At 33.2% G+C, this 72,089-nt stretch overlaps 4 protein-coding genes across 8 annotated transcripts; 1 reads left to right on the top strand and 3 right to left on the bottom strand.

Moving 5' to 3' along the window:
• The first annotated feature begins 15,422 nt into the window (after positions 1–15,422).
• On the top strand, positions 15,423–17,183 carry LOC126768212 (ribose-5-phosphate isomerase). The gene has a single exon (XM_050486182.1). The coding sequence runs from the start codon at positions 15,620–15,622 to the stop codon at positions 16,415–16,417; it is 798 nt and encodes a 265-aa protein (XP_050342139.1). The 5' UTR covers positions 15,423–15,619; the 3' UTR covers positions 16,418–17,183.
• A 327-nt stretch (positions 17,184–17,510) lies between these two features.
• LOC126768224 (uncharacterized) lies at positions 17,511–19,311 on the bottom strand. Its single transcript, XM_050486196.1, has 3 exons — positions 19,117–19,311; positions 18,646–19,018; positions 17,511–18,499 (listed from the first exon to the last, which is right to left on the bottom strand). Exons 1-3 carry the CDS (start codon positions 19,117–19,119, stop codon positions 18,336–18,338), a joined length of 540 nt encoding a protein of 179 aa, XP_050342153.1. The 5' UTR covers positions 19,120–19,311; the 3' UTR covers positions 17,511–18,335.
• Positions 19,312–22,436: 3,125 nt separating this feature from the next.
• Positions 22,437–40,148, bottom strand: LOC126768176 (sterol regulatory element-binding protein 1). 5 transcript variants are annotated; one of them, XM_050486122.1, is made up of 17 exons: positions 40,082–40,124; positions 39,933–40,014; positions 39,224–39,850; positions 38,853–39,127; positions 38,517–38,747; positions 37,806–37,998; positions 37,031–37,218; positions 36,441–36,631; positions 35,517–35,753; positions 34,907–35,099; positions 33,427–33,562; positions 31,368–31,518; positions 30,798–30,897; positions 29,446–29,523; positions 24,339–24,539; positions 23,678–23,813; positions 22,437–22,765 (listed from the first exon to the last, which is right to left on the bottom strand). In XM_050486122.1, exons 2-17 carry the CDS (start codon positions 39,997–39,999, stop codon positions 22,548–22,550), a joined length of 3,222 nt encoding a protein of 1,073 aa, XP_050342079.1. In that variant the 5' UTR covers positions 40,000–40,014; positions 40,082–40,124; the 3' UTR covers positions 22,437–22,547. The 5 variants fall into 5 exon arrangements, with proteins under 5 accessions (XP_050342079.1, XP_050342077.1, XP_050342076.1 ...); XM_050486120.1 differs by having other exon boundaries at positions 39,933–40,148; XM_050486119.1 differs by lacking the exons at positions 23,678–23,813; positions 24,339–24,539 and adding exons at positions 27,334–27,469; positions 28,007–28,207 and having other exon boundaries at positions 39,933–40,137.
• Positions 40,149–44,856: 4,708 nt separating this feature from the next.
• LOC126768189 (uncharacterized) lies at positions 44,857–47,434 on the bottom strand. Its single transcript, XM_050486143.1, has 2 exons — positions 47,413–47,434; positions 44,857–46,364 (listed from the first exon to the last, which is right to left on the bottom strand). The coding sequence occupies exon 2, from the start codon at positions 46,345–46,347 to the stop codon at positions 44,857–44,859; it is 1,491 nt and encodes a 496-aa protein (XP_050342100.1). The 5' UTR covers positions 46,348–46,364; positions 47,413–47,434.
• Between the last annotated feature and the right edge of the window lie 24,655 nt (positions 47,435–72,089).

Below are 72,089 nucleotides of genomic sequence, written 5' to 3'. Positions count from 1 at the left end.
TACCGGTGCGGAAGCATGGAGTGCACTTATTATGTCGTATACTCGAGTCTCGCTCGTACGACAAATGCTTGACAAAATACTCTGCCAATTGTGTCGGAGCACCGCCCTCAATTGTTCGAGATGAAAAATGGCCTATTCGGATTGTTCGCGAACAAATGCGTGCCGTGCGGGTCATTACGCTTTGTTTTAGAAGTAAGTACGACAAAAAAATTCATAGGGAATGCTGAAATTTTCGCTTCCGCTCTCTTGGGCTACGAGCCGGGCACTGTTTAAAGTGCGCTCAATTGTTCGCTCAGTAAATCTAATTTTTTTATTTACCTTTCAAGAATGCTTTCCTAACAAACAATTTTTTTGCCTCTAGAAAACTTTTGCGTCAATGAACTCTGTGAAATGAGACGTGGCTTATAAAAAACCGGATAAGTCAAAAGATATGAATGGTTGTCGGGGATCATAGCCGACCGACGAGGTTTCACTGTGCAACATCCAATTGAAGTGAAAAGATTGTTTCAGAGCTCGAACGGCTGTCGAACAGAACAGGGTTGAAACGATAATAACAATGTCGTCGCTTCCTCAATCTAACTTCTTCAATATTTCTTGTCGAATCGCCTCCCAATAAAAAGTTATTCTTGCAGTGTGCATTGTCTAGAGCTAGCTTTTGTAATACTCAGTAACTAAAACGAGAAAATTGTAAATATATAAAACATTTCAATATAACGCAATAATTATTAGATGCATATTAACATATTTATTAAAATATTTAATAAAATAATAACCATGTAAAATACAGGTAAATTTTTAAATTTCAAGTTAAAACTCAATTTCAATGCTTCATTTTGATTCAATGGGTTTGTAGTATATTCTATAAAAATAAAGTAACCTTAGGAGTAAATTTTAAAGTCATCACATTAAAGTTAGTGAGAGAGAAATAGCCATTAATTAATTACGCCGAGCCCTTCGCGATTACACCCTGAGGATCCATTACTTAATTAACATGCACTGATTTGAAACAACTTTTCAATAACATAGATTTTAACGATAAAGAAACTTTGTAAATAAAAATTACATTACCATGCTAGCAGAAACTTAATGAGAATCGATGAAATATATTGATGTGTAACGCTTTTAATTGTGATTGTTCTTTGTACTGTACAGTAAGTTTGAGTTATTGTCCTACTACTGGTTAGCCCAGTAGTAGTACACCTTCTTTCTACCTGAGAAGAATTAGAGCTTATTCCACCACCCTGCTCCAACGCGGGTTGGCCACACACATGGGACAGATTTTCATCCAAGGTATGAGGGTTTCCTTGCAATTGTTTTCTACGCCACGGGACACGAGGTAATAATAATCTTTATTTATGAAAAACACGACACAGATGACTTCTCTGTAACAGCCTGTGAATGTCCCACTGCTGGGCTAAAGGCCTCCTCTCCCTTTTTTGGGGAGAAAGTTTGGAGCTTATTCCAACATACCGCTCCAGTGCGGATTGGTGGAATACGCATGTGGCAGAATTTCAGTGAAATTTGACTCATGCAGGTTTCTTCACGATGTTTTCCTTCACCGTAAAGCACGAGATGAATTATAATCACAAATTAAGCACATGAAAATTCTGTGGTGCTTGCCCGGGTTTGAACCCACAATCATCGGTTAAGATTCACGCGTTCTTACCACTGGGCCATCTCGGCTTATACAGATGACTTATGAAATAATAATAAGTGCATGCATGTTTTGCCGCTTAGAATATGCAAGTTAATATCTTAAATATATCAAATTCATTCTACATCAATTTAAATTAATACATATATCATGAATATTCTAAATTTTAATATATTTTTAGATTAGTAGGTCTATATATATTATTAGGTAGTAGATTATTTTTTAGAATTAATAGGTCTTACACTATGATCTAAATGTTTTAATATCTTTAATATCATCAGGTAAATTGTTGATTTTTTTTATGGTATAGGTAGGCGGACGGTAATTTGGCCACCTAATGTTAAATGGGTGACCATTTCACCGCTCCGCTCATAGAAATTGGCAATGTAAGAAATATTAACAATGCTTACATCGCCAATGCGCCACCAAACTTGGAAACGAAAATGTTATGGCCCTTGTGCATGTAGTTAGACTGACTCACTCATCCTTCAAACCGGAACGCAACAAGTATTGCTGCTTAGCAGAATATCTGATGAGTAGGTGGTACCTACCCGGATGAGCTTACATAAACCCCTACGTAGGGGTAAACTAATTTATGAACACAAATTAAGCACATGAAAACTTAGTAGTGCTTGCCCGGGTCTGAACCTGTAATGTTCGGATAAAATTAATTTACTTTAACCGCTGAGTTATATTAACTGGATGTATTAAGACTTTACGTATCTGTTAATACGAAGTTATAAAATTCTATGCATTCATTTATTATTAGTAAAACTTGACTAGTTTTATACAGCAAATATTCTAGGTCAGAATACAGCTGACCTTATAAATACTTTTGCTGAGTATATGATACTTTTTGTACCGGAAAGTTCTAAGTTTATATTCAAAATATTGTATCTATTATACCGTCAACGCAAATTACTCAGTTCGCCGCGCCGCGTAATAACCGCTGCACTCACTAGTTTAGTAAGTTTAATAATTATTAGAAATAAAACAAATACAATATTATGATGCCTAGCTTAAATTATTATAACTTTTCCTATTAACAAATTTAAATCTTATCTGATTAAAACATTAATATATAAGGCTATATGCTTTATAATAATATATAGGATAATTGCGCAATACAAGAATATGTAGATGATAATAAAAGTGTGGAGTGGTGTTTCGTATTAGTTGATTTCAATACAGGACATAAGTTGGCTGTGTTATTTATTTAAGACAAAGAGTTAATACTGAGTTTCTTGTTAGTTCTCGGTAGAATGTACTATCAAATCGATTGTAGTTAGATTTTTAATTAATTCCTGTAAAATGGTAACTAAAAAGTATTTCTACTTGTTTATATCATTGAAATCCTCCTAAACGACTGGAGCGATTTTCATAAAAATGTTTGTGTTTGATTGGGTCTCTAGATGGTATAGATTGCCCCGGCTGCGATTGGATGCCGGAAATTTATTTTTTTACCAAAAAAATTTAAATTTTTATTTCGCCTATACGAAGTCGGAACTAGCTTACATCTAAAAATGCATTTAGTATGCATATAAAAATCTCAACAACTTTAACAAATCTATTTGTAGATGTATATTTATAAATTAATGACATTAATCACAGACTCTTCGCATTGCATAGAGCAGTAAAACGTTCGACGACCTTCTACGCACATTTAGAATTTTATTTCGCTCCGGAAAGCTCACTGGGTTCGTATTATTCAAAGCAGACTTTACTAATGCATTTTATGGTCCTGTGTGATATTTACGAGGCCCAGGTGAACGCGAATAAAAGTACGCAACTTATCGAAACTGAATTTATTTTTTTGTATTTATAATACAAAAAAATATATTTTTATTTAATTATGTTATAAAATTATTATATAATTATGTTACATTTCATATAATAAAATTACAAGTATTTTTAAAATATCAATATCTGTAACTAGCTGTCTTCGAAGGAAAACTAACTCTCTTCGAAGGCAAAGCAAGCCTTTCATACATTTCAGACCAAAATTTTCATTGTTGATTTTATATGGGTAAATCTACTTAAAACTTAAAAATAAAATATTATATTCTTTTTCAAGGATTCTGTTTGATCAAAAACATAAAATAATAAAATCGTTCGATAGAAAAAAAATCACGAAATCTTTTTTTTTATTGTCGTAAAGCTATTGGTTATTGTGACAAAAACTGGATAATTAATTATATTTACAAATAATGCAAGGCTATATATTTGGGCTTTTTTGTAAAACCTGTTTCTCTTTACAGCGATAAAAAGCTTTTGGCGCTTACTGCATATCCTTTCCTCCGCGAAAAACCACATTTCCTGTCGTATGGCAGCGGTACTTAAAAATATATTTGTTCCTTAAATCAGTCGCTGCGGCGTTGTTGCGACGAAAGAACTACGAAAAAAAAACAGCGTTTTGTAATAATTAACACACAACTATAATGCAATAAAAAAAATAATAAAAAGAAAGGTCATTGTATATAGAAAAAGCACATAAAAGAGATCAAGTATCGAGAGGGACGTGTAAGGGAAGCACTGATGAAATCTGAAATTTCACTGATATTAAGCGCGCTCTAATTCAACATTACTGGCAACTGGCATTATTTTTCTTATTTTTCTTAAAAGAACAAAACAAAAAACCATATCAATAAATTACCAATATTCCTATTTACCCCTACAATTAAACATGAAGCTTGTGTTGTGCGGAGTGGGGACGACAGAAGGCGGACTGGACCGTAAATCGTTGCGCTTATTTAAATTATATTATTTTAATTTCTGTGTAACCACTCCTTTGGCAAATTTAAGATAATGTAGGTATAGAGATATGAGTAAATAAAGATATTTTTCTTTCTTTTTTCTTTCTAATATATTTTTTAGGTCGGCGCAGCATAGATTTGGCAAACTTTTACATCCAGCCACCTGGCCGATGCAAGCACTCTTTTGAGCCATAAACGGTTTTGCCACCCGCATAGTGGTTGAAGCGTTTAAGGGTTCAATTATCGGACGTTCTTATCAAGATTTGTCTGGCGACACCGGCGGTTTGTGATGAGATTGATAGTGAACCGTGGGCCAAATTAATATTAAATAAAATTTAATTAAGTTAATAAATAAGAAACGAAACGTCAGGCCTGATGCACTTTCGATATGTTCTGGCGAGATGATAGAAAGCACAATGTAATAATATTATATGCCAAATCCAAGGAAATCCAATTTTGGTTATAAATAAATGCAATTGCTAAATTTAATAACAGAATTTATAATTAGTATAAATCTATAAAATCATTTCGTGTGTTAAATTAATCCTATTTGCATGTCAACTATTCTGTATTGCTACATAATTAGTTTACGAATCGTCGTATTATGCTGATTAATAAATATGTTTGACAAAAATCACTAACATAATTTGACACTAAAAACGAAAGCTACGTGTTCAACCTTTTCATGTAAACAGGAAGCCTATGTATTTTATTACATTAATACATTTAAATAAATTAAATTTATTTTATGTGTGAAATGTAAACACAAATTATAAATACAGAGATCACAGATACGATTGAATTTTTATAATATTATTAATTAATATAAATTTTTATTTAAACTACATGGGTTAATCTACAAATACCTACTCAATTACCTACCTACTACTATATTCAATTTAATTTAATTCTATGTGAGTGTGCTCATAATGAGATGATAAACGTGCAACTTTTACAGTATTATACAACTAATATATTATTTTTGTCATTAATTCAACTTATGTTGTTGGATGTATGGTAGGTACCCGATATCTGCTCTTCTATAACTTAGTAAACATGGGCACTGACTTACAGAATATTTTAAATATTTAATTAAAAATAATTTGATCTTTATCAGTTTTTCTTTAAGTAATTAAAAACATTATAAGAGTTTCTTTAATGTTTTCGGTGTTTTGTTGTTCTATTTTCTTACCGATACAATGCATATAATTTGATTGCTTGATTTGTTAAGAGAAATTACTTTTTTTTTAAATATTTTTAAACAAAATAACAATTAAATTACACAACATAAATTTTTAACTTTAAAAGTAACAATTTTACGCTCGTCCAATTTCCAGCTACTTTTTAGCACATACTAATTGCTTGTTATCTTTCTTTTGGCACCCAAGCCTTAAGAAAGCCGTTCCATAATCCCTGTATTAAGAATTATGCGTGGCGAGGGATTTGTATCGTGTTTTCTCCCATTTTCAGAGGGCACTCGGTCGCAGCCGCTTTCCTCAGGGATTCCATTGCGAAAAACCTCCATAAATATTTCTTACAGTATTTGTATCTTCCTTGGAGGATCGTTAGCAATGTTCCTTTTTTTTCTCGAGACCGTTATACATCTGCTCCAATGAACATAATGCTTATACATAAGATAATCTTTGTATATGAGTATTGAACTAATACCACACCTACTATATCATTCCACCAACGGTGGTTTTTACCTGTATTAACAATTACGAGTGTGCCATAGTCAATATATTAATTTGATTCTATATATTAGTGCAACAAAAACATTTTTATAGAATAGGTAGGTGACCAAACATGTAGGCCATCAGATGGTAAGTGGTCACCAACGCCCGTAGACATTGGTATTGTAAGAAATGTCAACCATCGCTTACATCGCTAATGCGTCAACAACCATAGGAACAAAGATGTTACATCCTTTGTGCCTGTAATTACACTGGCTCACTTAGCCTTCAAACCGAAACACAACAATACCAAGTACTGCTGTGTTGCGGTGAAATATCTGATGAATGGGTGGTACCTACCCAGACGAGCTTGCACAAAGACTTCCACCAGTGATATCAATACATAAATAGAACCTAATTAAACTTTCAAATATTTAATCTTTAACGAATTCGACATATATTTGACCCATTAATGCGTACTTAGAATTTCCATCAAATAAAATATGTACGATTAGAAATGGCAAATAGGTATATCTTGATCGAAGATTTTGACCTGATTAAGATCTTCATGAAAGTACCTAACCTTAACACGTTCCATTAGCTGATTACCTCTCTATCGTCTACGTAACATTTTGAAGCCTGAAAAATATTGCAGGTTCATTCAGAAAAAAATGAAATATTCATGTTTTAAAAGAAAACCTATGTGTTAGAAGGTTACTTCGATGCTAATTGTAAATAGTTTATTTTATTCAATTCTAATTGAATTGAATAAAAACATTGTTATAGAAGCGAAACATTTATCGAATAACGGATATTTAAAAGCAGATTCATGTCAGACAGTCCTTAAGGGATTTTGTGTAACCGCATCCCAGAGGTCAATAGAGAGGCTTGACCATAAAGAGTATTTTGATGTGTCATGATCTATCACGGTACTATCCCAAATTTGTTCTTTTACAAATATATGCTACATATAAACCTTTTAAATGAAATGCAAAACTCACTTAATTTACCGTTTTGTATATACAATGTAATAATAAAAAAAACACTTTGTAAACAATAATAAATAAATATATAATAAAAACAATATCATAAATGAATGAATGAAATAATTATTATTTTTCGGTAAAGAATTTAATTTTATAAATTGTTGCTTATTTTTTTCAAAAGAGACACGAATTAAAAATTATTCTTTTGACAATTACATATTTTCTTAACACCTTGAATAAACATGAAAATGATACGCTAATGTAACTGAAATGGGTATTTAGGTTTGTTACGGTAGGACGGAGTTTGAATGACCCTATGTTTGTTATTCAGCGCGTGACTCAGGCGGCCACCCGCTCCCTCGTAAATCAAACTCGCCACTCGCTATTCGCTTATGCATTATACAATTTTATTTGTGCGAGTCCGTTGAATAGGTAATAAACTATGGCAGGTGAAACGTTTTGCGTCCGAACGCGAATAGAATTTGAATTGTACGCAAATACTTGTTTAACACGGATTTGCTATATCAATGATGTTACTTCGAATCTATATGAATATTTCTGCATGAATTCTTCCTAGCTTCAATATTGACATAGTTATAATATTATATAGTTAAATTTAGGCATATCGTGTAATTGTAGTAAGTTCCTAAGATCTATAATAATAAAAATATGTTGTATCATACTTATTTTCTGAATGATTTTACAGTAGGTATCATTTACTGCTGGAAACAGTTTTCACAACATCGCTAAAAGAATACTTACATCGTATTTTAGAATAGAGCTCAAAGAATGAACATTTTGTTCGGACTTTATATCTACAGCTTTTAGTGGTTAGTTTTCTAGAGGTCTCTTCATCTCGCCGCGCGGCAGAGCAGAAAATTCACTCCAACCCTCGTTCCACACGTGGGTGCCCACACCTCGACCCCATCTGACAAGCAATCCTTTTAGTTATTTAATTGTTTTAAGAACGTTTAATTCTAAACGTTTAAATTATACTAAAAATATTATTTAAAAAAATATGTTCTCTGTTATTTCAGATGAATTTTAATTTAATAAGTAGCGTCATGTTATGCTTATTATCTATCGGTTTGATTTTTACTAACCGCCTTAAACTCGAAGTGAATCATACATCATTTTATTTATTATCTATGATATTATTATTTATAGTATTTGTAACGATTTACATCATCAATATATGTTTGTTCATAACTATTAAAATATGTATTATATATTTATTTATTTTGTTTAATTTAACTCAGTAATTAAGCAGTTTAAGGTCATAGGCGGTTGGAATAATTTCACTTTAGGAATTCTTCTATATTTTACATTGCACGAAGATATATCTAGAGAATCATTTTACTTATAAATCTTGAATTTTAATCGCATTCACTTTTACGTATTGCATTAGTAAACAGCATAACATAACATAGCATGCATTAGTTTATGCTGTATCGTGCATTTACATTTACTTATAAAAATAATTTAAAAAAACAGATAATGAAAATGTTCCTTTCATTTCAATTAAGCTATTGATTTAATTGGACACAATGTGAAACGCTTATGCACGCTCATGTTAATGAAATGGCTAGCAAAATGATCATAATTACGACGAACGTTTTTACTGTATTGTTGCCAGACCTGAGCTACGAAATCACCTGACATTACCATTGCGAAAATATTTCCAACAAATGATATCATTTATTCGGGTGACTACGACTATAACTCTTGTAATTATGATTACCGAAAACTCATAATTATAATGTCCCTTACCGTAATTGAAATAGAACTGGCATTATAGCTGTACTTTAAGGTATACCAGAATGTCGAACATTATATATTTTTTATCCCACTTTTAATTTTCCCAATGAAAATATTATTCATATTAATTATTAGGAAATACAATTAATTAAATTACGATATAAGAATTAAATAAATCGTTACTAATTACTTTATAGCGTACGATGTATATGTGACTAAAATATATATTTTAATTTTATCAGATTTTGTTGCCACGATCGTACATTACTAAGATGAATGTAATAAAAAATATTTAAGTCATTCAAAAGTGGTTCGCATCCCTGCTAGTAGCAGCTGGTGCACAACTTTCAACTCAAAATACTGTCCAAACGTGACTTGACGTTATTGCATCATTTATGCCCCATCTCAGCTAAATGCATATTATTGAATTTTACACCAGTGCAAAGTTTTTTTAGCAAAATCGTTACGTTTTTTCTCGTTTAATTTCTATGTATTAGAACTAGCATATTTTTGACTAATAATGTATTATGTTAATAATACAAATTAATAATTGACGTCACAACACTTACTTAACTATTGCGTCTAGTGTCTACTATTAATGAAAGTGGTAACATTCAATTTCAATTTTAGGTTCTTATTAAAGGAAACATAAACGCGGTGTAAATTTTTTGAAATGCTAAGGTCTCTTCAAAAACTCTCTCGTGTAATGGAAATCGTGCTCCTGGCCCCAGGGGCATCGCGGATTCTCTGCACAAAGGACCCAACAAAAAGGTTCCGCCGTCACATGAACATTGTAAAACTCGCCATCGCACTCACGCTCCGACTCCCGAACGAATATCAACTCTACTTCAGAATACCAAGTTACATTTTCCAACTTACATAACTGTTTTGTAACATTTTTTTTCAATCCGATAATGCCACCTTAGCGCCGGGATCATTGTTTACTACAAATTGTATTAGAGTAGATGTAGTAGATTTAACAATTTTATTCAGTACAATTCGAATAAAATCCGCTTACTTTTATAGAGTAGGCCTTCATTTGAATAACTATATTATTATAAACAGAAATATAATTTAAGTTAAATTTATTTGATTTAAATTAATTTACATTAAATGTATATATAATTTATATTGTAAGTATATGTGTTATCGTTATCATCGGTATTTTTTGTAATAATATTTAATGACATTTTATCGCTATTGAGAACAAAATTGAAATATATAGGCTGATATATTATTTAGAAAAAAGCTAGAGATCTGTTATATTTTCAACACGTTTTTTATCACACTGCGAAATGAAATAAACGTAAAAAATTAAGCAATTTAATAACTCAAGCTAGAAGATGGTTGAGCGGATTTGTACCTTAAATAAATCAAACTTTAAGACTACAACCGACGACAGAATACAATTCCAGTAACTTTTTTAAAAAATAATTAAACATTCGTTACAAATGAAAGGATTACAACGATCTGATTCTGTTGCGCCAAATACGTGTATCATATTTTTTTGTATAACACAAAGTAGAAATTGTAAGTATATTTATTGGTACCTGGAACTTCATCTCGAGTGCATCTCTCAAGGCTCGAGAAGGTTTTGCTGCTAGAATCGATTATCTAGACGGCACACATTCCGCGGATATCATCGTCTCGATCCCGCTATGATGGTGTGTAATAAATATCTATACAGAATAAGGAGCGATGCTATTTTAATACATTCTCAATGCAATGTAATATGAATAAATTATAATATTGAGATGGAAATATTATCTCTTGAATAAATAAATTGACAAATAAAGTAACAGCCTGTGAATGTCTTACTGCTAGGCTAAGGCTCCTGTCCTTTTTTGTGGAGAAGGGTAAGAGTTTATTCCACCACGCTACTCCAATGCTGGTTGGTGGAATACACATGCGGCACAATTTCAAAAATGAAATTAGACATATGTAGGTTTCCACACGAAGTTTTCTTTCAAGCAGGAGATGAATTATAAGCACAAATTAAGCACATGAAAATTCAGTGGTGCTTGCCCGGGTTTGAACCAACGAGTTTAAGATTCACACGTTCTAACCATGGGCCATCTCGGGGTTTTTTTTTCAAATGACACATATTATATGTCAATTTATATAAAGAATGCTTTTATATTTATAATTTTATGTTATAAAATAATTGTTTATAAGTTGTTGTGTTGATTATTTCGTAAATATGAACAGCAATATTTGATAAATGTACTAACAAAATAAAGACTAACAAACTTCCTTTGATATTATAGAAATTCTAGTCATTATTTCGAATATATGAAAGGTCTTTAAATATCAAGTAGCGATTTTATGAGCTTTGGAGATAATTGAGTGTCTATTCAATAGAAATGTATTTATTTTGACTTTGTGTTCTCAAAATAAAAAACTTAATTTTCTATAACAGGTTCTTTAGATTATGTGTGCTTCGTTATAGTTAACTACACTACTACTATACCTATTAACTAAACATTTAATTATCTTTAATTCGTGCAATTTTATTAACTGATGACTCATGTCCTTCGGGGGTCTGATGCAAATGCAATGTCTTCTTAAAAAGAAGATTGATCAGGATAGCTGAAAACTGGTAAGATAGTCAGACAGCTAGACTAGCCAATAAGTAGGATATTTTAGCAATTTGTGCACTGATTTCTCTCCTATTAGATATTTTATGACGTGATGTTATGGTTGGTACAAGAATAGTTCAATTTAGGAATCCTTTCAACAATTATATCTGTGGTCCAATGGGTTCAATGACGTCGGGTATAATTGAAAAAATACTTATATAAATACTACATAAAAACTTAACTTCTCAGCTCAGTTATTAGCTTGAGCAATATAAAGGCAGAGCTCATGAAAACGAATCTCTTTACTCTATATTATACTTAAGAAGATTCGCGTAGATATCACGCAGCGCAATATTATCTTAACAAAATCCTTGTATCAAATCTTAAAATCGCTTCGTATTGTTGTCTTTTGTGTTCGGGTTCGCATTCGTTTTCCATCGCACACCATTATTCACATTAAGTGGACAGATCTCGGGTCAGATCCAGGCACAAGAAAAGCACAAAAAGTGCCCGCTTTATCCGAGCATGATAAATCTACTTCAAATCCGAGAATGGCGTCTTTTATGAAGGAAATTGAAATAAACCGACCGTGCGGATAACGGCTAAGTAAGAAGATCGGGATCCTTTAAGGATATATTGGTGAATCATTTTCATTCATCAAGCCATCATCCTCTACTGATGTTCTATTTATTACTTTCATATGCAAAAAAATCATCGACTATATCGAATCTAGGTAATATAGTAGTCTCTTAGAATAATATCTATTGTTATTGATATACAAAAAAATGAAAGAATAGTCTAAAATGTTAATCTACAGAAATTTTCGTTGACTACATTTTTAGAATATACTCTATGTACAACATACTATAGTCCGTCCCTATTTTAGTGGCAGGGATGAAATCGAGCGTGAAATGGTTACCACACGAGCGGTTGTCTCGCGAACAAACGTAATAGCAGATCGCTAGGCGGCGTTTGGCGGAAAATTGGCTTGCAACCGAATACAGCTTGGGTATAAGTTTGGCAAATTGCATTCGAGCCGTCTGTTACATTTAAATTCAATGACTAATGGATACCATATTTCGACAACTGTTTGATTAGAAGTAGTACACATAACAATACTTATAATAAAACATATTAAATCATCAATATACTGGCGATAAAAGCAGCAAAAAAAATATTATTGTGGCATGGATACCATACCCAAGAAAATGAAGCAAAATTGGGCTAAAAGACTAACATACCATTTTATAAAAGTAAATCACAAAGAGTACGATAAATACAACCAAAAAAGAGTCTTCTTTTTTTAGAAAACTCTTATGAGACTAATAATTATCAATAAACAAAAAATGTGTATCGCCTTTCTATCATAGTATCAAAAAATATTTTACAGATTGTTAAGAAAAACTTCATTGAGTATTCAATAAAAATTATATTTTCTTATTTTACAAAAAGTTCATGATACAGATTTAGCTTTCCTCGTCATTATATAAATCAGAAAAGATTAAGTAAGCTTTATTCTAATCTCTCTACAAAACTATACACAAGAAATAATATCTGTTAGGTAAAAAATATTGTTTATGAAAACATTACAAAACATTTATGAAAACATTACATAACATTTATGAAACTAATTTCAAAAAGATACTTAACTATAAGGTATATGTTTCTTATATGCAAAAGCAAGAGGATGCACAATTCATAATGCCAACAGCTATTACTCGATTCTAAAACTTGAAATCAAATTCTTAAATGTTAATTTATATATACATTATAAATTAAATAAATATAATAAATAGTAGGTATATCTTAAAGATAAACTAGCTGTAAGATATGAACAAGCCAGCTAACTCGCCCACTTCGCTAGGCGTATAGTACCTTATAATCTATCTAATATATTTTACAGGAATTAACTCCTAGAATGGTTTTATCGATAAAAACACTCTCTTTTTATAATAGAGAAAGTGTTGTTTATTACGCCTTGAAGTACCCATGTACAAATTTAAAGGCGGCCTTTCTCAAGACGGACTACGCAACGGCACAATACATAATATTATACTGCATAAGTGAGTGTATTGCTATATGGTAAGAGCATAAATAAGGGCATTGTAAGGAATTGGTAATTATTACATGCAAATTAAATAAAGGAATATGCAATTAAGTAAATTAAAAAGTTCTTTTTAGAATACATTGAATGTTTCTGTTTAATTTGACAAAATTATAAATTAAGGGAATGGAACATAAGAGGCATCGACGACGACTGTAACATATTAGAAATAAAGTTTCTACATACGTCGTTTGGAGAGCATTGATAGGAGAATCACCCTAAAATAACTCGAATGCATTTATATCGTACTCGTTTTTTATTGAGTGTCTCTTGGAAAGCTTTATTACATGGTTCCGATATTGAAACAAATATTGTTGAGGAACCCGACTACGTGTCAGATTATAAACATAAACTTTGCGCTAAGGTGTCGCATTTTTTAATGCGCCTAAAAATTAAAAAGGCCCTAAAAGATGAAAGCTTTAAAATATATATTAAGATGTGGAATAATTGTTTTACTATATATTTATATTATATTAAAATTTTAGTTTTAGTGGAAGAACTAGACGGGCTTCCACTATTGTAGTTAAAAATTCGACCTATAAATTGTCAGCCATTTTTATTAACACGTGCTAACTAAGCAATAACAAAAATTGCGATGCACCGTACACGGCAACGTGCTGCGGTACGGCGACGCGCTGTGTCCCGGCAGAGGCGTGGTGTGCCGTGGCGTTACACGGTGTTTGGTGCTGCACCATAGACATGGGTTCACGCCCTCTTAGGCAACTGACTATTCGTCAGTTTTCATAATATGTCATTTAAAAAATTAACATTTGTTTTTTAACACCTTATAATATGCAGCCACCACCAGCCATAGGCATTGACCCGTAAGAGATATTAACCATTCCTTACATCGTCAATTTGCCACAAACCTTGAGAACTAAGCTGTTATGTCCCTTGTGCCTGAAGTTTCACTGGCTCACTCAACCCTCCAACACATCAACTATACTGAGTATTGCTATTTGGTGTTAGAATATGTGATGAGTGTGTGGTATATTCCCAGACGAGCATGCACAGAACCCGTGAAGGGTTTTGGTATTTGCTATTTTTTTATAATGATTATAATTATTATTATATTTATTTAAGCGCAAATAGTAGATATAAACAGAATACATACAGGTATTACGCAAAATTGCTAATCTTTTACTTGATTTTGCAGGACCTAATCCAGTTTAAGGGTCTATATGACTCCAAAATCGACGAATGCAGCATAACAATGAAATTTTTAATTAATCACTTTGTAAATAATATAAAGTTAAGGTAAAGGTATATTTTAATGCCTGTAATCATACAAAAATAGTTTGTTCATATCAATGAACAAACTATTTTTTAAAAACACAAATACCGCCTTATAATAATGTGTGGTATTGTGTTAAAACAAACTAAAATAACCATTATATCGTATGATTCTCAGTTTTCTATATATATTAAATTGTACTTTTATGTTATTATACCATACTGCTTTTATATTATGTGCTTTGTATTTGATAATTCGCATGACTGCCGGATAGCACTGATGTTAAGCTTGCGCTACACTTTCGTTTGAACATTCGTCTTAAAGTTAACAAAATGATGTCTTTATATCTTTATATATTCTAGTACTATTAACGTGAAACCTTGGTTATTTATTATATATAGGTATTTTACTGTACTGTGGCTCTGATGAGATATTTAGTCAAAACATCCTTGAAGAAATAAAATAATATTTTGTAAATAACTTATGAATAAGACTTAAAATAGAAAGAAAGTGTTTGAATGTCTCCACCCACAACAATCATCTAAAGTTCCTGAAATATTCACCTCATGTGTAAATCAGCCCAGTGTGACCACTGACAGTGAGTACAAAGACTATATGGTGGATACTACGTAGTGGTTATCTTAATATAAATATTAAATAACACGACGCAGTATTCATGTTTTAAGTGAGAACTTGAGTAGAGCCGTGACGAGTAATGACTGACGACCGTGTTTACATTGACATTTGACATTTCATATGGCTGTTTACATTCTACAACAAAATGTGGTATATAACCTACAAATCCACATATTAACAAGTAAGATCTAGACTGCCAATCTAAAAATAAACGGACAAACTTACATCTTGCATTGCATTGGATGTTGAACTCGAATTTAGTCCCAAACCTATTACGCATACGGCATTTTGTTAGCGCTAGTATTTATCATCGTCAATATTTCTGTGTAAAACGAATCATGTCTTTAGAACAAGCAAAACAAGTAGCAGCTTATCGAGCAGTCGACGAATTTGTCCAGAACAATAGCATTTTTGGCGTAGGAAGTGGATCAACAGTAGTGTATGCGGTACAACGTTTAGCAGAGCGTGTGGAAACTGAAAACCTTAAAGTTGTATGCATTCCTACATCATTTCAAGCAAAACAGTTAATAATTAAACATAATCTAGTGTTGGGAGAACTTGATACAAATCCTGAGATAGACGTTACTATAGATGGTGCCGATGAAGTTGATTCAAATTTGACCTTGATTAAAGGTGGTGGAGGTTGTTTATTACAGGAAAAAATTGTAGCATCATGTTCTAAAAAACTGATTGTAATAGCCGATTACACAAAAGACTCCAAAAAATTAGGTGATAGATATAAAAAAGGCATACCCATTGAAGTTGTTCCTATGGCTTATGTTCCTATTAAAAACAAAATTATTTCATTATTTGGAGGAGATATTAAATTAAGAAGTGCTGTTGCAAAGGCAGGGCCTGTAGTAACGGACAATGGAAATTTCATTTTAGACTGGATTTTTGCTGATCAAGATTTGGACTGGGAAAAAGTAAATAATGCAATTAAAATGATCCCAGGAGTTGTAGAAACTGGATTGTTTGTCAAAATGTGCTGTAAAGCATACTTCGGGCAGCCTGAAGGCACAGTAAAGGAAACCAACTGAACTAAATATAACTCTACTTTATAAAATTACTAATGAATCTATAGCTTAAGCAATGTTTTAATGTAAGAAGATTAAATTTTTTTATATTATCAACTGGGTTAATAATTGTTTTCTCCATTTAGTATTCTGTAAAACAAGCTCACAATTTTTTCTGTGGCATAAAAATGAATTTACTATTTTTGTAGTTGTAGTTGTGTACTGTATGTGCGTTTTATATATAAGTATATACCTCAATAAGCACAAATCATTTAATAGGTTTCATTAACTAGATTAAAAATCTCAACTTAAATGATCAAATATGATTGTAAAATGATTTTAATTAAAATTGTTACTTCTCATAAACTTGATCAAATTTTTCAATAATTATATTTATCTAATTGTGAATTCCTAAATATCAGTTAGCCTATAAGTCAATTGCAATATCTATCTAAATTAGAAAGTCCTGTCACATATGAAAAGTATGTAATATGAATTCAAATTTTAATAATACTCAACAATTTTAAATTTTAAACAAAATGAATTGTGTTGAGAGTTGAGTGTGTGTGTGTGAGAAAATAATCCAGTTTTATCAATCAAACTCAAAATCTTGTGTCCTCAAACTTATCGTTAGCCATGACTACTTTATCATATTCATTTTAATTATAAAAACAAAATATATTTTTTACAAACATCGAAAAAAATTAAATAAAAAAAGAGTGATTCTTATTATACTTTAAGTGATGAGCTTATTGCAATAATTAATATGCAAATAAACTTATTAATTTTCGTATGGGATTTTATTTTTAAGGTACCAAAATTTTGTTTATACCAAAGATGTACCCTTGATATCATAAATGTAAAATATGAAGTCAGCAATTCTTGAACTACATTTTCATGTTCTTAATTTGTGTTAATTATTCATCTCCTGCTTGACTCAATAGGGGAAAAACATTGTGGGAAAACAAAAAAATCTGCCACATGTGTATCCACCAACCTGCATTGGAGCAGCATGGTGAAATAATCTAGAAACCTCTCCTCAAAGGAGGAGGAGGATCTCCTCACTTAGACCAGCTTTGGGACATTAACAGGCTGTTAGTTTATAACTATGCACCTATTAGTAAAACTACACTTTAAGTCATTCATAACTTTAATTAAAATAGACTTTTTATAATATAATTAAAAATTTCAAGTTTTATAGGCTTTTATTTTATAATAGTAAAATACTTTGAAATTGAGTTTTACAATATCAGTCATATGTCCAGGATATGACTAGACAACAGTTTGGTGCAGTGATAGATTCTTAAACAATACAGACTTAATATTAGATTAATAACCACAGAGCACAGGAAATTCTTGTAAAAAGAAGTAATTATGTTGATCTGATGAAAAATCTTAAAAAGGAAGCAATACTATCAGAAATAATATTAATAAATATAAGTTCAAACAGTTTCACTGCTAAGCTGATCTACTAAAACTATGACAGATGCGGAACCAAAACAAACATATATTTTAGAATATATCAGCGTGATGAATTTCTAACAGTCTGTGTCCGAAACCGGCGTCGCACCACATTAGTTCGGAACATAATAATATTTAATGTTAGGTTTTTTTTAATTACAAATATAGAAAAAAGATATGGAGGAATTATTTTTTAAAATAAGAATGCTACAAATTTTATTATTTTAACTTGTTTAGATATGAATTCAGGTAAACGGCAGTGAAAATGTTAATTTTAATACCAATACATATACTGTTGCAGATCATATTCATTTAAAGCCAGGATATTACGCTACACTTCATCTGTTATTAGTAGGATATATCGCTTATTGAGTTATACTTATAAACTATTTTTATAACATAAAATACATAATAACAGATCCATTTTGTGCAAGAAAATTAAGCATATTATATTAATTGATCTTGAAAAATCTATAAATTATTAATAGAGGCTAGTTTTCTTCATTATTCTTAAAAATTCTTCTTGGTTTATTTCACCATCACCATCTCTATCAGCTTCATCAATCATTTCATGCAATTCCTCGTCGGTTAATGTCTCACCTAATTCCCGTGCCACTCGTTTTAGATTCTTAAATGAAATTTTACCTAAAAATAATTAAATATTTTGAATAGATAGCGTTATAATATTACAAAGCATCAAACACTAGATTAGCTTTAGTTTATTTTTTAAAATATTTGCAGATTTGAGCTTATAAAATGTAAGAATGTAGTATGAAATAAATTCTACATACCTGTTTCATCATCATCAAATAATTTAAAAGCTTTCATAATCTCTTCTTTTGTATCCTTTTCTGCCATTTTCACAGTCATTAAATCCATAAAATCTTCAAATGAAACTTTTCCATCACCTTTATCAATTTCTGCAATCATTTTCTTGATCTCTTCTTTTTTAGGTTCAAACCCAAGAGCTCTAATAGCGACCTTCAGCTCCTTCGTGTCAATTTTGCCTGTATTTTCAGTGTCAAATAAATCAAAAGCTTCTTTTATATCTCTTTTTTGCTCTTCCGACAGTTCGAACTTAGGCCCCGATTTCTTACGCACTCCACCGGGCTGGGCATTGTTGGAATTCACGTTCTTTTTTTGGGAACTAGTAACAGCAGTTGTCTGAAACATGTTGTGACAAGTTAAGGTAGAAATAAATACTAAAACATACCTTTTACTTAAGCTTATATTAATCGATATTCCTAACGAATTGTACAAACCATTATTCAGACAGTTAATATGAGTTGTTGCACTGAATATTATTTCAAATGTTATTTTAATTGAATCAAACAAATTACACCCACAATTTTTCAGAATGCTTAATATTACAATATATTCAAAACAATAATAATTCGTAATCTCGCGCAAGTGTCAAATTGTCAACATTCGTCACAATAATCTGCTGTCGTAGACAGAGAAACTAATAGTTATGTAGTTAGTTTCTCTGTCTCTCTACGTCTGCTGTCAAATTATTAATGTCATGAACTTAAATTATTGTCGAGCACACCACAGACCAAATATAATTAGTAATATAAAAGAATAATAATTATTATTAAATTATATAATAATTATTATTATTATAGTAGAGGGAGCCCAATAGGGGACTTTGGGATTTATTCAAGCGTGGCAGATTAACAAAGTGGGAAATACCTTACACCCAGTTGAGTGCCTCCAGCAGTACATTTTGGCTATACAGACCCTTATAATAGTGACCGGATATATGAGGCACAGGAGCACCAGCTTTAAGTGCTTAAGTGTAATATTGCTTGCTTCTAAAATCTGGGTCATTACCGAAACAATTTTACATAAGCCCCCACTGACATTTATTGGCCCGAACGGAGAATTTAACACAGAACCTGTATGATTGATCCCATTTAAAATAACTATTAAACCAAATGAACTATTGAATAATAATCATACTAACAATATAAGTTTTTTTTTACTTTTTCCGGATTCACACAAAAACTACTAATTTGATTCATATATAAATATTATACTATGACAGATTTTATAGGTATTTTAGAATGGAAATACACTACAGTTTATGTTGTATGTTTCGAGATACCTGTCCTATACGCTGTCCAATTCAAGCTAAATTAAATTTTTCCAGAGGCAAAATACTAAATCTCTTCGTCGTGATACTCTTGTCAGAGCGGTTGTGTCGCCATGAAGTATTATGAATTATTCGGTGCAGATGTTATTCGCCTCACGAGCCTTCGCCATATGTCCCTGTTAGTGGTGCGCCTGGTGCATTCATGCAAATACCGCCAACAGTTGTTTTTATTTGGTCGGTCCATCCAAATACTAAATACCAGAGATAAAACGCTTTGCATGTGAGATTTGTAGATCACAAAAATGGGTACAGAAAAGTTCATGGCATCTTTGGTATAATTCTTTCTCCCTTTTCGTTTAAAAACAAAAAAAAAAGATTATAAATGTTATAATTCGATTGAATTGTTATATCAGTTATTCATAATGAGAATATAATATATAGTTAGGAGACTCGTTGATACATACCACAATGTTGTTAAGAAAAGCGGGCAAGTGCGAGTCGGACTCGCACATTGAAGGTTCCATACCTCCACACAATACCGAAAGATTACTAGGATATTTTAAGATTTAAGCTTTTCATAGGTATTCCTTTTTGATGTGATTTGCACTAGTAGATAAGTAGAGCTCAGCTTATCGTTAGAGAAAAATACAGGTTGACATATAGGTGAATCAGATGCGAGAAAAAGGTTTTTTTTTTTTAAATCCACGCAGACAAAGTCACCGCCATTCTTTTCGTGATGTAACTACAAATTTACGGTTTTGCGGATTGTCCCCTTTACTTATGCTATAAGACATTGCTTCTTCTCAAATTTCACGATTCTAGGTCAACGGGAAGTACCCTATAGGTTTTGATTTTCAGTAAGAGTGATATGATGATACGCGGTATAAGCGGCCGTATCATTTGCGTTGACTTAGAAATTTGATTTTATCACAGCTCCAAGGGACAGCAGATTTGAATATTTGATATCAATTTAAACTTTATACCTCTATGCGTTCCTGAGAAAAAGGCTCTTGACAGACAGACAAACAAACGAACAACGATCACTTCGTTCTTTTTTCTTTAAAGGTACGGAACCTTAAAAAAACGCGCCCTTATTTAAAACCGCCATTTGGTGAGTGGACTGAAAGGTAAAGTAATTAATTAATTATTGGCGCGACATGTGATTTGTTGAATGTGTTCAAATGTGTTCAAATGTCTTGAACCTTTACAATTGCGTCGCGAGATAGCAGCACTGAGCACTTTCTATCGTCTGTATCACGGCGAGTGCTCTGAGGAATTATTCTCTCTAATTCCTGCTTCCTCCTTCCTTCTTAAGTCCACGCGAGCTGGTTCTCCGATGTCACCGCCTAACTGTGACATCAATTCCATCGCGCACAAAGAAATTTGGCAACTCCTTTCTTTGTCGCACTACCAAAAAATGGAATTCCTTACCAGCTCACGTGTTCCCCTCCTCTTACAACCCGGGTTCCTTCAAACGAGGCGTGAAGAGGCATCTTGCGGGCCGGCAAGGCGAAGGCGGCTAGAACTAGTGCAGAACGTTTTTCCCGTCTGTAATGGCCGTCGTCGCGTTTGGACTCTACTACCACTTACCATCAGGTGGAGTAGAGTCATTTGCCAACCCGGGGCATATAAAAAAAATGTTATTCGGATTTTTAAGAGTAATTGAGTAAGTTATTTATATCAATTTGTACGATTTGAGGTTCTATTTTTAAAAAGCCCAGTCCAAGGTTTTTGTAAAATTAGTTTCACTTCTATATGCTAAATATATATAAAAATATAGTAGACTGTTTTAATTTAATAATATATACATATAAATAAAATTGAAGTGTCTGTCTGTGATTTCAAAATAACTGCCCCTTTTAAAGTTAAATATGGTTATTACAATTTACCAAAACCATAACAATTATTTTTTTTATTTTTGTCTATGTTTGTCCAGGCTGATCTAGGAAACGGCTGATCTAGTGATCGCCCCCGTCCTTAGACATTGTCAATGTAAGAAATATTAACCATTCCTTACATTGTTCCTGTAGTTACACTGGCTTACTCATTCATCCTTCAAACCGGAACGCAACCATACTAAATACTGATTTTAGCTGTAGAATATCTGATGAGTGGGTGGTACCTATCCAGACGGGCTTCAAGGACGAATAGAATAAAAAAAATTGGTACGCTTACTTATTTACAGTATTAACTATATCTAACGGCGTGGGTAGATGGCGGGGTATTTAATAACATAATCGTGGATCGGAATATTAGTTAGGGATTCACAGTAAGTTCACTGGTGATTATTAAAAAAATAATCATCAATCTAAAAATAAAAATACCTTTTTTTTTCTAACCAGAATGAAATTTCATGCTTCTTTTAAAATCACAGACTTCCAAACTGTCACTTATCCTTTAATTATAGTTAAGCGCGAGCTAAGCGCGGGCAACAGCTAGTTTAAACTAAATCTTAATTACATTGTAACAAATAAAACAAACTTTTATTATTGAAATTATATTTCGTTTATTGTAAAAAATCTATAATAATTATGAAAAATTAGTTGAATATAATATAATACATTTTTGTTCGATTGACCAGAGTCAATATATTTTTCGTCAGGGAGCAGACGGAAGTGTTCCGAAGGACTTCATGAGGTGATAGCAGTGAGGGAGTCGACTTCTGTGGCCTATCTTCAGCAGGGTGGCGGCGGCCTGCGCCAGCATGCCGGCGCGCTCCCCCGGCGCGGCCAGCACCGCCGCCGGTAAATGTTTGCACGCCATGTACAGAGCCACTGCCCGCTCGCCTTCCCCGCCACCGCCTTCCAGGGCTCGTTCTTTTAAATATAAGAAACACGACTTTTATATAATTACTTGTCTCTCATTTTTCCTATTTCCCGTCTTCGACGCCTATATTCATATCTCATGCCATCTCTATATCAAATTTATTTAGAATCAATTATCTTGTTTACTCTTGATTAGGTAACAAATATACAAATATAACTCTCAAAATTACTTTTTTTTTTTATTAAATAGGTAGGCGGACGAGCACATGGGCCAACTGACGGTAAGTGGTCACCAACGCATAGAGATTGGCATTGTAAGAAATGTTAAACATCGCCACGCCAATGCGCCACCAATCTTGGAAACTAAAAACGATAAAAAATGAATAACTCATTTTTTTTCATATTTTGTACGAGATCCAATAAACATAAATAAAAAATATTATAGTTTAGGAAATTTTCTGTCTCACTCAATTCTACTATTTTTTTGTGTAGTACACTAAAACCAATAGTTTATTATTTCCGTATGTTATATACTTTGTCTATATATTGTATTTGTATGTATATTTATATATAGGATTAATAAATCCGTATAGCAAAACATTTACGAAAAATATTATAATCAATATAATAGAATCAAGATGCTACAATTGACTAAAATAAATTCGGTATGAGTACATTACACAGGACATACAAGCACGCACGCACACGAGCTTACTACACAGCAACTAAAGTGATGATTTAGGTAAACACTCCTAAAATTATATTTAATTTATAATAATGATCATTGAGCATTTGGCGCACCTTGGGAATGGCCTATGTTCAACAGTGGACTACGATTGGCTATTGATTGATTGATTATTTGATAATTGAACAAATAATAAAAGTAATGTAATTATTATCTATTTAGAATTATGCGATTAAATGAAACTAGAATTTTAATTTAAAATTAATAAATTATTTTACCTTTTCCACATATAATCGACGAACGATTTAATCGTGGACGTAGACTGCCGTCCAACAGTTGCTGCGTGCGACGCGGAGCTGCACCCGCCATCATACGGCAAACCGCAGAGTGCAGAAACACACGCGATGTCACCCACTGAGGAAATACAAAAAAAATGTATATTAATATAAATATATAAAATTACAAATATGTTATGAATAATGAGATTATTGATAAATAGTAATTTTCTATCGGATTCTTAACAAGTCACAATATATGATGAAACTATTTCGGACACAAGTAAAAATATAGTAAAATGCCTATCTGGAGCCATCGTAATAAATCTTTCAATGTATTATATAAAACAATATATACATATATATATAACAATATAATATTGTATAAAACAATTGACAAACCCTGCTGGATGAGACTTAGAAAGTATCTCTTACCTCATATGTTAAAAGTTAAGTAAGAGTTTTAGTACTGTAAATGACAAAAAAAAAATACTCAATACTCGGTAACGTATCAATAAATAAAAATAAAGAAAATCATCTGAATGTAAATCACCGAATAATTAATGTAACTGAGTCCTAATAGTAACAAATAAGTTTCTCCTATAAGGTGTATTATGGAGAGCGTTAGAGAGTGCAGTCTTAGCCCGGAGCCAAGGTTAGTTACCGGCAAGGTCTGCGAGAGTCGCCGCAGCGAGTGCAGGTCGCGCTGGAAGGCGCGCAGGTGTCGCGGCGCGGCGGGCGGCGTGGCGCGCGGGGCGCGCGGGGCGGGCGGCGCGGGGGGCGCGGGCGGCGCGGGCGGCGCGCTCGCCTCCCACACGCCGGCGCGCACTTCCAGCACCCAGTCGCAGCACAGCACTTGCATCAGCTGGATCATATCATGTGTGTTTATATATAACTTAAACTAAGAAATATTGTGTGAACCAGGATACTACCTCATCCTCATCATTCGCTTGCCTTTTTTACGGGTCAGCGCAATGTATGTAATGCAGCCTTTGGCTGAAGTCAACCCTCCTTGGGAATGCTTTTGCTGTGATCCACTACTATATGGGAGGTAGAGGCAAACGCAAAAGCAATGCTACGACACTGCGCCGCCGGTTGAGACGGGGTAGCGATGAATAAAATATAAATGATAAAAATAAAAATAAAAAAATCTTACCAAATCCAACTCAACAGTAACAGCATATATAAGACGTGGCATGCGATGAATGCAACTAAAGCGAGATTTGCCTTGTAGTAATATTGCACATTACATTAAGAAGTGCAATGCAACTACAATGCACTCCCGCAATAGTTAATCTTCAATTAGATTTACTAATATAAAATTAAAAACCCATCAAAACAAAAACTTAGAAAAAAAATACAATAAGCTGGGAAACAATGGAAAAATGAAAAATTTATAACTGTTAACAATTTAGATAGGAATATATTTTTAAAAGTGATCTCAATTGTATAATATTAAAATAAAAATAATAATCATCTACTTATTTATTTAGAAAAAACAAACAATATACTTAGTAGTTCTTCGTGCAAACCCATATGGGTAAGTACCGCCTAGTAATCAGATATTCTACCGCGATACTTAATACTTTTATGTTTTTTTTTTTTATAGAATAGGAAGGTGGACGAGCATATGGGCCACCTGATGGTAAGTGGTCACCAAACGCCCTTAGACATTGGCATTGTAAGAAATGTCAACCATCGCTTATAAAAATATAGTATACTCTTTTAATTTAATAATATATACATATAAATAAAATTGAAGTGTCTGTCTGTGATTTCAAAATAACTGCCCCTTTTAAAGTTAAATATGGTTATTACAATTTACCAAAACCATAACAATTTTTATTTTTATTTTTGTCTATGTTTGTCCAGGCTGATCTAGGAAACGGCTAGTGATCGCCCCCGTCCTTAGACATTGTCAATGTAAGAAATATTAACCATTCCTTACATTGTTCCTGTAGTTACACTGGCTTACTCATTCATCCTTCAAACCGGAACGCAACCATACTAAGTACTGATTTTAGCTGTAGAATATCTGATGAGTGGGTGGTACCTATCCAGACGGGCTTCAAGGACGAATAGAATAAAAAAAAATTGGTACGCTTACTTATTTACAGTATTAACTATATCTAAGGGTGTGGGTAGATGGCGGGGTATTTAATAACATAATCGTGGATCGGAATATTAGTTAGGGATTCACAGTAAGTTCACTGGTGATTATTAAAAAAATAATCATCAATCTAAAAATAAAAATACCTTATTTTTTTCTAACCAGAATGACATTTCATGCTTCTTTTAAAATCACAGACTTCCAAACTGTCACTTATCCTTTAATTATAGTTAAGCGCGAGCGAAGCGCGGGCAACAGCTAGTTTAAACTAAATCTTAATTACATTGTAACAAATAAAACAAACTTTTATTATTGAAATTATATTTCGTTTATTGTAAAAAATCTATAATAATTATGAAAAATTAGTTGAATATAATATAATACATTTTTGTTCGATTGACCAGAGTCAATATATTTTTCGTCAGGGAGCAGACGGAAGTGTTCCGAAGGACTTCATGAGGTGATAGCAGTGAGGGAGTCGACTTCTGTGGCCTATCTTCAGCAGGGTGGCGGCGGCCTGCGCCAGCATGCCGGCGCGCTCCCCCGGCGCGGCCAGCACCGCCGCCGGTAAATGTTTGCACGCCATGTACAGAGCCACTGCCCGCTCGCCTTCCCCGCCACCGCCTTCCAGGGCTCGTTCTTTTAAATATAAGAAACACGACTTTTATATAATTACTTGTCTCTCATTTTTCCTATTTCCCGTCTTCGACGCCTATATTCATATCTCATGCCATCTCTATATCAAATTTATTTAGAATCAATTATCTCGTTTACTCTTGATTAGGTAAAAAATATACAAATATAACTCTCAAAATTACTTTTTTTTTATTAAATAGGTAGGCGGACGAGCACATGGGCCAACTGACGGTAAGTGGTCACCAACGCATAGAGATTGGCATTGTAAGAAATGTTAAACATCGCCACGCCAATGCGCCACCAATCTTGGAAACTAAAAACGATAAAAAATGAATAACTCATTTTTTTTCATATTTTGTACGAGATCCAATAAACATAAATAAAAAATATTATAGTTTAGGAAATTTTCTGTCTCACTCAATTCTACTATTTTTTTGTGTAGTACACTAAAACCAATAGTTTATTATTTCCGTATGTTATATACTTTGTCTATATATTGTATTTGTATGTATATTTATATATAGGATTAATAAATCCGTATAGCAAAACATTTACGAAAAATATTATAATCAATATAATAGAATCAAGATGCTACAATTGACTAAAATAAATTCGGTATGAGTACATTACACAGGACATACAAGCACGCACGCACACGAGCTTACTACACAGCAACTAAAGTGATGATTTAGGTAAACACTCCTAAAATTATATTTAATTTATAATAATGATCATTGAGCATTTGGCGCACCTTGGGAATGGCCTATGTTCAACAGTGGACTACGATTGGCTATTGATTGATTGATTATTTGATAATTGAACAAATAATAAAAGTAATGTAATTATTATCTATTTAGAATTATGCGATTAAATGAAACTAGAATTTTAATTTAAAATTAATAAATTATTTTACCTTTTCCACATATAATCGACGAACGATTTAATCGTGGACGTAGACTGCCGTCCAACAGTTGCTGCGTGCGACGCGGAGCTGCACCCGCCATCATACGGCAAACCGCAGAGTGCAGAAACACACGCGATGTCACCCACTGAGGAAATACAAAAAAAAATGTATATTAATATAAATCTTCTATAAATATATAAAATTACAAATATGTTATGAATAATGAGATTATTGATAAATAGTAATTTTCTATCGGATTCTTAACAAGTCACAATATATGATGAAACTATTTCGGACACAAGTAAAAATATAGTAAAATGCCTATCTGGAGCCATCGTAATAAATCTTTCAATGTATTATATAAAACAATATATACATATATATATAACAATATAATATTGTATAAAACAATTGACAAACCCTGCTGGATGAGACTTAGAAAGTATCTCTTACCTCATATGTTAAAAGTTAAGTAAGAGTTTTAGTACTGTAAATGACAAAAAAAAAATACTCAATACTCGGTAACGTATCAATAAATAAAAATAAAGAAAATCATCTGAATGTAAATCACCGAATAATTAATGTAACTGAGTCCTAATAGTAACAAATAAGTTTCTCCTATAAGGTGTATTATGGAGAGCGTTAGAGAGTGCAGTCTTAGCCCGGAGCCAAGGTTAGTTACCGGCAAGGTCTGCGAGAGTCGCCGCAGCGAGTGCAGGTCGCGCTGGAAGGCGCGCAGGTGTCGCGGCGCGGCGGGCGGCGTGGCGCGCGGGGCGCGCGGGGCGTGCGGCGCGGGGGGCGCGGGCGGCGCGGGCGGCGCGCTCGCCTCCCACACGCCGGCGCGCACTTCCAGCACCCAGTCGCAGCACAGCACTTGCATCAGCTGGATCATATCATGTGTGTTTATATATAACTTAAACTAAGAAATATTGTGTGAACCAGGATACTACCTCATCCTCATCATTCGCTTGCCTTTTTTACGGGTCAGCGCAATGTATGTAATGCAGCCTTTGGCTGAAGTCAACCCTCCTTGGGAATGCTTTTGCTGTGATCCACTACTATATGGGAGGTAGAGGCAAACGCAAAAGCAATGCTACGACACTGCGCCGCCGGTTGAGACGGGGTAGCGATGAATAAAATATAAATGATAAAAATAAAAATAAAAAAATCTTACCAAATCCAACTCAACAGTAACAGCATATATAAGACGTGGCATGCGATGAATGCAACTAAAGCGAGATTTGCCTTGTAGTAATATTGCACATTACATTAAGAAGTGCAATGCAACTACAATGCACTCCCGCAATAGTTAATCTTCAATTAGATTTACTAATATAAAATTAAAAACCCATCAAAACAAAAACTTAAAAAAAAAATACAATAAGCTGGGAAACAATGGAAAAATGAAAAATTTATAACTGTTAACAATTTAGATAGGAATATATTTTTAAAAGTGATCTCAATTGTATAATATTAAAATAAAAATAATAATCATCTACTTATTTATTTAGAAAAAACAAACAATATATTTAGTAGTTCTTCGTGCAAACCCATATGGGTAAGTACCGCCTAGTAATCAGATATTCTACCGCGATACTTAATACTTTTATGTTTTTTTTTTTTTTATAGAATAGGAAGGTGGACGAGCATATGGGCCACCTGATGGTAAGTGGTCACCAAACGCCCTTAGACATTGGCATTGTAAGAAATGTCAACCATCGCTTATAGCCAATGCGCCACCAACCTTGGGAACTAAGATTTTATGTCCCTTGTGCCTGTAATTACACTGGCTCACTCACCCTTCAAACCGGAACACAACAATATCAAGTATTGCTGTTTTGCGGTAGAATATCTGATGAGTGGGTGGTACCTACCCAGACGGGCTTGCACAAAGCTCTACCACCAGTAGTTCTAGTTAGAAGGGTGAATGAGCCAGTGTAACTTTAGGCACAAGGGACATAACAACTTAATTCCAACCGTTGATGGCACATTGTTGATCTAAGGGAAGATTATTATTTCTTATAGTACCAATGTTTCTGAGTGGTGATGACAAATTACCATCAGGTGGCTCAATTGCAAACCTACCTACCTATTTTAAATAATAAAAATTTTAGGACATACCAACATAAGCTGTGTTGGTTTCCGGCAACAGTAATAGGCCAACGAATCTGCTAGTCTGGCTCCAGCAATGTCGCACACCTATAAAAAGAAAGTAATTATATTAGTATTATTATACATACTGACCATATAAAAATGATAAAAAAGTTTTTCATATTATTGTTTAATGATAATTTATTTATAATCATCCCCATTCTAGTGAGAGACTAGCCACCGGCTAAGAACCGGCAAGAAAACTCAATACTCTATTTAACAATAAAAAAAATGTACATGTATAACACAAGACCAACCAAAAAGTATCCATAACAGATTATTTGGTTATATTTAATGATTACCTGTTTTCAGAACGGTACAATTCCAATGATCTCACCACTAGAAAATGTTTGTTATCGTGGCGACAATAGTAACTACTCCTTATTTTCCAAATTCTGTTGCTATTTTATTGAGCGTTTACATTTTAATTTTTATAAGGACATAATTGTTTTTTATTACTTCTTTGCTTTTTTAAATCTCAAATACACAACTGGTATCCAATCGATTTGCTCACAGTTTCAATAAAACTTTTATTATGTTTTATTATGATGCCATTATCAGTGCAACAGAAATCATAAAATTCTGAAAATCTGCGTCGTCGCGTTTATACTTTAATTATTTCCCGAATGAATTTCCATTTGATAATTTTTACACTGGTAAACTTTTTATAGAATGTATAATAAAATGGAATACAAATAAATTATTATATTATTGCGTACCGTGTATTAATAGTAATTTAATAATATTAATTAATTAAAATAATTATTATACGACCGAATTTCGACCACAGTACCCAATCATAAAGACTGACTATCTGCACAGGAAATATTATAGTGCAGAAGGGTGTGCAAAAACACTTGCACTCTCTATTCCCTCACTCTAATATCCGATGGGACGACAACAAGACACGAGGGTGACTAAGCCAGTGTAATTACAGGCACAAGGGACATAACATCTTAGTTCCCAAAGTTGGTGGCGTATAGGTGATGTCTGCGATGCGATGCGAATGTCTATGGGCGTTGGTGACCACTTACCATCAGGTGGCCCATATGCTAGTCCGCCAAACAGCAATACTTAGTATTGACCACTTACTAAATGGAAGCCCATTCGCCCGTCCTGACCAGTCGTTGGTTTCCAGTCCTTTTCGATGTAAATATTGCCAACTTCCAAACTGCTACTGACAATTTGTCGCCAGAAAAAAACAATAACTCAAATTTTTATATCTGGTATTGGAACCCGAACCCTGAGCCTCTACCACCACTGTGGACCACGGACAGTGATAATTATTAAAAAAAAATATTATTATGTATTATACAACATACCTTGAGTATTGTCTCTGAAGTTCTTGCAATGGAGGCTTCATCTCTGCACTGAGCGAGGCTTAGTAGACCGCGCCGACTTTTGTACGCCGCGTGAAGAGCCCTGAGGCATCACCACAATAGAAATACTCGCGTGTTTACATTACGACGGACAATTGTTATTAATATCGCATGTATAAACCATACATGATGTTTTATAAACATCGCGGTAATTAGAATTCCTAAGCCATCACATGTAGAATTATTGAAACCAGTCAAGCTTCCAGTCAACGTTTGCAGAACTATTCATATTAAATATTAAATTATTAAAATGAAAATGTTCTGAAAGAAATATATAAAAAATATTGCCATCGTTTAAATGAAATCATAAAAAGGGTAAGTATTATGTACTAAATATAAAATACTAGTTGAACTAAAAAAAGTATGACTGCCAGGTTGAATGTTTTATCAGATTATTGTAATTATTAAGGTAAGTAATACTAATTATTCTTTATTTCTCGAAGGCTTCGAAATTGTAAATAAACGACAGAAGGTGCTATTTCTAAGAGTGTAAAGTGAACATATTCAACATACCCGGGCAAAGGATCCTCACAGTTGGTAAGTTCCTCCGGCAGCAGGTTTAGTTTATCACCAATTTCAGCGGCATTTTTCGAGTCCGCCAACAACCAAGTTGCCGCCACTCCCACGATGTTTGCCCACCATTCCATCACTGGGTCCCAGCAACCTGATCGAATCGTGAATTTTGTGCTTACTTTATTCAGGATATACAAACTTTTATAATTTTTTATTCAATTTTTAATAATAGCTTTCGTAGTTTTGCGCATAATAAAACCTAAATTTATATAAAAATGCCTTAAAACATTAATTTATTTTGTTACATCATTGCAATTTGCATATTTGTTTTTTATTTGCATAAGTTATTATTTTTTACTAATATTCGCCCGCGGCTTCACCCGCGTATAAGGAGGAACAGGTATTAGGTAAAAAGTACCCTATATCTTTCCTTGTTACTTCATATCAAATTTCATCAAAATCGGTGTAGTGATTTCGCCGTGTAAGCGTAACAGACACACAAAATTACTTTTGCATTTATAATATTAATGTATAATATAGATATACAGAATGGACTAGTCTTTTAATATTCGAGAAGCCCAAAGCTTCTGCGCTGGTTGTAATTCGTCCATCGGTGCTATTTACTAGAGCAGAACGTACTATTTCAAATGTTAAATAACTATGATTGCTCCATTAAAAGGTTTTAAAACAGAATTTACAATAATCATATATTATTATTAATCATATATTAATATTAACTTAAATTATAACGCGAATCTTAACCGATGATCGTGGGTTCAAACCCGGGCAAGCACCACTAAATTTTCATGTGCTTAATTTGTGATTATAATTCATATCGTGCTTTACGGTGAAGGAAAACATCGTGAGGAAACCTGCATGTGTCTTATTTCATTGAAATTCTGCCACATGTGTATTCCACTAACCCGCATTGGAGCAGCGTGGTGGAATAAGCTCCAAACCTTCTCCTCAAAAAGAGAAGAGGAGAGGAGGCCTTTAGCCCACCAGTGGGACATTCACAGGCTGTTACGGATTACGGATATTAATATAATGTGATGCAATTACTTTATAATAATAATAATAATATCCTGGGACATTTGATTCCAAAATAAGCTTGTACAAAGCTTGTGCTATGGAAACCAGACAACTGATATACTGCATATACTATTTTTCATTTGTAAATACATACTTATATAGATAATTACACCCAGACTCAGGACAAACAGACATGTTCATGCACACAAATATCTGTCCTGGGTGGGAATCGAACCCACAACTTTGCCTGTGAATGTCCCACTGGTGGGCTAAAGGCCTCCTCTCCTCTTCTCTTTTTGAGGAGAAGGTTTGGAGCTTATTCCACCACGCTGCTCCAATGCGGGTTAGTGGAATAACTTGCGTGAAAGGCAAGCATCCACCAACCACGCCAACCGGCTCGTCAAAAACTTTCTCGTCAAAAAAAAAAGTGTTATGCACGGCATGATCCTCCTAAATATATATATATTATACATTTTAATGAGTAAGTTAGTGTCATTACTCTTAGACATACATAACCAATGCATTGTCAGTCATGGGAACTAAGATGTTATGATTGTGAAACTCAAACCGAAACGAGTGATATCAATTATTGCTCCTTGACGATTAACTAGAATTGATTTTTGGTGTAGGTTATACAAAGTGTTACTTTAAAAACACCTTTAAAAACGATAAAATTAGTGCACCCACCTGTGTGGTGCAGTGCGTCGGTGGTAACGATCACAGAGATGGCCCAGTGTTAAGAACGCGTGAATCTTAACCGATGACCGTGGGTTCAAACCCGGGCAAGCACCACTGAATTTTCATGTGCTTAATTTGTGATTATAATCCATATCGTGCTTTACGGTGAAGGAAAACATCGTGAGGAAACCTGCATGTGTCTTATTTCACTGAAATTCTGCCACATGTGTATTCCACTAATCCGCATTGGAGCAGCGTGGTGGAATAAGCTCCAAACCTTCTCCTCAAAAAGAGAAGAGGAGGCCTTTAGCCCAGTAGTGGGACATTCACAGGCTGTTACGGAACCCACCTGTGTGGTGCGGTGCGTCGGTGGAAACGTCGTCGGTTATCAGTTTGATCATATCCAGTACGTCGCGAGTGTTGCTACGCTCGTCGGCACAGAGGAGCATCTGGAGACTTTTCTGGAGCAATTCCAGATGATAGGCCTGACGAGATTTAAATCGATGTATGTATATGTACATTAAAAAATTACAAATCTATTAATCGCAAATAATCCTATCTTTAAACAACTAATAAAGTAATGTGTAAAAATGTACAACTTTGTGAATACCCGTCTGGGTAGGTACTACCCACTATCAGATATTCTACCGCTAAATAGCAATACTTAATGTAATTACAGGCACAAGGGACATAACATCTTCGTTCCTAAGGTTGGTAGCACAATGGCGATGTAAGGAATGCCTCATGTTTCTTACATCGCCAATGTCTATGGGACCATGTGACCACTTAACCTCTGGTACCCCATTTACAGGTACACGGTACGGCGCTAGACAAATGTAACTAATATACAGGGTGACTGGTGAATTACTATCAATTTTTAAGGAGGATACTCGGTACATGATTCTCATTCGAATTATGTAAAAAAAAATAAGTACTTAATTTTTGACCAAATTTACATAAATTTAAATTTAAATAAATGAAGTGTGGACACAAGCCGGCGGCGCATGCGGCGCGGTGTTGTACTGTGCCGCTCGCCACCTGCAACACCTGCCGCGCGGCCAATTAGTCGGGCGGGCGCCGCCGTAAGGTTCGTAAGTCCGTTTTCCCGCGCGCGCGCTTAGCGGTCGATCTTACGCGTATGCCTAATCTGTCGTGTGTGAGTGTGACCTGTATCTCAGTGGACTGTGTGGAATCTACTTCACAAAGAAGGGCTCCCGTATCATTTTCGACATGTTCAAGAACTCAGTGCTAACGATTACGAGCCACGAATAAAGTTAGTGTAGTTATGTAGGTAAATAGGTAGTTTCATGATTGACAATCGTTGTAAATAAGTATGATTCCATTTTTAAATACGCCGGAAATACCAAGATAGGTAAGCAGTTCATATTAATTTTTGTCCCGAGTTCACATCATTTACCTAGTCAACAAAATTTGTTGCTTAAACGAGTGAAAAATCTTGGAATTTTTGCCTATCCGAAGTCAGAATTAAAGTAAGAAGGGGGATTAGATCATGCTTGTTTATCAAAGGTAGCCTGCTACCCTGTTAACACGTGACGGCATTTGGACGTAGGTATACTACCGCGTGATAACTAAATGTACCTACCTACATACCTGTTTTGTGTCGACAGCGCAGCTAGGGTGTCCACACGATGCGTAATTAACTACATAATTGTTGCTTAACTTTACTTAGAAGTTTATCAATATTTATGTTATATGTATTTTTTTGTCATATATGATCGTCAAATATCACGACCTTAAATATTGATAGTAATTCACCAGTCACCCTGTATAATAACAACATTGAAATGAAACATAAGCGGCAGCGGTACCCTCATAGCGTAGGCCAGCGGGTCGGTGGTGGTGGGCAGGCGCGAGAACAGCGCGTGCGCGGGCGAGCATTCGTAGGCCCAGCGGCGCGCGCGCAGGTAGCGCTGCCCGCGCGCGCCCGTCGCCCAGCGCACGCGCGCGCCGCCCTCGCCGCACGCCTCCCAGCAGCGGCACACGCACAGCCGCAGGTAGTAGCTGCACCACACCACATGTCATTTTATCACTTCGCCGATAATGTTCGATCGAACTTTTACTATTCCAGTGCAGCTCCAGTTTTAAACTCGACGATCGATTTTTTTTAGATGAAATTTGTATATCTTTTGATAATAAAAGTAATTCGAATGGCCCGATACATCTAGCTAAGCGCTTGCATTAATGACCGTGGAAACACTTCCAACTATCAGACTCCGAACTGCTACTGAGAAAGTCTCGACGAAAACCCAATAATATCGTCTGTGGCCTTATAAAATAGCGCGGTGTTAGCGCTTAACGTTTCAAATGTAGTGTAATATAGTAAACGGCTATTTTAGTAAAATTATTTTCATTTGTGCCACGAAACACCAATCAAGCTACGTAACGTGTGACGAAACCAAAGTTTAAATTATAACGTACCCGCACAACCAGTTCCCTATTTTCGGCATGTAATCCTTGAACACCAACGCAGCAGTGACGTAGGTCTCGGCTAGAAGTTGCTTGTTTGCCGTAACTTCAGCTAAGTTGACCGCTTGTAATGCCAAAAGTACACGCTCACTGCGTCCGCTGTGGCCCGATAGAATCTCGAGTTGAGCAAGGCGATGTGACACTGTCGACACTTCAGCCGCCCAGTGCTGAGTCGCTCTACGTGCTGGACTGTACAAATAAGAAAATACGATAAACATACTAATACTACGATTTGCATGTTCAAACATACAGTTTGAACATGCAAATCTCAAAAACGAGAAGTGAATAAAAAAAAATTAAATAAAAAAAAAAAAGTGGCGTGAAGAGGCATCTTGCAGGCCGGCAAGGCGAAGGCGGCTAGTGCAGAACGTTTTTCCCGTCTGTACTGGCCGTCGTCGCGTTTGGACTCTACTACCACTTACCATCAGGTGGAGTAGAGTCATTTGCCCTCCCGGCGAATATAAAAAAAAAAACTATAATTTCAATGTTAAATATATTTTCAAATTATCAAAGATCATCATCAGCTAATCACGATCCACCACTGACATAGTTTCTCCCAATGTGCGCAAAAGCTCCTGGTTCTTCACCTTCAGAATTTACAGATACTATCGATACCCGAGACATTTTTCAGGTCATTGGTCCACCAGGCTATAACTTAATGCTACGACCTTACGGGCGGAACCGTAAAAGTTAACAAAACTGGCCAACTATATAAACAGTTAATTGAATTTACTCATTAATTATTATTATTAACAATAATAATTCAGAAAGAACTCATCATCATTTGAAACGGGCATATAATATAAACAAAATTTAAAAATACGAGCAGGTGTAGCGTTATCAATATGAATTTGCCACAAAATGAAACATGTTTACCTGTCACCCCATATATCTCCAGCTCTCCTGGCAAGGAAACCACCGAACGGCAAACGTTGTAGCACTTGTCTTAACGCTGCAGATGCCAATGCGGAATATTTGGCATGACCTTGCCCCCCGCTCGCTTGTACACTCTTACCACAAGCAGATAATGCCCTATGGAGTTCTAAGCGCGCATTTGTCAGGTCTTTCTAAAAACAAACATTCATTTTAGACATACTAAGTAAAAAAAAAAAAAGAAATAAGCGCCATAAACTATACAGACAGACATCTTATTTTTATTATGCCAGTGTATATTTTGATGACAACTATTACATCTTTGTTGCATGGAAGATAATGTTGGACTACAACTTATAAAAACTTTTTGATTAATCCTATACGTCTTGGATATACTACTCATAGAGTATCCTTTATCATAAACAAACAACAAACATAAGTAACATACCGAGTGCCATTAAAATCCTTCTATTGGTTTCTGGGTTGTGCATGAACATAGAAAAAGCATTCAAAAATGCCCATTCAAACACTATTTATATATATAATATTTGTACCAATTATTCAGAGTTAAATAACAAAATGCAACATTTCACCTTTTTCATATAATTATGTGCTTGCCGTTTGTGCTTGTAGAAGAGACCAGCCTCTTTGGACTGTGATTTAGGAACCGAGTCACCATAAACCAATAGTTTTATTAAACAGCCTCCAAGAACGAAGAAATTGATAAGGTATATTAAAAGTGTGTTAAATATCCAATTTCCCCAAGATAAGGTACTCGAACCTGCAAATTAATTTTATTTTAAAAAATTACACATTTATCACTATTTTTTTTAAAAATCTTAATTCGTATCAAAGACCACCACCGTTTTTTTTATTAAACTAACGGATTTAATAATAATTCATTGATAATAATTCTTAAGTCGAGGTGTTACAATAGATACCACAATAGCCAATTCTAACAACAGGAGGCGAGTTTTGTTTGTTTCTAGATAAACAAACCTTAAATCTACATATTTTATGTGATTAGTCAATATTTCACCTTATCTATATTATGGGCTAGAAACAGTTGATTATTATATGTTTATTTATAAAACAGAACTGTTCCACTTAACTACTTTTATCTATTTTCCATTTAACTACTTATTACAGTTTCCACTTATCTACTTCCAAAGTGCTGATAACCAACATCATTAAATACTAAATTTTTTCACAAGGCCATTAAAAAAAACCATAGCTTATTCAAGTTCACAACCAAAGCAAATCAACGCCAAAATTCTTTATGTTTCTTTACTCCTCCTGTGATCAGAAGATGTGATAGGATATACTATAAATAATTATTACTTTATCTATTCAAAACAATAACCTTACCATAGCTAACATCTGACAAAATTCTTCTTTGGTCGACTCTTGTTGAATAATCATTAGAAAAAGATTCAGACATAATTCCTCCAAAGAAAATACTGAACGGATTAAAGGCAATTAGTCCAATCATAAAGGCACACAAGGCTAATCTGGAATGGTCTCCCATTCCCATGATAATTTTTGAATATTTTTCTTCCATCTGCAAAAAATAATAATGAAATAGTATAAAAATAAATTAAAATATAACCTGAGTATCTATAGACAAAATAGACAAAAAACAATTGTTTCATTTAAATATACATTTGGATTCATCAATTACAGTTTAAATAGATAATAAACACATAACAGTACAGTACAGTACAGGAACAGGCTGTGAATGTCCCACTGCTGGGCTAAGGCCTCCTATCCCTTTTTAAAGAGAAGGTTTGAAGCTTGTACCACCATGCTGCTCCAGTGCGGTTTGGTGGAATACACATGTGGCAGAATTTCAGTGAAATTAGACACATGCAGGTTTCCTCACGATGTTTGCCTTCACCTTAACCACGAGATGAATTATAATCACAAATTAAGCACATGAAAATTCTGTGGTACTTGCCCGGGTTTGAACCCACGATCATCAGTTAAGATTCACGAGTTCTTACCACATCTTAAATCTCTAACTATTTATATATATGTATAAAAATGCATAATAAAACAATAAAAAAAAATAACACTTACTTTGCACTCAGGAGATGAGGGTGAATCACTGTCAATACCCTGAGAAGAGTGATATGGAGATGAGATGTCACTATGTGGTGGAGTGTATGGACCATCAAACGCAAGTTCCTTAACCCCTGATTTCTGACAAGCGAGCTTTAGAGCCACGTTTTCTTGCTTCAATCTTGTATTTTGATTTTGCAGGTACTTAATATAGTCTATAGTTTTTCTTAATATTGCAGATTTATTTAACTATAATAAAAAAATAAAGCTATATATTATATGGTTGGCTTTTTGTTACATTTTTAATATTCTCTTTGGACATACAATATTAAGCTATTTAAAATTAATGATTACCTTAGCTTCTTCACCAACTAACATATTCTTTAGTTCTACTATTCGATCATTAATGCTTGTTCGATATCGGCGCTCTATAGCATTATGAGCACTTCTCTTTACTTCTTTCACTTTAGGCGGAGCATTATTTGGTGGTTGGTTAAAGGAAAATTTGTCACCATCAAGTACAACTGGTATACCCGTAGTTAGCAATGTGGGTCCATTGTTACTTGTGAAGAAAGTATGGATAGGCTGACCCTCATTACCAGATTTTGCACTTGTGATGATACCTTGACCTATAAATATAACCATTAAATAAAATAATGAAATAAATCCATGACAAAAAATTTTTTGTTTCTTAATTATCATTAAAAAATATTTAAAAAACCTACTCTGTACTGGAGCACTTGTATACATCAAAGTCTGTGTTTCAGGGCTTATAATATTTGATTGCAATATGACAGAAGAGAAATTAGAATCATTTTTTAATATAACAGGTGTTACTCCTTTTGTATTATTTGGTAAAAGCAAAGGCTGGGAAGGTTTTTGTGATTTATTTGCTTGATTTAACTGTGTCACTTTGTCCAGCTGTACAAGTGATGCCCTGCCATTGGGCAGTTTTTGTAAGCTTCCATGACCCAAGTTGACATATAGAGAGCTTGGGATTACTTGTTGCACAATCATTGGTGTTTGTGCTGGTTGCTTAGGGCCATGTTGTGTTACATCCGGCAATGGCGCGCTTTCAGCTTCAATATTCAAATTATAACCTTCTTCTCTACCATACACACCCAAAACAGGACTACTCTTTGGTTGAGGGGCATGAGTTTGCGACTTTCGATTGCGAGGATGTTGTGATACCAAGGGATTCCCAGGTGCGTTATAATAAGGTGATAGTTGGGGTGATGAAACATTTGAATTCAATTTCGTATCTATATTCAAAAGCCCAGGATCGGGATCGACATAAGCCAGCTCTTCTTCTAACTTTTTCATAAAATCTCCATCACAACCGCTTAGGAAATCTGGAAACATATATATGTAAGTCTGTTTGTCGAGTGAGTCATAATTTCATTTTAAACGCCGATTAAATGCTTCATTACTTGCCTTCTATTTCAGCGATATCGTGAACATTAAATACGTCGTTATTTAGAAATGATTCTTCAGGCTCCATTTTCGTCGCAGTCCTCTAAAACAAATTACGATTAATTTGTGACCGAGCATATGTAATATTTTTGTTTATTACAATATATTACGATTTATTCCATAATACTTGTTTACTACTATCATTTACTTTTGATATATTTTGACATGTGACTTAGGACGTCCAATCAAAACATAGAAATTTAGTGGTACGATTCTACGTCACATAAAGACTCGTTCAAAAATATATATACGTTATAGAAAATAATATTTATGAATTAATACATTTTCAACATTGTAAAATTTTTATCTTAGTTTTATATAAAATAAATATCTGAGAAATAACAACAATATTAGTTATTTTAATTTTTAATGCATTCTTATACTTGAAAATAAACCTTAGTGCCATCTATAAAAAAACTCAGTTAATTTTAGTCGTGAAAACCCACAGCACATAGTTCTGAAACTCTCAATAGATGGCGCAGTTTTGTCTTAATTTAGTTAATGTTTAGTTCCAATTATGAATTGTAGAGGTAGGTGATACTTAAGTATACCTGTATTTAAAAAGTGACACTTAAAATGTATGCAATTTAAGGTCTGGCCAAGGAAAATTCGCTGTAGTGTCCTGCGACTGAAAAAAATATATGGATATGTTCTAAGCATGCAACGAACAGTGGCGACCGGCAGCGCTAACTACGAATGTTGCTGCGTGAATCACTTCGCCCATCGCGCCGCCCTTTCCCGTGGCCAGACGGTTAGATGGCTGAAATCTGAAGGAATGCCCTAATACTCGGTAGAGCAAAACCCAAAATACTTTAGGTACAGTAGACGCTTTTTCGAATAAGGACCCACCCATATGACCATGAGAAGTTTTTTTCACTTCTACACATCCAGGTTCCTATGTTATCAAAAAAATGGAGATTGGTGAAGAACGATTACTGTGAAAGTTGCCACATAAATGTCTTTTTCATGGAAGACATTTTTGTTATAATAAATAATATACTTTGTTGTTACTTGCCACTAGATGGTGCTGTAGCACATGTTAGTCTATTTCGTTCAATAATTGCCATGACAATTATTAGGTATACATTTGAGCACGGAGAATATTAAAGCCGAAGTCTTATTATAATATATATATTACATAGATAATAGATTACAAACAAATTTAAAGTTGAATGCAGAATCAATTATAGTATAATTCAGTTATAATGAAAAATATTCTTTATTTTTTAGATTATTTTACTAAGTATAACTTAAGTATTTGTTTTTAGCGAGCGTTTCTTTTGAAAGTAATATAAAAACTAAGTTACAATAGGTTTTTGTTATAGTCATGTACTTCAGTAACGATAACGATAACGTTCCCGACGTTTTAAGACCCACAGAACTGACAATATTGCATATAAAAAATAAAACATTTTGGGACACTCAAAATCCGGTTTATTGAGTTGACGCCTACGAAAAAATCAAAGTGTTTTACAGTTGGTCGGACTTTTTAATTCTAAGCATATATATAATATTTGCCTTGACATTCCAAAAAGGATAACACTTTGAAAGGAGCGAATGGATCAAGAGTGGAGTTGAAGATTGGTGGATCAGCGCTCCAGCGATTTATATAAATTATATTTTTTCAAAACGTTTCTAGTTTCCTCCTTGCGTTACAATACAAAGGTCTCCTGCAAAGTTCAAGTCTCTACGTCTTATATTTTAAGTTCAGTCAGTCAGGGAATTGTCTTTATACTTATTTGGTAATATACTAATATAGAATTCTAATATATCAGAATGTGTAATGCAATCCAATTCTAAATAAACATAAATGTTTTAAGCGTGTTTATATAATTATTTCATATATTATAATATATAATTAAATATTCTGCTTAATTTTGTAAACTAACGAAAGTATGTTAACGAGTCCGTTTGGGGTGTGTTTATTTTAAGTATATTTAAAATCTGCTGTGGGTACCTAAGTAGTATTCCAGTGTAATCACTGGCTTACTACACCTTGAAATCGAACCATAGCAATAGTTACAAAGTCGGAGGTAGTAAGTATTCCATGGGAATAGACCTAATATATCTAAGTACTGTCTATTTTACTATTATAATCATCGTATATTGTTAATGTCAAACTAAATTTCACAAAAAGTTTCAATTTTCATATTGACCGAACTTCGTTAACTTACAAAACTACTATTTAAAAAAACGATTACAGGTTCCTTTTTGTCTAGCTAAACTAGACCGACATGTCCATGCCACGGTAGCATGCGAAAACGATCCGCCGCTGGTATTTTAGTGGGTATTCCGATGTTCGTGGTGCACTCGGCGCCTTGGACACCGGCGAGCCGCACATACCCCGTTCCACATACAACATACACTGTTCCCGTGGGGGAAACGCGCAATGCGTTTTTCCAGCAATAAAAAAATGGCCGACATGTCCATCCTATATTATATATTAAAAATAATATTAAATAGTTACGGTAACCTTAGATGTGTTGTCACTTATTTATCTTTTATCGTTTAGGCAACGTTTGTAAGATAGGCATTCGCTCAATCCTTTTTTTGTCGAATTAAATTGCAAAATTGGTCTCCACGAAAACTCCTTTTTATATTAACGGGAAAATAAAGCTGAAGAACATCTGAAAGGTTCATTCTAAACATTGGTAGAAGAAGTTTTGAAATCAGATGAGTAGCTTCGGATATAACGTCCTACAGTCAAACTTACACACTTTACCTTTTTATTGCAAATACCTTATTGCATATGCTATTTAAATAGTGATAACTTACTCAGCAAATTGCAATAATTCACTGTCTCCACAACACGTAGTTAAAAATACTATTTTAGCATAGTGCATCATATCCTATTTATTTCTGTATATTAAATGATTAAATATTAAATAAAATTAGTATATATTTTATATTTCAGCCTTAGTTGTAAACCAGGTGAATAGTTGCAATCCGATTAATCTCCTATAGTGATCAATATAATTTGACATCCGAAAGAAAAATACAAATGCATTGTGTAATTACAGAACCTAAATAAAATATATTTAACGTTCATTAATAAATAATATTTTAGATAATATAATTAAATTGAAATTATATCACTTTTACCTCGAGATTTAAATTTACAATAATATTGTGACACAAACGGTTTCTTTCAACGGTATAATGAAATACATAAAATCAGTTATTAAACGTTTAATTTGTATTTATAACATTATATTATCTGTAAATATAGTTCTTACTATAATATTTAGGGACGAGATAAAACAAACTCGATTTAATTTAATCTATTAATAAAGGTACATACATAGCCAACTATAGATGTAGTTCTTACTTTTATAACTCTACTTGACGATCTCTAGTGCATAACATCATACTTAACTTTATATATAGGCACGAAAGTAGGTATTAATGATATAATCATATAACATCTTGTTTAAATAAACAAATCATGAGGTATATTATAAGGCTTATTATCAATAATAATTCACATTCATAATAATATTGTGTTCCCGACACAAAAAAAAAAAAACATTATTAAAAACCACCCAACTAACTATTGGATAAAATTTAAATAAAACTATGTGATTCGTTCATAAATTACTAATGAACACATTGTAACTACTGGAATGTCCGTAAAACTTCTAGATTTCCACAAACAAGGCACAATACTGTGACACTTCAGTAGTGCTTGACCACACAAACCCGCGATAACTTAAAAAAATATTATTAGATGCAAATACTATCAAGTATCTATGGCATTTTCGAACTAGACTAAAGTAACAAATCAGTCTTCAAAGAATTAAAAAATAAAAAGTATTAATATTATTAACTTAAATAATACGATATTATTATAGTTTTGTGTTATAGTAGTTAACATAGTAGAAGTGCAATATAGTTATCTATACTCAATAAATAAAATAGTTTCTATAATGGGTCTTATTTCTGTTTAAGTGTTAGTATTGTTAAAAGGTACAAACATTTTTTTTTAATTATAATGATATTTAGCCATATTAACATAACGATTACGTTAAATATATTTAGGTAAAATTATTACGTAGTATAAAGAAACAAGTTTTTTTTTTAATTTAGTATGCTTATGATTGAGCTTCCACACCTCTTAAGTGCTTATGAACTTCTTATCTATACCTAAAAAACGACCGTGCTTGTGCAAATCAATCAATATTCAGACAAAAGTGAATACAACTAGATATCAACAATGAACAACGTTATGGCAAATCGCAAACAATGAAATTAATCTATTCCGTAACATTAGGTAGATAGAATATTAATACGTCGCTATATATAGTGATATGAGCTTTATACATCGCACGAGTCCTTTTAATTAAAAGGATCTGCTCATGCGATGCTGCGGACTAGAGTAAAACTGTAGCGAGCGTGAGGTAATGGCGGCGTTTCAGTCTATAAACATCACAGTCGCGGACAACAAATTGCACAATAACTCGTCTAGGTGGACCTACTCGAGGCACGCGGTGTACTTTACTATCATCGTACGGTCACCGCCTAAGTTAGACATTATATGCTAATTAAAAGTTAACCTATACATTAACAAAGACGTAAAAGTTATAAAACATAAAAAATACAGAAGAAAATAAACAAACATAAATCACAAAAACACACTGCCATACCATCTAACGGAAATTTGATTTCGTTATCGGGTATAAGTAGTGTTTGGAAATAAATAGACAAGAACAGAGGTAGAAAATGTGTGGCCGCGGGGCCCATTGCAATCGCCCGGCCGGAGCGCCCGGTCAGCGTGGCATGCGCGCGCGGCGCGTCCTACCAGTAACCTACCAATAAGTGCCTTACTTCTAACTTTGTACGCCTAAGTCAGTCTTTTCGAATGTTCTGCATGATTCCGTGATATAATTCAATCTCTTTCGCTGCCACAGTCAAGAGCCAAATTGCGAGGTGGAACAATAACACCTGAAGGTGGGTCTGGATCACGTCGACGTGCAATTGATAAGTCCTCAACATGATCATCGTCATGAGGAATCGGCGATCGAGGTGATTGCGGTGCAGAGCGCGGTGGAGTTCTGGGAGCCAGTGCTGCATGGGCAGCTGCTGCTAAAGCCATTGCATGTAAGGCCTCTCGCCCGCCATCTCGAGTAGCACCCTCTAATGCTTGTTGCAAGAATGATGGATCAATAAGTGGCGTCGTCGGTGTTCCATCTTCGTTGCCCCCAGTCCCACTTAAGCCGTAGGGAAAAGCGGCCCCATTAGATTCTCTTTTAACTCCGCGACTCATCGGCCGGCTAGTAGTAATGCCTAATTTTTTTACCTTGTCATACAACGTACGTGAGGGAACGCCGTATTTGCGCGAGGCTTGTAGAGCGCTCATTCCATTACGCACGCATTCAATAGCAGACATAATATCTGATCTTGTATATTGTTTGTACCGTTTCCATTCAGGTTTCTGTTGTGGTGGAACATAGGGTGCTAATCCAGCTCTTACGTCTTGCTGAAAATTTGCCGGTGGAGGAGAAGGATGGAAAGACCTTTGGTTATCATCTTCAAATGATCTTTCAGTGTATGGTGAATGAGCGTCTTCGGAGCGGTCTGAGCGATTATAGTGTGGAGAAGAAGCTCTGGACGACAATCGACGTGGTCGATAATCGAAAGGCCGTTGTGGACTTATAGGGCGTTCAGACTCGTGAGCCGACCCATTTGAGTGTAAGCGTGTTGACTCGTGCTGGTTAACAGGGTGGCATACAAGTGACATAGGTTGGGATGAATCAACAGGAGTAGCCTGAGCGAGAACATTTCTTAATATTGGAGTATCACGAGTAGCTAACATACTTGATAGTTTCTTGCGTTTCAACGGATTCATATCAGCTGAGTCATATGCGGCTGACAGAGCAGGAGCGATTGGTGGGGGTGGCCAGCGGCTAGTTGGTGCAGGTGGTGATACGCTAGAAGGCGCGGCTGGTACCACTCGAGGTGGTGAGGCAGCAGGAGTGCGTTCACTACTTCCAGGCCGCCGACGTAGCTCCGTCATGTCAAATAAACCTTTTACCTCAAGCTGTTCCGCGACTTTCATAATACGAGGTATATGTGCTTGCGTTACATTAACTTCTCCCGTATACATGTACTCGAGGAGAGCACGCATTTCAAAATCCTTAACTCCCGGAAATAGAATACTACAGTGGTCCATGGGCACATCTGCGAGTATTGATTGAAAGTATGGAGAATTTGCAGCAAGCACTACCCGGTGTGCTTTAAACGTGACTTGATCATCAACGACTAATGTACAATCGACGTATGTTTCAACTTTAATTAATGCCTCCAAGATTTCAACCAAATTTGTCTTATGGTGATTCCATTTCAAACAAAAAGTTTGCTGGCCTTCACTGCTCCCCATTTTTCTCAATTGTGATTCTGTAAATAAGAATGAAAATGAATTTACCTAATTTAAAGAAACAAAACCTAATTCATATCTTATATGAATAACAATGAAAATAACAGTTATTGTAAACCAAAAAACTAAATAAAAATATCATCAAATCAATTTTTTTTTTAACTTTACTAAACATTTAAAAAAAATAAAAAAATATATTAGTTTACTTTTAAGTACCTATCCTACCTATCTTGTCAAGCCTCTGTTGATATAAAATAGTCTTTGAACATAAACATGCAGTATGTACTTAATCATGATCTTAATATTTTAAACTGTGTTTTAAGCTAAAATAATTTACCATCAAAATAAATTCACTGCTAAAAAGTTTAATTTATACTTACATTATTCCTAAAATGGATTTGTAAAACATTTAAAACATAACAGTCCATTTTAAAAAAAATAACACAAAATGTTACAAAAACCAAAAATTTTGAACAACTTTCGAACAATTTGAATACGTACCTGGCAAAACGCCTTCATATGTAGAGCCAGGATACATCGTAGATAGCAATAAACTATACTGTTACATAAACACAAACGAAAAATTTGTTTGAGTGTTTTATGCGCGCACGTCTCGCGTTAAAAGCACTATGACCGACAGTCAGCGCGAAGTGAGCGTATGTCACGAAGCAGCGCGACTGTCCGACTGCACCGCCCTTCCCCATTTACATATATCGCTTTATAGCCCTTCCTTACTGCCAAATTGACTTTTACCTTTTATTCGGCAGGAATATCGAACAGGGGGAAAGGCAAACAACTACCCTTGATCAACTTAAAAAATAAAAAGCCCAGTAGTGGTAGAAAAATCTGCATAATATAATATGTAAGAAGTCTTACACAGTTTATTTATCATCTATTTATCTAAATCAATTTAAAGTGCAAATTAAAAAATATATAATAATAATATATAATATTTTACAAACCTGTTCCATTATTAACCGATGACATCCAAGTATCTTGTGAACACTATTCTAATAAATTAACTACGAGCCAAAAAATTAAACTAAAAAAAATTATTATTGAACTTACCGTTTTGAGAAATAAGCTTATCTAAGCTTATTGTGTGTAAGTGGATATCCACTTTCAGGAAAGCCGGTCAATTGAATTTTCTTAAACTTTTTACAAGAGTTCGCATTGACACTGAACGAAGTTCGTAGCACAATCGGGGGAGGTTTTGCGCGAGAGAGCTAGTTCTGCGCCCTATGGGGGCGGTGTACTCTTCCGAGCGTCTAGCGGTGACTGTTGGTTGCAGGCGAGTGCTCGCGGTCCTCTCCGCCGCCTCCCCGCACCTCCTGCGTGCGCTTTTTACGCACGCACCGCGTCGGAGTGCAGTGCAATTGCGTGCGGGCGGAGGCGCGGGGCCGCGGCGCGACGACGAATTGCAGCCCGCTGAGGAGGGCACCCGGCTCTGTGTGCGTGAGTGCGCACGAGCATTGTACGCCTGAGTTTTAGTTGTGTGCACTATCCTCTATACATTAAAGCCGAAATCGGCTCATAAAACGCTGTAGCCTCGCCCCGGCCCTTTGTATGCTAACGTTGAACTTCGCATCGTGTCATCGAAATCGAGTATTCTTTTAGTTTGTCTTGCTAATTATCATAAAAACCGAATTAATATGCTTTCCAGCATTTACATTAGATGGTAGGTAGATACTTTCACAAATTTTATTTAATAAACAAATGCCTATAACTTACAGCTGCAATTTGTTTAATTATTTAAAAATATAGTATTGTTTGTATATAACGGTTCGTTATGACACATAATAAATAACTTATGCTTTAATAATTTGTATATGTGACATTTTTATTGCTTACAACAATTTTGCAAATTACTTCTTAAAAAAAAAGTAGTAAAACTTTAATATTCCCTATACTAAATATAGTTAAAAGTTAAACCTAATAACTTTAAAATAAATAAATATAAGTAGCCTTAAAATATCACACTCGTTGCCTTATCCATCTCAACGTAAATCGTCCCAAAATTTCCCAAAAGTACGTGAACAAACGCCGTGAAACGGGGTCAATGACACATTGCCCGCGTAGGGAACGCCAAAATAGCGCGAAATGCACTCAAAAATAGATCAAGCTGTGTGCAATATTTTTTGTCTAACAGAACTAGCATCCGCTTAAAATACGTATCTACACACTCGTAACTTGATAGGAAACGAACAAAATTAAAAATGTTTAAGTCAAAAACAGTCTAAAATGTAAATTAAATTATAAAAATAAACATACTCGTAAATCCTCGCAATATTTGCACTATCAAGAATTTAGTTTTAAAAGTGCATTTACCCTAAAATTTACTTTTTTTTAGCATAAAGCGTAATAGGATGAACACTTAAGTGTAATGGATCAATCAAATACCTTTTAAAAGGAAAATAAAAGGGGGTTTTATTAAATTGGTGATGGCAGGACATCAAATTGTCTATAAGCACAATACACTAATAGTACGTTGTGTCAATCTTAATCTATTAATAATTATACGGGACACGCGGATTGTCGAAGTAGCTACGAGCAATAAAGAAAAAGCATTTTAATCAATTGATTCAATCATAAACAAAAAGTCATATACACATAATTTATCTGAAACATATTACGAATATCGACAAAACTATTAAACAACTCACAAGTTAGAAATATAATATTGTATATCAATTATTTCTTGCCGTTTTTAAATATGCGATAACTAAACGGCTAAACTTATTTTCCCATGAAACTATTTATTCAAGTACGAATTCCTGGGCATAAACAATGGCAGCGAATGTCAGCGGCACTCTACTCAACAGCATTTCGTTGAGAGCTCTTAACGCAATCATTTGCATATCGATGACGTTTTCATTCATTGCATTTGTACGGGTTTCCGATTTTTTGGTTATTATTCAGTTTATGGGAAATGATATTAAAAAAGCAACTTAAAAAAATGAAAATTAGCTAAGTTTCGTTATTTATAAAACAAACCTACTTTATAAATTATGTATAAAAAACAGAAAATGAGTCAACATTATTAATTCACAATTGCTATATTGGCAATTGTTTTAATGGATGTATTAGTTATAACAAACGTTGTATGCTGTAGAAACAGCGGTCAACCGCACGACCGTTAAATTTGATGATAATTTGGTTATTGCCCCGGAAATACAAATGCAGAAATGCAAATGTGCCTTTGTTAAAATTTCTAACAGTTTTGACCTTTGGCACGAACAAGCGTAATTATTTGTTTTATTGCGGTAAATAAAATTAAATCAACAAGTACAATAAACTTAATAAATGAAAGCACAATAAATTTGCAATAAAAATTTAAGTGACAATTGATAAACAAAACTATTCCCATAGTAGCATTATGCTAATACCAGCATAAACAGTGACGCAACGCGACCTATCCCACGGCGCACGCGCAGCAAAAACTTATGCGAAGCGGGGGTTAAAGAAAAAACTAATAAAAAAGCAATAATGCGATCCCGCATGGTGGCTTGTTGAGTTCCAAAATTGACGCGACTGATGAACCGAAAATAAGGGATCAAGTGATCGTAACAATATACGCTATTATCAGTAATCATTGTAATAGGAAATTATAAACATACATATATAGTATATACACGTACCTTTACCTTCTGTTGGTCTCTTTATTGACCATCAATAAAGAGTCCAAAATAAGTTCCTTTGTTTAATTTCTATTCAAAAATCAAAATTATGTATTATCTTAATAATTTAGATGCGAAACATATACAAAGTTGCTGATCATACCTTATTAAAACGAATGAATATTGAATTACAATTGTTATTCTCTAAATAAGTTAATAATTAATTAGCGGTATTTACGGAATTAACTTTGCATAATGAGTGAAGGGTTGGTGGCTAGCATAAAGAGATAATTGTGATTTCACGCGTACGGACCGCTCCGTCATTTGTCATCAGCTTCCCGCCACGCGCCCTTAGTGAATTTATTATTTTATATTATCTCTATCATCTGGGGTTGTAAACCCTCTCATATAATCACTTAAAGTAAATTAAATAAATGTACCTCGTTAAATATTTCTTAAGCAAAATTAGTTTCCGATAACAAAAACAAATCAAATTTTAAAATATATTAGGGTACTAACTACTACTACTACATTACTACATTAAATATTTATGGTATCATTATAAATTAATTCATTAATCAGTCCGATTACCACTTAAACAAACTAATATAAGTCTTTTTATTAATGATAATTTATTAATGATTTATAATATTGGCATTTATTGCCATAAATTGACGTTTATTGGCAGTAACATTCAATGTCCTACGGCTGGGATAAGGCTTTTCTTGAGGAGGAGGAAAAGGTTTGGTGTTTATTACCCTACGCTGTTCTATTACGGGCTTATTTAGACATTTGAAATACGGTATAAGAAAGGATACTACTAATATAATTGTACAATTGACAATGCTTAATTCAGAAATTCGTAAGCGTCGTCTAGTAGCGGGCGAGTCCGGATGCGAGTCATTGTAGCGAAACTCCCCGAGAGCCGAGACCGAGGTGAAACAATATACTTTTTCCTGTCATTGTCTACTACTATCCCTAAAACATTTTTTAACATTATTTTGTTATTTAATTATATTTGTGAGAAATAAATGGCCAAATGTCGATGTATGTATATTTTAATTATTTATTTATTTTTTACCTTAAATTTAATATCAAAGAAAGAAAGAAAAGTATATTTTGTTTAGAAATTTTACTTAAAAATAAAGAATACAAGATCATTGTACACTTCAAGTTATAAAATCGTCTAAAAGACGTAATATGTTACTAATTAGGTTAAGTTAACAAAAAGTATGAATGTTTTTAATCAAAACGTATAAATATAATTTAGTAGAGATATTATCATACAATAATTCGGAACTGGAAATGGGTCAAGAGTGTATAGAAAAAAACTGACTATTAAATTAAACAAGGGCGGTCCCGCTAACTATAATTGTCAAAATATCGGCGAGCACCTGCCTTGCAGACTAGGAGGCGCGTAACGAACGTTTTTTTCCTGAATTAAATCCCAAAAGTCAAAAGCGTTTTTTCATATTTTTTTGAAATAACATTAAACTTGTTTATAATATTCATCAACAAAATACTTTTGATATTTATATTGCGTCATTTCCCTTTATATGTATAATATATTATATAACGTATCAAATTATACATATAAGTACCATAATTTTAGATAAAAAAATAAGACTTGTATTATGTATACAGTGTAGTTCAATATTCAAATAATTCGCTTCCCGAGTCGCGGCCATGTTGGCTTCGCTCGAAGCTCTACAAAATAAAACAACCGCGAGCTCTATACTTTTTTACTTTTTTTATACAGGATCATTTTTCTTACTGGCTGGGTCGGCGGATTAAAGTTATCACCTGCCAAACTAATATAAGTCTTTTCACTTATATAATAGAGTCGTTGTGTGTTTTATATGGTAATGTCGAAGTGGACGTCCTTGGACGGACTCGATCTGCTAGCCGCGAGAGATCGTCCCATCGCAGCATGGTCGTTGCACTGATACGATGCATTTAAAATGCATTGGAAAGTAGAAAATGTGACCAACGAATATTCTGTGCCCGTTACAAGTTTTATAACAAAAAACTGACTATTTCTAGTCTACATTTGATAGTCTTGGGCTACATTTAGTTTAGTCATTGCATGAAGAAACATTCTTGTCTATTTCATTACGTATAGAATGATAATAGGTAAGCTTTTAGTAACTCTAAGTTTATTCATAGTCACAAGTGAACATCGTTCAAAATAAAATTTAAAAAATGTCATGACACTCATTCTTTGTTACTCAAGAGACATTGTCATTATTCACTTATTTTGGCATTGGGTAAAGTAGTTCTTTATTTACGCGCACCCATCGTTAATGAGACATAAAACGGTTCACTAATTTACGACTCGTGTCGCTAAATGTAAAAATACAGCCTCGCTTTCGTAATACCTATGAAAATTCCATACAAATACAAGCCTACTTTAAAACAAACTTTCCAAATCACCGGAGCACCCATCTTAAGAAACAATATGAAATAAGCTACTTTACATATACAAGATCTGTTAAACCCAAAAAACTAGTATAAATTTTTTACAAAATATTTATTTAACAACGCAATTAAGTAAAAAGTACTTCTAAACATGTTGCTTAATTAATTTAAAACGACTTTTCTAATCAAATCGAGTTTAGCTGCAAATGACGAGAAGATATAATAAATGCTTATATATAAATAACAATATATATTACATAGGATATTTAAATGCTTGTGTCTCCATAATATACGGATTGCTATGAAGCATATTTAATTGGGTGACTAAAAGACAATTGCAAAGTTAATTTCTAATTTTTTACAATGAATACAAACCATGTCGAATTATTTCTCTTACTTATACTCATTTTCCTTTGGGTTTTTGTAATTTGTAACATGTGTGTACACAGTAAAGTAAACATGTACCTATAAATTTTAAATACTTAGATGTTTCGTTTATTCGTTCAGATTTAAAAATCAGCGCAATCTAATTGGTAAAAAAATCGACCAGTGATAGGAAACATTAATGTTTGCAACATTAATAAACGAAGGCCAGTGCGCTTTTTACTCTAAATCAATAACACATGGTCATATGTTATTTCCGTCGCGCGTGCACAATACCGCAGTGGTGCGAATAGATGACACCGCGATAACCGGATAGTCCCTAATTACAGGTATCATTCGCAACAAACTAGTCCGCATTCAGCTAAATATACAGGTACAAATAATAGGCCCTGATAACGGTCAAACTCACTTATTTATATTTCAACTAATGACAAATATTGATTGACACTACGTTAAATATTATATATAAGTAATTTCTATATTTTAATGACATACCAATACGTGACTATTTGTACGATACGATTAAATACAAATATATAATGTAAGTAGTTTGCATTTTTAAAGGTCTATTACTACTTGTAAATGTCCAAAAGTTAATGTTAAACTTGGAAATTAATTAAAAAATAATATAAATTAAAATATTTATAAAAATTAGATACTATAATGGCAATACATGATATAATTAATTACGGATTAAAATTAAATATTTTAAAAATATCAGCAAAGTAATTTAAAAATTTAACATATGTTTTACCTTAATCACAGTCAGGCAAGTTTACAAGCGGTTTATTCGCAAACACCCCGTATTAATGTTGACATGGGGTTGTGGCCAAAATTGTATTTTTATTATAATAGCTCCGTTTTATTGAGACCATGTCCGCTAGGGTAAATATTGTAGGGTTGTATTTCACTACAATAGACAACTCATGATTGTATCGTATAATTACTTATGAATAATTTAATGTTTATTTCAAACAACAAAATAAAAACTACTTACTTTAAAGATGTTTAATCTTTTTAGTAATTAAAACAAAATATTTAATAACAGCAAATTTAATTTTGATTTGTTTTGGGAAACATATTGTACTTTTAAGATTTTTTTAATCTATTTTGATAGTATTTACAACACAAAAGTCTGGTAGCAAATATCACTTAAGCATGAAATATGCTGACAGTTTTATTATCCAAATAATAGCAAAAAGCAAGCGAATGTGTCTCACTGTCCATACCCAATTCGACCCGCTTCAAAAGGCTTAGTGTAAACCCCTTTTCTCATTTTTGTATCAAAAAAAGATTGCCCACGAATACAATATTGTTGGCAAATACAAACTGATCCTATAATGCGGTGAAAATGTCTTTACCTCATAACGTTTATGTACGAAATATATAGTTTAAAAAAAATTGTGAAGTGTTACAAATACAGTGAATAGCCGTTTAAAGCTACACTCATACGATTGATTTAACTAATATATGAGAGCTAAAGGATTAATTACCTAAACGTTGTCAGTTTACACTTTAAGCAGTAGGTATGCATTAAGGTCCTATATCATACTATAACATCGGAATTCCCAAATTGTTATGATATATTCTATCAAATAATAGGTTATATGTTTTATGTATTTACTTAAAAATAGAAATAAATTAAAACTGAACTACAGCACCACAAGGTCACTCAAACATTAAGGCTTAGTAAATAAAAAGGCGTTACTAAAATACTATTTCAATATCGAATGAACGTTTTAAAGTGAGATCATTAATAACACAGGAAAGCCATCAACTTTAGTTGCATGCATTTTTGGTTATTTTCGTAGCTGATATTGCAATTTGTCATTCCGTTATCGTCCGTTATCGCGTGCATTAGTTCTCAGTATACGATAGTACTATCTGTTGCTAGTATTCGCTGTTATATTATCAAGTTCGAACACGTAGGTTACATTGCTAAACGTTATATAATAGAAACATTAGTATGGCATAGTTGAAGAATTGTTGATGCAAGCTTATCTGCAAAATTTGCATGCAATTTAATGACTAGTATTTATTTTTATATACAACTTTCAGATCACTATGTCTAAATAGACAAATGCAAGTAATATATAAAAAAAATAATTACACTTTAAAATAAGGCCGAATTGTCTAAACTATATTTTTTGTTTGTTATATGTAAAGAATCTAAAAACCAGACTCTAGGGTTTGCCTAAGTCCATTCAGATTTAAAAAATATATATAATTAAAATTTTATTATGTTAAGATTATATTTTTATATGTATTTTTATGCCCTTTCTGTAATTAACGAAACAGATAAAACTAGTTTCAAATTTCTCAGAACAGATTTTACATAACATTATTACAGTGTTTAATAGATTTTTATTTAGATTTATATTAAATCTCTATATATTTCATAATTCATACATGCGTAACGCACATACGGTTTCCTAATAAATATCACGTATAATAAGTTGAATTCATTAGAAATTCGTTTGCGAAAGTAATCATTTCAATGCAACATTTCTTGTAAACGTGCGAGAAGACAGTGCGTATGGCGCGAAATGCAATACGCACGCACGATGCGTAGGTACGTGCAGATAAAGTGCGTTCGTCCGATAACAGCGACATTATTTAATGATAACACAATATCCGTGTTTTTAAATATTTGATAATCATTAGAACTGTACCATCTAAAACATTGGAACAATCATTCTATTAAATCTAACCTTTAAAAACTTCTAATACATAGATATTATCTGATTCTCTCACACATGTGTAGCAAAAATATATACATAGTATGTAGTAGGACAAAAACACGACGGCAAAAATTCGCACAGTAGTCTAATTCGTACAGATGAATGAAGGGTATCCCCGACCTACTAAGAAGTTTATCGTCGTCGGCACAGACCACTTTTGTTGTGCAGCAAGCGTATAATGATGACATGACAATGACGAATGTTTGGAGAGTGGCGCGTGCCGGTTCCGAAACATGCAAAAAAACTTTGTTTTGTAACAACATCGAAATTACGTCAAATTCGCACAATTGTACTAGGCTACTATAAATTTAAAGAGATGTTTATGTTTAGCCATAAAATAAAATATGCGAATATAAAAGATAAAAAAAACATAAAACTTATGTATTAATTGACTAATTATTGGGTTTTAATGTTTCATTTAAATAATCAACTATTTTGATCACGCATTTTATAAATAAATATATATATATATATACATAATTTTATTTATATATTATTCTATTTTGATCACGCATTATATTTAATGCATTTCAAACATAATTTAAATATGTTTAAGCATGTCTATTTTTGAACAGGTCAAACAAGTGAAATTACTTAACGATTAAGGAATTGAAGAAATAGTTTTACTAATCACAGTTAAATTATATTAGCAAACCAAGTACCAGGATAGCATACAAATAATAGAGTATGCTAACCTATGAGTATTCTATACCTATATTATCTAACACAAAAATTTAGAGATCTTTTTATATAATTCATTTTATAAATAAAAATATTATTTAAAACCACTACTGAAATTATGATTATTCTAAAAATCAATACTGGTTTCACCTTGAACGAATAACGTAATGTTTAAAGTTTTGTACGATATATTGGATATTTTTTAGGTGAAATGACTGACGTTTCACATCTACGACTTACAATACTTACAAGTAAACGGTAAAATTTTAATTATAATACCCATTAAATTTTTATAGAAATAAATATATTTCAACAATAACTGAACCACACTGTTTAAATATTATTATCTTATCTAAGGATATAATATACAATTTACATAACTAGGTATCTGGTAAAACGTGAATCATTTTGGCAACGATTGGCGATGGGCGTTACCTTTTTGCGACATAGATTTATCACACACATATATACTTCGCACATATACCTATCATTCTGATAACGTTTATGTTCGCCTAGTATATTTAATACTAGCTTCGAGGAAGTAAAAAAAAAAAACGACAAAAAATGTAACAAAGATAATTTTTGGTTTTAATGAAGAACGTTAATTTCTAACGTGCCACCATTATTTTCATTCAGAAGGAAATAAAAAATATAAAACTTAAATATTTATCTAAGCAGTTGCGATATTTGTGACCAAAAGATTGTTCAACAACACGAGTTACGGGTTGTCGAGGTTACAACTGTTTTGAGGCCAAGGTTTTAACGCTAATATGTAGATATTTATATGAGTGATAAATAAATATAGTAATATAGAAAATACAAAAACAAGTTTCTTGCATTTGATAAACATAAAACGACATTAAGATATTAGTCTATTTTATGACAATTTAAATGCAAATATACATTAATAAAACATTAATTAATTACTAAAAAACGTTAAGTAGCATCACAATTATTATATGTAGAGCATATGCATTTATTATTAAAATATTGAAAAGATACACCCCTAGCAAAATATAGCGACCTAATGCCGATCGTCTTCGTGAACAAAATTCGTGCATTGAATTATTAAAACCATTGTCACAGCCTTAGCCTCACTACCACCCTGCCGACTCACTTTTAATTTCCTCCCGATACGATTGCTAAGACTGACGACCTTCGAATTAAGAAATTAATTACAAAATATTAAAAATAACAATAAAATCCTATTTTGAATAAATATTTATAAACAAATCAAATGAAAATATATTTAATTCAAGTAGGCTCTTAAGAGCAACTTCCTTTGAAAAAAATATCATAAGAATTTATCAAGCAATTATCACGCAATATAATTTTCATATAAGATTGTATAACTTATAAAATATATATAGTGTGGTACAAGCAAATGTAGCGGGGAAATTTGTGTGAATAATTGATAGGAACGTGTCATTTGGCAACCACCTACCCCCTTCCACCCCAAGCTTTTGCCCAGCGGCCTCGTGTCACTAAAGTCAACACAACAGTTTTTGGAAAGATGCCGATCGAAGTATAGTAACGAATTTTAATTTTTCAATTCCTACACATTTGTTTATTTTTTAAAAGTATTCAAAAAAAAATTTTTTTTTCTAACGTCTCTCCTTTTGTAGTTTCTACAGAAGAGTTCTTAAATATTATATTAACTGCATTGAAAATATTTATAAGAGGAATCAGTTTTATATTTACTGAATCTAAAAATGTATTATGGAATTATGGAAAGTAATGGTCGTGGGGCAGCATAAATTTAAAAAAACACTTGGATATCTGCGATTGATCGTAAGGGGGGCATGGATAACTCACTAGTTCCGACTTAAAACAACATTTGGCCAGGGATGTGTCCGCGACCACGCATGTGGTGGCGATGCCCCACATCGATATTTCGTACATTATTGAGTAGTCGCGTGTTGCCTCCCAAATTTCCTATGTTTGGCGATTGATGTGTAGATTGACTTTTGTCATTTACCTCGGTCATGTCAAACAGTAAAAATGTTTTTCTATGCCGTCTCCTCAATTAAGGTGGTTCGGGTAATGGACTAAGGCGATTTAAATATGTACCTTTTTATTTCTTCGTATATCTGATTGGACGGGTGATGGATGAAACTTGTAAGCTATTTTCTCTAAGGGCCTTTTTACTAGGCAACTATAATCGATTATTATTTCGAGTCTAACATTTATTTATTTTTAATGAAATATTAACGAAGCTACGACTTGACAACAACGTGAAAGTTCCTAATTGTTCTACAACAACTATATGTTTATTTGTATGAGCAATTGATAAGAAACTCAACCATTATTGACGAAGTACCTTTACTTTTACTCTTAAATTATATTTCTAAAAACAATCACATTAGTTAGACATTGTATATTTTATATCTTAAAAAAAAATCGCAACCTGAGTGAACTCTATACAGTAATATGTATTATTTTACCTAAAGTTCGCAAAACTGTTCCTTGGAATAGCAAACAAATCCTAACAAATACATAAATGCTGATAATGCCGATACCGTTAATGTGTATGTATTGTGCAATTTTACATTTTTTAACTTTAAAGATTAGTAACCGTTAGTAAAAGAAACAAATGATATGAGTTAGGAAACGTTGTGCAAATCTAACGGGTGGTCGGAGAAAGTCTCATTAAAGTCATAAAGACGGCGACGAAGACATAGGGATGATATAAAATGTCGGTCCCTGTGAACAACCGCCGGATAAGTTGGCCTTTTGAAAGAAAGTTTTATTTAAAATAAAACAGTTATTCCTTTCTTAAGGCAACTTGTGAATATAATGTTTAATAAGCATTTTCATACTTTTGAATATGTTGTAGTTTAATTTATTTCCCATTTAGCATTAAGGTAGAATGTATTTGTGTGCTTATAAATACTTACTCCTTACTCCTTTTTGAGGAGAAGGTTTGAAGCTTATTCCACCACGCTGCTCCAATGTGGGTTAGTGGAATACACATGTGGCAGAATTTCAGTCAGGTTTCCTCAGGATGATTTCCTTCACCATCAAGCACGAGATGAATTATAACCACAAATTAAGCACATGAAACTTCAGTGGTGCTTGTCCGGGCTTGAACCCACGATCATCGGTTAAGATTCACGCGTTCTAACCGCTGGGCCATCTCGGCTCTTACTAATTTTTTAATTTTAAATTCATGTTATTAAAATTTTCATCGAACGTACATCGAACGGTATGTATTTGATTGTATTATATTTTATTATATGTATTACGTATTTATATTCGCTGTTTTGTGTAGTCTTTGCGATTTGTTTGCTAATATTTTTAATTAATTTTAGGAAGAATGACGAGCAAACGGACGGACTTATAGTAAGGTTTTTGTGCGTGCGATCGCCTATGTAGGCTAGCATCGTAAATAATATAAACCACTTCAATCGTCATTGCGCTACCAACTTTAGGATCTAAGACAATAAGTTCCTTGTACCTGTAATTACAATGGCTCACTCACCATTGAAACCAGATCACAGCAATACCTACAGAGTATGAGTGAGAGTAGCTACTCACTCAAGTCCAAACAAAGTCCCCAACAAAATATATAATAATATATCCTAAGAGACAACAAACGATTTTTGTATGTATATTCTTAAAAACATAAGGATGGTCGAAAATTGCTCGATGGATTTTTTAAGTAGTGATAAATCAATATTTTTTTTATTTATGAAAGGCAGGCAAGCAAATGGGTCAAATAATGATAAATAGTTGTCTCCACCCACAGACATTGGCGTTGTTAGAAGTATAAAGTATTACCTATATTTTATATCAATGGAACCTAAGATGTTACGTGCCTTACACTTGCTCGTACACGACCTGAATGTCGTCAAAGAATTTGTTTTATTTTAAGCATAAAACGATTTACAGATAGGACAGTATGAGCTCAATATTGTTTCAAGTGTAGTCTTGACTGCACTTAAAACTACAATTAATGTGTAGGGTGGAAAGGAAATCTGTTCAACAAATTATTCGTAAAATCTATTTGCCTTAACCTTGTGTGTTACAAGATATCACTATCATAAAGTGAGTACAGGAATATATTTCTTAAGAAGACATACAAAGAAATACCATACTTAACTTAAAATGATAATTAACATAAAAAGTTTCTAAATGCGTTAGTTTATGTCAATATTCTTGATAAATAATAGACCGCATGTCACATTTCACTTATCTTATAATATATTTTACTTCGAGCCTTCCATTACAACGCTGTTATTGAAATCGTATGTTGGAAAGAAAGTACCGTTACGGTCCTTAAAATTACCAAGTCGCCAAATAAAAGAGAAACTCTAGGCCGCAATGTTACGAACAACCCTTTACTTCATTGCTCATATTGCTGCAGATAATAGCGCAATTTTATTATTTTACAACACACCTCCAAATCTTTGCAAAGATGCCGCCTAAAGATTGACAGGGTTAAATAAAGGGGTATAATAAAAAAGGACGAAAAGGGTTTCTACAATGCAGAAAAATTACGCAATGACTAGTTTTATGGATGCGACAAAAGCACGAGTGAAAAAAACTTCGCAGGTATGAAAATAGCCCATTTATAACAACAAGGGACATTTGCATAAAAAAATTTCGCCGCCTATGCTTATTATACTTCAGTGACAGTATGCTAATAGGTGCAATTTTTTTGCAAAAAGGTTTTAAACGAGTAACAATGAGCTCTTTGTGCGAGGTGCCAATACTGCTACTGAACTCGATTATATGTGCAATAAACAAATTATCTTAAATAAAAGGCGTGTAGTCTTAATTTCTAATTGCGTAATATTTATATAGTCTGTGAATTTTATATTGTTTTATGATCTTTGTTAGGTTCTGTTCTAAAAAAATATAATTATTACATTAGACAGGTAATATCCCTGATGCGAAAGCTTGCGTTTTAGATGTTATTACTCAATTACGTTCGAAGCGATGGACGGATTGTAACAGAATTTTAGATAGAAGTCGATTATCCTGCAAAATTAGATATTTGATTCAGACATTATCATGAAAAAAGCAACTTCTGCCGTGCAATGTCGGTGGGCAACAAGTAGTAAATTATAATTAAATGTTGTATGTATTAGAAAAAATCTAATTCTTCTGAAAATGATATCTACTAAGACAGTAGGCCCTTTGAACTTGATCTTTTTATCAAGTGTGACTAAGAGTAAAAATTATACTCGTATCAGTGTCGCCGCATTCCACGTTCACACATGAGTTCCGAGCGTTGTTATTCAAACTATGTATATTATTATGCATGTGTAGTGGCAATCTAACAATAAAAAAATCGCTATTTAACTCTTTATAAGCACGTAAAAATACCAATGCGAACTTTTAATAATGGAATAACAATATTTTAATCAAAAGGTGATTTAAAACGTCTATGCTATCGTATTTAAAAAAAGATAAATAATTAGTGTATAAAAATAAACAAGGCAGCAAATGTAGCTTATTTGCTATTTTGTTTATTTCATTTACATTTGCTTAGGCTAAATTGTACGTGAAGCGTTTTTAAATACATTTTTTTGTTTAAAATGTCTATATTCACGTTCATGTGTGCCACTAATCTTCAACCGTATACATGAGACACGGAGTTGCTTTGCGATGAGGGCGCGCAGGCGCACCACACATACAGGCAGCCGACGCACACCAATGCATTCTTTGACAAGAATATTGCTTGCTATGCTAATGCAGCGGAGATTGGGCAGGTCGTTGGCCGCGCTCCCGGACGCTACAGAGTCATTCGGCAGAACAAGTTGCGGTCCACCCTCGCTGCGCCCTTACTTCTATGATATCTACTGGTTAATTTGTCTCTGTTATTACTTTAAAGTAGTTATTTTTTCGGAGGAGGATTGTTGTTTGTAACCGAAAAAGGTGTTGTTAACATTTATGTTTTAGAAATAATACTATGCTATTTGTTTTTTGTTATATTTAAAAAAAAGATCATAAATCATAATACTAAGTAACGTCATAACGCAATCGATTTTAGTAAAAAGTAATAAAATCTATACTTCTAAATTAACGAGTTTATAAAATTATTTTCATTTAGTAAAACGCAATATTTTTTAGATTATTCATTTGATATTATTGCACTTTTATTATACCTACATGTTAATATGTGAAACGTTAATGAGGTACTAATGTATGTCATCATTAAATTTCCTTTAAAAGCAATGACAGACAATTTAAAATTGGTCGCTGGGCCGCGTCAGCGTTGGCCAGTGACCTTGAGTGCAGCGCGGGCGCAATAGATTAGACACAACACACGCACACCATTATGTATCCAAATACGATACAAATGTGTGAGTTAAAGAAGGGCTGATTGTCGCATCAAGTATTATACTGAACTAAACTCTAGTTCGTTCGTATTCGCTTTTGCCTAGGTATAAATATTGCTACTAAATCAAATCTATTGCCAATACAGTTGTTTTCCAAAATATTTACTGATGACAATTTATTTCCTTCTAACCTTTGCTTAATTAGTTTCTTAATACCTATAATTTGTTACGCAATAGCCTAATATGTCAGATTTTTCAAGCTTACATGAATAGCTTATCAATTAAAAATGAGTGTATATTTGGAAGTGACAACTTATCTATAAAACGACTTAAAATATAATGAATGTATCTAAATGTACTGTGCTACTTTTCTAGAAAGTGCATCAGCTGCAGCCTTGAGCGGACCCTTTCCCTCGTCGATCAAACAAGCGGGCGCTCTCACCATTTTTCTTAACCGTACCTTTGGTATACTATCGAGCGGACACTTATTTAACAGATTATTAAAATCCGTTTTATACAAAGTCTTAGTTAAGCCAAATACAGGGTTCTGTGATTTGAGTTATTTATGTCTGATAAATTTAGACAAGGAGTTATTGTATGTGATATTCAAGGCTCGAGTACTCATTGCGTTTGTTAATAGGCGTGTATGAGTGCGAGGCAGCGCTTGCGCATCCTGGTGCAATGGCGGACGAAGGCGGACGCCGGCGTGGGCGCGGGCGGGGCGAGCGGCCAAGCGGTTATTTCGGTATGCACATTGCATGCAGCGCGGCATCACTGCACTTGCTACTCGAAATAGTCAGGTCAGGGACCGCAAGGAACGTCTCGATCCTTCCCCAAGGTCAAGACTCTATAGCCCCCACCCGTTGCTCTGTGTTGTATTACCTTAACAGACACGCCTATATTCTGACAACCGACTTTATGTCGGTTAATAAACCTCGTTCAAATAGAATAATATTCATACTGGTATACTAAGACTGCACGTACTTTAGTGCATGTTATTGTAATCGGCGTGAAATTTCACGGTAATGCTACTACCTACTGTAAGTTGTTATCGACAATTCTTATGAATTCAGTTATCGCAACTTATGTTGGCAAACGTGACCCTTCCAATATTTAATCGATTCTTAATTGCGAATACTACATTAGACGTCTCGAGATAACACCGCGAAGTATTCTTCATTTAATAGCTCACGAAATTTGCGATAAGCATAATTTTTTTTAATTTTATAAGAAATTAAGCGAATGTTCCCGTTATTTTATGTAGGTATTATATTCAATACAGTCAATAATATATCACAATTCATAAACATCAATGGTAATAACATCCCAGAAAGTTTTACATACACAGGTAAGTAAATAAAATGTTTTTCATTTATATTTATCATAGCGCTAAATAAAACAAAGAAGGTATTGAAGATAACAATGAATTAATACAATAATTAACTTTCGATAGTTTCTATCTTAAATTCTCATTTAATAAAGTTACTTAAATCTAAATATACTCTTCGTCATATTCACGCGTCCAATCTCAACAAGAGGAGTGTCATACGCGAAGAACAAATGCCAAGGCTTAGACTTGACTATTTCGTCGTATTGATTTGATGAAAATTTCAGATAACATTGTTTGAAAACATATTACCAAAGAGATACGTGTTGTAACTGAATAATAACAGGTTTCACCCTCGTGCTGGTTAGTAGTAATTTTTATGGCTTCAGCTTCCCTCAGGTTTGGTTATCGACACCGATACTGTTAGGGATACTCGTGTTCAAATATCACTAATTAAGAATACTGTAGAACTTCGATTCACTTCATACCTATAAAATAGTAGCTTACTATTTCTGTTCTTTGCAAGAGACATAAAGTAAAACGAAATAACTTGTAATATGTATGTTTATATGATATTATTTAAGGTATTAATTTATCCAGGGACTTACAGCCTCGAAATTATGATATTACTTAAAAAATAGCATCAGTCTAATATAAACTCCGAATAGAATCACGCGCTAGTCACGTACACAAAGCCCTCGAATGTTTCCTTATAAATTTCGACGTTTAGATAAGCGACTAGGAGTCAAGGAAGGCATCTCTGGCGATGTTGGCGAGGACATTGCACTTCTGTCCCCCCCCCCGCGGCCGTTTCGTCCTCCCCCTTCGCCAGCCGAAACTTGCTAGCCAATGATCCCGACCGGATTTCACTATTTAGGCAGACATACTCAATGCTGGCGTATAATGTTTATTTGTTACGCGATATTTTATTTTGTTTTAATATAATGACGACCTGGTTAGCACGTTTGTGCATATCTATGCCTATAATGTATATTTTAGCAGATTAACACGTAATGTCTCATTTCTAACATTTTTTTACAACAATAAATAATGTTATCACACGAATTGCTAGTTATGCGTAACATATTAATAAATTATTATAATATTAATGTCATATTCTTCAGTATATAGCAAAATTGAAACATTTGTGTGCCCATTATATAAGACAAAGGCAAGCGCCCCCTATTTTTAAGGTAATTTAAAAACCATATATATTTTAACCGACTTCAAAAAATAAGGAGGTTGTATGTTCAACGTGTTTGTTTTTATGTATTTTGACCAATTTGGATAATTTAACCACAAAAACCTATAAAGCCGTAGCCCAAAGCCGGCTTGTATAATTATAATTTCGATTAATTAGTTATTAGAAATTATCAAAGATGCTTAGTATCGAGTGAAGGATTGCATCTGTGGTGCATCGGCTGAGGCGTACAATCCCGTTATTCATTATGTACCGTACATACTCTATGTAGCGGCTCTCATTTATTTTGTACCGTCAACAAGATAACTAAGATTTATTCAAAAAAAAAATTGACTGCATTTGTGTATTACAATATTATAGCCGAATTTATGAGCTTAAAATCCTGTTACAGTTACAGCTTACAGTTACAGAGGGGAAAAATAATGTATATAAAATCCTTAATATCATATATATAATTTGTAATATAAAGTATAAAACAGTATTTATCGGTTAGTCGATGAAAAAAATGCAGGATAATTGACAATTTAAGTACACGAAAACAAAATCAGAATCGAAAACGGTTAATTGTTACTATTATTGCATTTGCATAAGACCTTTAAAGAACTTAATCACGACTCTATCTGAATGCAAATTATGCCTTATATTTCAATTTCTTATATTTAAAAATAAATTAATGACAAAAGAAAAAAAACAATTTTATATGTAGTCTGTACCCACTAAAAATGACGAGCTTAGCCCGGCCTGCCTCAACGCGCGGCGCGTTCGCTACGGACAGCGCCCCGAGTCGTGACGTCGCTTCCTGACTCCGACACTCACTAAATAATATAAATAGCAAACATAAAGAAACAACCAAAGAAACCTTTTTTATTCCCTAAATAGTCAACATTTACTCTCAAGCGTAAGATAAGTCTAGTTTTAATAATATGGAGGAATAATAGCGAATTTTAGTTGTCGCGATGGTTCGTAATCTTAGTTGTTAGGAATAAAACATAAACCATAATATGTACATTAATACTAGCGAGTTGTTTGTATGGGCTAACCAAATGATCTACCAGGCCGATTTGAAAAGAATCACTGCTTTAGATAGCTTTTTTTAATGAATAATGTAAATCATACTACAACCCACGGAAGTAGAATAGAGCCAAATCATAAGGCATGTAGGTACTTACCTAAACAGACATCAATACATTCAGTCTATTGAATAAGAATAAGAAACATAAGAAATGGAGTATACAACGCACGCCAAACCTCTGGGCAAGTGCTCACCACTTTGCGTCATCATCACGGCACATTTACTCATCAGTCTTCCTGATTTAAATAAATAAACAAACAGGTGAAATGTTGTAAAACATTTCGGTTCTAGTCTGCTTATATATGAGGAACGAATAATTTGGGTCACATGTGAATATTGTGATAATACATAATTTACTTAAGATTATGAAGAACAAAAGGAATTGTAGAGTTAAATAAATATGACTTTTCATATTTATTGTCGAATGTGTATAATATGGCGCCCAGTACGTCATTATCAACGATACCAACAACCACTTGATGTCATGTGCATTTAAAAGGTACCTTGCCCGTCTATAGCTTAAAAAATACACATAAGCTATAATTTTGTTATATCTACATATATGTTTTCAAGTTGAATAAAATGGTCATCCATATGAATATCAGTGAAATAATAATCTTAATGTCAAAGTCATATTATGTTGTATATTCAAACAAAGCTTTCTATATATTTATCAGACAACAAATACTATATAATGAACTGTGTTAAATAGTCAGGTATGTATTACCTTGTATGTCACATTCTCTTATAGAAATGCTTTATAAAAAAATAAAATTATTATACAATTTGCGAATTAAAACACATCAATTTGTTAGTAGTCTGCCTACCATTAATTAATATTCTTAATTGACACAAAACCTACGGTAACAATGTCTAACTTCTGTTTGTTGACAATAGTGAGATAGTGCTATCGGACTATTAAAAATTGCCCTTTAAATGGCCAAATGGCTAATTAAATTAAATATTTGTAAATAAATAAAGATAACCCATCTTCGTCGTAATAATTTGTTTATATACAGATGCGTCTTAAGTAAACAACGCAAATTGTCTAGAAATAAGAACATTTGAAGGTAATTACTTTTATCAAAATTAATAAATATTCGAAAGGTATATTCGATATTATTTTTAATTACTAGGTAGGAATTCTTATTTTTCATGTTCTAAATTCAAATTATTTTGTGGTATATTCAATAAATAGAGGCTTCCGAAAATATCTTCTAATAAAAGGATTAAAAAGAGTTCAATTAAATATAGCAGTCACCCCTGTAATTACAACGAAGGTTTCCTTAATTACAGCTCCAATAAAAAGATCCGAGCTTCCTACTTCCCACGTAAGGGCGGCAAAGCGCATGCGTAACATGTGCGCGATCGGGCTTATTATTACTCACCGGTAAATACTATAAAAATACATATTACATTCCACATGTACAGAGTTTAAAGACACATAAACATCAGAAAAGACATACACAAACTCATTGAAACAGGATTGACGAACGATTGAAAAATAAAAATTTAGTATTTAACTCATCACGAAATGTTGAAGACCGACTTACGGTGATACGCTATTTTGAGGCGTGTATCGCGGTCAAGTCATAAATAATTATTAAAATCCTTGTTTCATATTAGTTTCTTACATTTCACGATATATTATTAGATCAGCAAAGTGATTCTGTGGGACAATTCAATGCTCGACCCGAACATAAAATGTTGAAAACTAACGCTAATCTAATATGTGTGAATAGGTGAATCCTATCCCTTAAATATTATAATTATTGTAATCAATGTCTCAATAATTATCCGATAGTTAATGGACAGTGATTAATGTCATGATTGTGTATGTTGAGTTCTTAGTTTGTTCTTATAGAATAATTCCAAAGTAAAGGCAGATTATTGATTTTATTTTAAAACTAAAATATCATCGTAAAGTAATAAGTAAGTTGTAGTAGTAATAAGTGGTAAATTACCTTCTTTATAAGTCTATGTACAATCAGGGTGCCCAATAAAATAGTATAAAAAGTATCAAATGAATGTTCCGCCTGCGTTTAAGACCTGTGACATGTGGAGTTATTTCAGGCATCACCTCGCGGCTTTCCGGATTAATTAATCTCATCTTGGGTTACAGAAAATAATTGTATTAATAGACATCGATTTAATTTATAATGTTCTTATAATATTCTTAGTTCCACAAAATCGTGTAAAGTTATTTATATTAGAAGACATGCTGCAAAACGGTGATAGTTTTTTTTAATCTGCCTTATATGTTAGAATAATTGTTTATACATATACAGCATTTTTACCTAAATAAAACGTGTGATTTGGTAACAAATAAGTAGCTAAAGTAGTCCATTTTCTTTATTGATTACTAAATTAAAAATACAATACATATTAAAACCTAAGCTGAACAAATCGCAAAAATAAATACGAATCTAATCAAAGGGATATTGACTGAGGAAATATTTAAAATAAATCATGTCACGTCGATCATTGAACTTTATTGTTTCAGATTGCAAAACAGGGTATTTAAAATGGTATTCATGCGTGTGTGTTTGTTGCATAGAAATCGCGAAATTATAATAAATTCTAGCGTTTATATCGCTTGCGTCAATTCAATTACATGTTAATTGTCATGACATTTGCCCTTAAATTCATTTTAAATTATAAACTACTATACTAATTATAGTCATAAGTACTTCAAATTAGTGAATTTTTTTATAAATTTTAAAACAAATTATGTATGTTAAATATTCACATGTTATGTTAACTTAAAAATGTATTTTTATATAATTTTTTACCTAAACCTTTATGTAATTTCAAACGGACAATTCTATCGAACTCAAGTACTAAGAACATTTAATTTAATTTCTTTCTTGTCTTTTATGTCTAATTATAATCTAATAATTAGACATAAAAGACTAAAATTACGTAACAATTATACATATTCCTTAGAGGAGGTTAATGTTAAAAAGCTGTATAGTAAAATTCATTTTTATATATTTTTTTTTAAAACACAGAATTACTAATCGGTTTTACTAGGGATATATCTCTGGTATTAATATTTAGGGTAGATTCATTCTTGTTATGCTAATATAGCTGCAATAGACAGGTCACAGGTGAGCAACGGCTAGAACATTCAACCCTTTCGCAACCGATTCTATATTGATTTAAAGTGGGGAATAATACATTAAGATGCAACGAGAGGAAGGCAAAGGAATTTATTGTAAATTCTAAAAAAAATACTGGCAATTCATCATCGTGTTTTGCATATTTCTCATAAAAAGTAAGATTCAATATTTATACATCGAATGTGTTTTTAAATTCATTAACATTGTGGTCACACACATTACCGTAATGTTGCCAATGAAAGTAATTTAGTTATTTTAATATTGTGCAACTAATATTTTTTTATTGTTCAATATTTACATTTAAGGAAGTGTTTACATGCACATAGAAATGTGCATATTTAATAGAAATCAATATTGTGAAAAAATAATTTAATAACCAAACTACTTCGTTACGGCCATTGAGTAGTCAAACCAAGTATATATATAACGGGTGCCATATTATATTTTCCTTATAAAAATACGGATTGCAAAGTTCAATGTCAGAACTTGCACAGATAAAACAAGTTGTAGATCCCATGAGGTCAGCGGTCATCGGTCAGAGGTGGTCAACGGCTGGACTTGAAGCGCTGAGGGGTTGCGAATCATTTGAAGGGAATTAATCACTGGCCATCGCGATGTCTTATTATTATATTAATATTTTATATTAGACTGTTAATTTTTAATGAACAAATTTGACGTAATGATTTAAATTAAAATAATGACTACTAAATATTAGTAAAATATAGCGCGCTTTTTAAGTTTTTATCGTAACAATAACAATGATGAATTATAACGATAGACGTATGAAATTTATAGCTGTTTATTAAACACTAAGAAAAAAATAATCATTGAACAATATATATGTAATTGTTAAGTACGAATTAACCTAACCATTTCAATTAAATTACTCATAGAAATTATTTATTGCATGCTGTTATTCAAACATTATATTTATTAATAAAAACGTTGCAATAATCTAAAATATTTCAATGTCATGATTAAGTTCAAGTTCTCAGTCCCATGAGGTCGGTGGTCATCGGTCAGAGGTGACCAACGGCTACGCGAATCCTTTAGCGAATTACTTTCGTTCACCCCACACCTGTATATCCCTTTATTAAACAAAATATCCCATTGTTGCACAATATCCGAAACTATTCGCGAAACTATCATGAATTTTCATTTTGTAAAAGTAAATTTTGCTAACAAATATATCTCGTGAACTATTGTATGTAAAACAATACCTAAACACAAATATGTAACATACGAAATTATCTTTGTTTAAATCAGTTCGTATAAAACAATAAGTTTTTAACAGCGAAATATTATAAAACTTAAAAAAAAAATAACATTATTTTTTAACATTTTATGATAGAATTGAGCATTAAGGTAGCGGTTATGTCTTAAGGGCGTTTTTAAAATAGCTTCGATCGAAACATTGTATTGCTGTCCGTTCGTCACCTCTGACCCACGCTTGACAAGTGATGTCCCTTACAAGGTCTGCGAAAGTACCTTAGCCTTGATAGTGAATATTTTATTAGTTCGGTAACTCGTTTATTAATCATAAGAATAGTGGGTAGAATATGATAACGACAAAGCGGCTTCGTCCCTTAATAATGAAAGTTTTACGTGTTATCACATGTAAAATTTAATTTAATAATAATAATTGTGTGATTTCTTATGGTTTGGTACATATTAGAAAGTTCGAGTAGATATTAAAATTAGATTTTAATAACTGATATCAATTTGATTTTTAGAACTGTGAGTTCCATTGGTCGCATCGTGGACTCTTTAAAATACTTAATTTTAACAAGTTTAACTGATTATTTTTAAACACAAATATGGCATTTAAATAAGACAAGACAAAACTAGCTATTTTTTTACTGCGGTTTTATAATAGTACGGTTCTTTTGTTAGCAAACATTACTTTCAAAAGTTTATAATAAACGTCAAATCAAATTTCATAAATGCAAATAAAACACAGCGGTCAGCGAACAGCGGTCAGTTCGTCGAGTTACGGCTGCTTTATTTACTCTAAGCTTATTAAACCCTTTCCTTTGTTAAATAGGCTTGAGAAGGGTAATTAATATGGCCGGGCATTATACGAAAACTCCACCTTTGTTCTTTGTTGTTTCCTTGCATTGTTGGATTTGCGGGTCGGTTTTTTTGTTTGACGTTTTGTTTAGGTGATCATTAGCCCAGTGGGCAGTTTGGCACTGACCGCTTCAAAGTTTTTTCTCACAGATATAAAACTACAGGGACCGTTAGTCAGCAATTGTAAAGGTTTGATATTGATATAGCGAAATTTATCCACATTTCCAAATGAGATTATTCTTTTAATTTGCGTGCCTACTGTATTTAAATTTATATTAGTATACTTAAATACAAAAAAAACTAACTTAAATCAATATTATATATTAATAGATATTGCCTATATAGATAGTATAGATATGTATACACATATCTATATTTTTTATGACAAATCAATTGATTTCCGTAATACCGTAACGTTTTAAAATTTCCCGCAATGCGCTTCATTTATTAATATTCAAAGTTATTGATAGTTCAATTGGAGATTAGTAATATGTTTTAATGTCCGCTTAAACTTTACATTTAGCTAGTATTAAACCGAACAAAATCATAAATAATGCATACTTGCTTTGCGCTGACCTCTGACCTCAGTTGCGCTTCTGAAGGCAGCCGTTACACAACCGTGCAGACTGGTTTCATTACAATGTGCATGTGAATCTATTGATTACAATACAATTTATTCTATTAACTATTTCTTCATATTTACTTCACATTGCAATTGAAATCACATTAGAAAATCCCACAATCTTACCTGTAAAAATCAAGCAACCTTACCTGTAAATATTAAAGCGAATTAATCGTACACAAATTTGCACAACAACATTTAAC

This window comes from Nymphalis io, chromosome 4 (assembly GCF_905147045.1).
Source record: "Nymphalis io chromosome 4, ilAglIoxx1.1, whole genome shotgun sequence".
Classification (NCBI taxonomy): Eukaryota; Metazoa; Arthropoda; class Insecta; order Lepidoptera; family Nymphalidae; genus Nymphalis; species Nymphalis io.
This window is presented reverse-complemented; position numbering and strand designations above follow the sequence as displayed.

Excerpts from the sequence above, each read along its gene's own strand:
- LOC126768224 (XM_050486196.1), bottom strand. Across the intron at positions 18,500-18,645 it reads ATTTGATGATGATGAAACAG|GTAAAATTTCATTTAAGAAT; the intron begins GTATGTAGAATT and ends AATTATTTTTAG.
- LOC126768189 (XM_050486143.1), bottom strand. The coding sequence starts at position 46,347 with ATGGGGAGCAGTGAAGGCCAGCAAACTTTTTGTTTGAAATGGAATCAC.
- LOC126768176 (XM_050486120.1), bottom strand. The coding sequence starts at position 39,999 with ATGGAGCCTGAAGAATCATTTCTAAATAACGACGTATTTAATGTTCAC. Across the intron at positions 38,748-38,852 it reads TAGTTGGTGAAGAAGCTAAG|TTAAATAAATCTGCAATATT; the intron begins GTAATCATTAAT and ends TTTTTATTATAG. Across the intron at positions 36,632-37,030 it reads CACATAATTATATGAAAAAG|AAAGACCTGACAAATGCGCG; the intron begins GTGAAATGTTGC and ends GTTTGTTTTTAG.
- LOC126768212 (XM_050486182.1), top strand. The coding sequence starts at position 15,620 with ATGTTGAACTCGAATTTAGTCCCAAACCTATTACGCATACGGCATTTT.